Here is a 51,793-nt window from a genome sequence, read left to right on the forward strand (position 1 = left end):
TCTTAAAATATCTACATTTTTAATACTTAACTATGTTGTTAGGTTGGATTTGTTTTATGTATGACTTATATACATATCATTAAATCAATTACAAAAGTGCATATATTATATTATGTTATAATTTATCCCCTATTGAAAACTAATTTAATAATTTTTTTATACAATTTAGATAATTATAGTATAATACATAAATATAATGTAAAATAACAAGAAAATATGGTTTTCTTTTAGGGTTTACACAAATATATAGTATAATACATAAATTATCACCTCTATTTTGGGTTGATACAAAATAATCATAATTCACTTTTCTTTTTATATTTGAACTCTTTTATTCAAATTACAAAATACCTCATATGATATGTGGTAAACTACTATTATTAAACATTATTTGTAGTGAAAATATTTAGTTCAAATAGGGATAATTGTGGTACCTTACATATATAATGTAAAAAAATAAAATATATCTTATCGAAAAAAAAAATACTGAGGGCCAAGTGAGGGCTTGGAAGGGCCAAATGCGGGCCGGGCCTATGCTCCAGAACCTAGACCCTAGCCCGCCCTAAACAAGCATGAGGGCCGGGCCAGCCCGCCCCTCAAATCTGTGAAGGCCAACTTTTGAGGGTTTTGACGCGCATTTTTTAGGGCCGGGTTGAGGGCCTGAGGGCCAAATTATCACCCCTACTTCCAGGTGCGCTGCTGGTGCAATAGGTAGTATATGTGTGTGTGCATGCGTTGTGATTTTATGTGCATGTGTGTGATGTTGTGATTTTTGGTGGAGTGTGGTGTAGGTGTGCGTGTGTGTGTATGTGATGCCTCTGTGTGTGTGTGCTAGCTAGTATGTAGTTTATGAATTTGAGGCAGTTACAATGGAAACAAATAAGTTGCTCCATATGTTAGTACAACCTCTTTTTGATTGTTTTGTCGCTAGTTTGGTTATAGGACACTATATATATTTGTTTTGATATACAAGATATATTTTGAACTTTCTTAACTCGTTATTGTTTTAAGTATATTAACTTAATTTGTATTTCAGCGAGTGAAGACCTTACGATGGATAGCACGTGGTATTGCAAGTGTAACTATGCAACAAGGGTTTGAATGGAGTTATGAATAACAAAAGATCATAGCTAGCAACGAGATAGAATTTATTCAAGGCACAATGACATTTTATATGTGTTTGGATAACAATGGTTGTTAATGTCTATTGCACTTTGACTTTATTTTATAGTTGTTTCAAAAGACATACTATTACTATTAATGTTGAATTGTATTGTCTTTAATTTTCTTTATTTTGTATTTAATTTTTTGCTTTTTTTATACTCCATTACTAATTTACTATTATTATTTTTTGTTTTTTTTATACTTTTTTTTAGTGTGATATAGGTGAAACCATATACAAATAAGAATAGCTATAATTTTTAAATCTTAAATATTTTAAAAGCACAAAAAATGAAATATTTGTCGCGGCAAATTTAGACAATCAAACAGCAGCAAATAGTTGCAAATCAGGGCAAATGATATTTACTACAGTATCATCAAATAGTGGCAAATTTAAATTTGTCACAAATTATTTGCAATTGTCACATAGTAAATTTGCCAGTTGCAAATGGTGACAAAATTTGTCTTTGCCACAACTCCTATCAAACACATAAGTTCTAGAGTGAAGGAGAATTTGAGTTCAGTTCATTTTTCTCGAACATCAACTTCTCCACAGTGTAGCCATAATCCCCTTACTTGCATAAGTTCACCCATCAACATTCAAAGAAGTTTAGATTATCAAAAAAATAATAATAAAAATAAGATTTGAAGTTTCAAATTACATTGAAATTTATTATTCTTGACAGCTTTTTAATATCGCGAATGAACTTTCTAAATTTCTCTTTAAATTGGAGTAAAATTGATGTATTATGTATGGTCAAATTTTCTCTTAAACGGACATGTTCATGAGGGCAGTTTAGATAGTGTTTTGAACGGTTTTTTAATTTACATTTATTAACATGTTTAATGGAGTAATGGACAACGCTATAATTGTACAATATCAGACTTTTTAATATGCGCTATATAAACTGTGCAAAACACTATATAAGTTGCTCAAGATGACACTACATAACATGTCCGTTTAAGAGAAAATTTGTATGTATGATGATCTTTCGTTTATCCGAACCGTATATATAAGTGTGTACGTCACTAGTCAAATTGGGAGGCTACTTCCAATCACAAGAGAAAAGGAGGGTCATTTCTAATTATCGTATCCAAATGGAGAATGCTACTGAGTACTGACCCTCGGCTGAGGATCTTTCATATACCCTCCATTCAAATGTATGGGGTAGGTACTCAAAAACAATAAAATCATGATTTCTTTGGTTTCAAACATTCAATCCAGTTAAAATAACAAGTTAGATGTTTGTTGAACCCATGACAAAAGGCAAAAAATATCGGGAAATACAATGGAAATACAATATTTTTCAAAATATTAATTTTACTGCATTGTATTTTTTTATGACAAAGAAATGCAATGCACTTTTGTGTTTAGCACAATTACTACAATGTCGAGCATTCTGTCCAAAACTTTTCACCTGATTCAAGCCAAAATATTCTCAAAAATAATTCTAGGGTTGGAGATGAAAGTGGACAAAGAATTCCAGTGGTAAAAGGTCCTCCAAGTGCATGTTTTAGATATGTTTTGGGCTGAATCCAGTGAAGGAAATTGAACGGAATCCTAGTTATTGTAGTCATTGTACCTGATTCAAGCCAAAATATTCTCAAAAATAATTCTAGGGTTGGAGATGAAAGTGGACAAAGAATTCCAGTGGCAAAAGGTCCTCCAAGTGCATGTTTTAGATATGTTTTGGGCTGAATCCAGTGAAGGAAATTGAACGGAATCCTAGTTATTGTAGTCATTGTACTAAATGCAAATGTATATTGCGGCTGCCTTTGGTTGACAGATAATAATGGGAGAGAAGAAAGTGTTTTCCTTGATTATAAATTCTCTTCGGTGTTTGGTAGGGGTGGAACTCAGGCAAATTGGGTCGGGTTGAGGTCTAACCCAAACCCAACCCGAGTTTCAAATGTTTCAACTCTTGTTAACAATTCGGGATATGGCAAAAATTCGGTACAATCAAAAATTCGCAATACGGCAATTATGTGGTGTTTAATTAATACGCGTTTTAAACATTTTGTTGCAAAAATTCGAAAGTAAAAAATTCATAATATTAGTAAATATTAATAATAATTGTCATTCTTTACAATATAACAAACATATCCAAACAATTTAGCTACGAAAACATTGAAACCAATTGAATGGTTTACATAGGTACCTTCATTTATTTGTTATTGGATTGAAATTACAATTCAAACTTCAAAATACACACACCATGACATGACAATTTAAATATTACCAAAAAAGTATAAAAGCAAAGTTTTTTGATTAATTTATCACTAAGAATGTAAGAGTGAGGCACTTAAAGTAAGAGTGAGGATATAAAATACATAAAAAATATAACAAAAGCACAATTGAATTTTCATTCATTTTTTTTTTTTGGGCCGAATTTTTAAAAATTAAGCAAAAACTGAATTATTCGTTTCAAAGCAAAAATCACAAATTATTCAATTTTTGAAACATTCAAAAGTATTATACGTATTGCCCTTCAAAAATTCGATTCGCGAATTATTCACGAATAATTCGGCGAATTGCTAACAAGGGTTTCAACCCAAGTTCGGGACCAAGTCCTAGTCGGTCCTTAAATTTTCAGCCCAAGCCCAACTCGGGTTGGTCAAGTTTCTTGGGTTTCAATGTTAAGCAATGAAGAACTCAACGCCTTTTCACTGTTAAATAAATTAATTAAGAGATAAATAACACTAAAATTCAATATTCTAACTAAAAAAATTGATTTGATTATTTGAAAAAGGAAACTAATCTTATTGATTCAATTATTATCTCTAAATTTAATATTCTCAATCTTATTTTTTACAAGAATAAATCCTTATAAGGAAACAATATAACATAATATAAATAATGAAATATATAATACATATATGTAGACGGGGCTCGGGGTTTTCAGTTATTTGATATTCTAACTTTCGAGCCCAACCTTGAACCGAAACAGGTTTTGATTTTACAAGACCAAACCCGAACCACGAATCTGAAATGTTAGCCCAGGACCAACAAAAATCGGGTTTTAGCCCATCGGGCTTGGACTAACCCGACCCAAGTTCCACCCTTAGTGTTTGGTAGACCATGGAAAGTGATTACCGTTGAAAACATTTTCCATTTAGGGTCAATATTGAGAAAAACAACATCCTTTTTTACCAAAAAAGAAAAAAGTTGCTTTCCTTATTCTTTCGACTAAGATTTGTTGCAGTTCCGTCGCTAACGTGAAGAGAAACTGAGAAAGTCACTCGTATATAGAGACTGACTGAGAAGTTTTTGGTAGGGTTTAATCCAATCACTACTACAGAATGACACTTATACCACTGTTTTTAAGTGTGGTATAAATATATTTACCACTGTTATGCCGTGACAATAGGTGGTGTGGTATATAATAATAGCAAAATTGTGGTATATATGTTTAACGGATACCAAGGTTTGTCAAAGAACCGTGGTTTGTATGCCCATGATATACCACGATTGTCAACAGAACCGTGGCATATAAGCTATTGAAACCATAGTTTATATTAGTGTATGTGTTATAATATTGTGGTATATAGTTATACTAAACACTACAGTTTATGCCAAACCGTGGTATATAACTATAACTATATATATATATATATATATATATATAATACTATATATATATATATATATATATATACTTAAAATATATAACCCGATATATATTTAAAATTTACAAATGTTCTTAAAACCGAACCATAAAATTTTCCATCTTCCCAACAAATTCCATTTCCATTAGGTATTTTAAACTATCAAATATTGCAAAAAAAGATAATAATAATAATAATAAAAAAAAAACTTCCATTAATTTTTTGAGTGCACTAAGAAAACAAACTTCAAATTCATTTTCATAAATTACAAAGGTAAGACTCATAAATTAAATTGGAGGGGTCCGAATATAGCTAAAACTCATTCTCATTAAACTCCTAAATTTAAACACCCCCCATTTTTCCTCGATGAACCAATAATATCGGAGCGAACACCGTCAAGTTCATCTTGCGTGTATGTCTCCTTCAGTTCTAAATTTGTCATCTTGATGAGTCAAGGCACAACATGTAGAGTTACTATATAAGAATAAGGCGAAGTCTTTGAGCCAAATAAAGTGTTTGTCAAAACTTTCAAATACCTTATTTTCAAATGATCCAGTTGAACAAGCCTCTACTATTTTCCTCATAAACTTCATTGTGTAATACCCACACTCTGTGCCACACGGTTGATATGGGCCCTAACATATAGACTCACAACATATGTAAACATATACTTTTCAAAGAAAAAAAAGACAATAATGTGTAGGATACTTTTACTTGTCTCTTCCTAAATTATTGAAAATTCAAACCAAACTGTGTTAAAATCATAGCGAATTGGAAATTAAAAAATTGCATATAAAATGCTCTTTTTACCTCAATGTCGTCCTTAAAAGAACAAGGTCTTTTGGCCATGGAACTTGTGTGCCAACCTGCATCTTCCACATGCACAAACTTCGTAATTCACTTGTATAGGAAGATAGTAACGACCATACCAATAGTCTTGTGTTACTAGGTCATTACAAATTTGACTTTACATAGTTGTAAAAACGACTTGCATAAAAGCCTCCATGTTAAAAAGTGGCAATACAAAAAGATAATTACTCACAAGCTTATGAAGTAAGTCAGGCTGCTCTTGAAACAAGTCTAGTAAATGCTTTCTCATAGCCACTTCCAACTTGACAGCATCTTCTCCAGGAACACCATACCAAATTTTAGGAGCCCCAAAGTGCATGTAATTCATTGAGTAGAAGTGGTGGTCCTCAACATGCTGTTTATCAGAGGAAAAAAAACGAAGATAAACAAACAAAGTCTCATTTAATTCTAAACTGGAAACCTATAAACCATTATTTCGGTTAAGAAATGTACAGTCATGAATATATAGATCATATAACCAAAGGAATCTCAAAGAGAAAAAGACTAGATGACAAAATAAGCATAAAAAATCAAGAAAATGAAAAGAAAGAAAAAAAAAATGTATTACCCAACAGAATGATGAGAAGCACATTCCTATATACAACCAAGGTACCATCACACCTGAAATGTCCCCACTTTCAAAAGAGAGCACTGAGCCTAGGAGTCTTGCAAAATTATTCAAATTCCAACTCGAGTTCAAATATTTATTGTTGTAATTAGAGCAGTCCATTGTAGAGGACTCTTTTGGAAACCCACTTCCAAAAAGTCCAATTTCCAAATCGGCTCCATAAAGAGCCTACAAAGCATCACAAGCACAAACAAAGTTTCATTAAGAGAAAAAAGAGACAAATGTTCTTCAAATAATTAATCACCTGTCCAATCCTACCTCAATCTCCTCAGTAGGCTTCTCAACCATCCTCCAATATTCTCCACAGATGGTTCCCACTACTTCTCAAGCATATTCCTACTACCTCATGAATCTGCACCTACACATGGAGACACACAAGCATACACACTGAAAGAACAAAAATGCACACCGGCCACATGTCATGTTGCTAGATATATATAGACATAAAAATCAGTTTAGATGCTAGAATGAAATTGGTCATACTTCCATCATTTGTTGTTTTTGTTGGCTACCACCTACCTGTATATTATGGTTTTCTGGGAATATATAAGTGATCTTAGCTGTGAGTTAAACATATTACGGTATGAATTAGAACTCGATCTCAGGAAGAACTACTTACATATCGCCTTTTCGGGGGTTTATCCGAATCACTGACATTGCTAGTGCAGGCAGGAGTATAGATGCTATATATGTTCCCAAGCTCGAGAGTAATTACATCAGAAATCTTACTACAATTCTCTGGGCTGTGCACAAAAGAAGCATGGCTACAGAAAATGTTGCAAAGCTTGTAGGTTTGATCAGAAATCAAACCAGTGGACCACAAAAATTCTGAACGTCCCAATTGGTCATTGAAATTATCGATTAGAGCATTTCCCACCTGCATTACATATGTTTCTTCTTTCAACTGTTTGAATGTTCCCATGGTGCACAATCAAGAGATAAGAATAAAAAGGAACTGAGTACATACCATGTAGCCCTTGAGATTGATTGGTTTTTGCCCTGTAGACGACTGATACCTCATAATGGCTTGGGCAAGCTGAGGAATGTAGTGTCCTATGACAAAACAAAATATGCCAATATTTAATGGAATAGTAGAAAAATAATCAATCATGTTAGTTAAACGTTTCCTTTCTATTTACTTAATGATTCAATTGGGGGTAAAAAATGGTCAGATATTGATAACGTAACGACTCTATGTTTCTAATGAAAATGACACCCTAGTGCTGTGGTGTGGTTTTCTCTGTTTTCCATCTAAAGACATTAAGGGATCAAGTCTCCACACTAGAGAGACTATGCCATTTGGAGTCCTGCCATCACAAAAGCAATTGTGATATGCCTTAAACCACTCTCTATTACCAAAAAAAGTGTGCTATTCTTTTCCAAAACAGAGTCCGCTTCATTATGACAGCTAGGCCACCTTGACTTGACAAAAAAGGATTCCAGTCTATAAGACACTTTGATCTTTGTTCTACCAACATCTTTTCATGATTTTATGATTGATTAATTAGTTAAATTACCCAGGGGTAAAATCAAATACAGTTACTTAGCTTACTTGTGTGCCAAGACTTACTGTTTTAGAATAAAACTACCAGTTAAACTTTTCATTACCTGCATAGCTTTCGCCGGTTATATAGAAATCCCTTCCTTTATATTGAGGAAATCTCTCAAACCACCTGAGTAAGAATACTAACGAGTCATCAGATGTAAACATGTAAGTTCTGATAATAGTAAAAGAGATTATGTTAGTTTAAAGTCCTATATATAGCATTTTCAGGTCTAAATTATTTGGACTCATACCAGTCCTTTTATCTCCATTTGTCAGATATTCAGATGGATTGCTGGAATAGGAGAACCCTATACCAACAGGTGATTCAAGGAATATGATGTTGGCCACTGTAAAAAAGATGCATTGGATTCACAGTAAGAATTGCATAAGAGAGTTTGTGGGATGATAATTAAACTAGATATGATTTTCCTAATAGCAATGGTTTCAAATTTGATAACCTTTTTTGTTGCCCTCCCCTACCCCAAAATCAGATTTTATTGGTAAGAAAACCCAAAGCACACCATTCTATTGGCATCCTTGATCATATATGTAGCTGTATTAACTTACAGCTAATGGCGGAGAGAACATCCACCAGTTTAAGGAAATTAAACACAATTCTTTAAGAAAGAAAGTTGTCTTCCCAAAAATAGATACCCTTAGAAGGGAAAAAAAATGTCGAATTTCAAAGTAATCTACCCGCAATTACCATTTTTGTCTTCTTTGTTACAAAACTACCCATCAAGCACAGCCTTTAGCCTTATATACAATCAAAGGAAAGCTTGAAGAACATGACGAATGAATTTGACTAGAGCGAAGTTCATCAAGATCTCTTAGATGCAATGAAAGAAAAGCTTGAAGAAGTTCCAGAGCAGATGGTACACAAAAATAACCAGTCGACAAACGACCATCTTTGAAAATGCTAACCAAATCTTAGTGAACTATACGAAAAGTGCGTACCTTGATTCCAAGAATAAGGATTGAGATAGAGGGTCTTTCCATCAGGATTAATACTAAAAGGGCCTATTCTCTCTGCTTCGGAACCAACTGACGAACACCCAGGTCCTAAAGATTAGAATCTTCTTGGATCAGAACCAAAAATAATATACAAAAGATAGTAGGTACAATGCACAACAAATAATTGTGAGGAAATTTATGTAAACATAATTGGTAGTATGTTTTAGGTAGGCCTAGAAATGTTGTTCAGGAAAATGATCTATACTTGTACTGCAAAGACTAAAAGAATAAGAAAGCAAGTTTAAGTTGTGCATTTTAGTTTTCTGATCCATCTCATTTAATCACCTAAGGTTTTCCACTATAGTGCATGATCATAGAAATTATAACAGTATAGAAGAGCAAAAAAAACAGACCTCCTTCGAGCCAAATAACAAGAGGTTTTGGAGAAGGGTCCTCGACAGCTTCTAAGAACCAATAAAATAGATTCCTCCCAGACTCTTCATTCACTGTGACTGCTGGCTTGTTGTCACATATATTACCCTCGACAATGTGAATTAAACTGTGAAACAGACTCAGGCCAAGATAAAACTAAAACCCTATAAAAAAATCACACGAAAAGACGAAGGCACAAGATCCCACCTTTCCCATCTATCTTCCATATCATATCGACGTTGCGGGTTTTACAAACTTCCACTTTTCCATATTTGCAAACACCAGATGTTCACTGATTCTACTTATACCCTTTCCTTGTCAAGCTTTGCAGCCAAACATAATAACAATATCAGAGATCATCAAATTTAAGGCCAGTAATGCTAATATAAATGGGGAAATTAGAAATTTTAAATTGGACATAAAAAATATATAGAACTGTAGACGTCAAAAGTAAGAATTTAAGAAATCGCAAATCAATAGAACAACCTCAGGATAGATAATAAGATTATTAAAAAAAATCCAGAACCTTTGTCTTATATAGGCTGCCCAACAAACTCAATTCAGAACACCTAATTAAGCGAGTGAATACAAAATACCTTGTTATTTCCGCTCGAGAGATCAGAACAAATTTTGTACTTTTTCTCAACTTTGTTAATGGAAACGAACTACACAAAAGCATCCCACTTTTCAAACTTTTCGATCAATTTCAGAATCCGTCATTACTCCACCAAACGCACTCATCCCGCCCATTCTCAAATTAAAAAGCTTTAGATTCACAAATTGAAGAAAAATGGTTATGGTTTAGTCGTTCATAGAAAATTAATTAAGGAATCCTTCCTTGGCAAAATTTGCTAGGTCTTCAGTTAGAGTTTGAGAGAGGAATATGGTCGAGTGTAAGAAGATGAAGATGGACTGAAACAATAAAGGTTTTCAGGAAGGAAGCCAGGAAGGGAATTAAGTCGATAAGCTGAGAGGTGTTTTTGAAATTTCACCTTAAGATTTGTTCGATATTCTGAATAAGAGAAAAACGATTTGCTCTTTTGCCCTTTAGCCCAGTGCTAGGTCTGATTTATGTTGACGGTTCACTTTTTGTACTCACGATGGTTTTCTATCTTATGTGTTTTCATTCACCCACAAGTATGCGAACCGTGCTACGCATCGGTGTTTTTTCAAGCCTTTAAACTTGTCGCTCTAATATTTCTCGGATAGTATGATTTTTGTCGTTCTAACCTATTTCTCCGATAGTATGATTTTTTGAATTTTAGTTTTAATCTAAAAAATAATATAAAAATATTAGGAGGGGTTGAATATAATTTTAGTAATGTGAAGGAGGTTTTTTAAATTATTTTAAATAATATGAAATTAATTCTAATTTCAGTAAAGTGGGAGAGTTTTTTATAAAAATATTAGGAGGGGTTGAATATAATTTTAGTAATGTGAAGGAGGTTTTTTAAATTATTTTAAATAATATGAAATTAATTCTAATTTCAGTAAAGTGGGAGAGTTTTTTGCAAATTGTTTAAAAAAAAAAGAACTGATTAGAATTTAGAATAATTAAGGGAGGTAGTTCTAAAATCTTAAAATAGAGAGATTGGAAATACACTGTTCGGTTGAGAAGTGGGACTCCTAAAGACCCGGCTATCATATAGTGTAGATATTTGTTCTTTTTCTTTATGTTTTTCGTGTTTAATTTTCGACCCTTAATTAATTTTTTTTTTACTTTCTCCCGTCTTGTTTGATTTTGCTACGGTAGGTGTAATTATGCCCAAAATATAAGCCACTGGTTTTAAGGAAACGTGGGGTATACATATAGTAAAAAATAATTAGGCTAATATTTGATAGTACCGTGGTATATGTCTTGCTATATACCACTATTTTTTAAAAATAGTGGTATTTTCTTGTTTCAAAACTAGAAAAGTGTTTTGTACCGTGGTAGATGACTATAAACCACTGTTATTAGGGGAACAGTGGTATATACCAGCTGACCAACCGTGATAAATGGGCATTTCTGTAGTAGTGAATGGACCAGTTTTTAGAATTGTGACTCCAAACTAGAAAACACATTCTTCATAAATGGATTATGATAAGTTCGTTTATGGATTTTCACTTTCTTTAAGATTTGAAATTCTTTGAACCAAACAGTGCTTATATGTTCTTGTCACGAAAAAAATATAATATATTAAAGTTAATAGTTCGAAAAGTACATTGTATTTCTCGGTATTTTGTATATGACAAAATAGCAAATACTTTTGAAGAATTATTTTTGCAAATAAACACGTCATTTTGTTTCCCAAATGTGTCGATAACTCAATATGTTTGTTGGAGAAAGCGGAGTTAAGTCATTTAACGATATTATAAAATTCGTATATACTAATATACTGCATAACAGTGGGGGCATGAGCGGAGAATTGGAAGGACATAGAGAGTGGAGAGGGAAAAGGGAGAGATTGAAAGGGCGTGGAGAGTGAAGAGAGAGAGAGAAGAGTTACGGACGAAGAGAAGAGGTGGGAACAGACAGAAACCAACCAAATGACATTTTGGCCACATACTCCCTCCCGACCTAGAATATTCACTCTGTAGACTTGGACTAACCCGACCCAAGTTCCACCCCTAGTGTTCGGTAGACCATGAAAAGTGATTAACGTTGAAAACATTTTCCATTTAGGGTTAATATTGAAGAAAACAACATCCTTTTTTACCAAAAAAGAAAGAAGTTGCTTTCCTTATTCTTTCGACTAAGATTTGCAATTCGTCCCGATTAAAAACCAAAGAAAACTGAGAAAGTCACTCGTATATAGAGACTGAGAAATTTTTGGTAGGGTTTAATCCAGTGGACCAGTTTTTTGAATTGTGACTCAAAACAATTAGAAAACACATTCTTCATAAATAGATTATGATAAGTTCGTTTATAGATTTTCACTTTCTTTAAGATTCGAAATTCTTTGAACCAAACAGTGCTTGTATGTTATTGTCACGAAAAATATACAATATAGTAAAGTTAATATTTCAAAAAGTACATTGTATTTCTCGATATTTTGTCTATGGCAAAATAGCAAATGCTTTTGAAGAATTTTTTTTACAAATAAACACTTCGTTTTGTTTCCCAAATGTATCGAAAACTCAATATGTGTGTTAGAGAAAACAGAGTTAAGTCATTTAACGATATTATAAAATTTATATATACTGATATGCTACATAACAGTAGGGGCGTGAATGGAAAATTAGAAAAGTATAGAGAATAGAAATAGAGAATGAGGGATTGAAAAGACGTGGAGAGTGAAGAGGGTGAGATAAGAGGTTACTGACAAAGAGAAGAGATAAAAATAGACAAAAACCAACCAAATAATATTTTAGCAACATACCCCTCCCAGCCAGAATGTTCGCTCCACCTCACTTGACTATACAGTTTCTGCTTTGTGCCTTGGTCACTGATACGATTGATATATTCCACAGAAGATCCGAAGAAAAAAATGAAAAAACCAAAATAGAAAGTGAGAGTGACCCATGGGTTAGCAATTCTAGGGTTTCACTCAGGTGTGGTGGACCATATATCTGCCTTTCTTTAGATTTTAAAATCCCAATTTCCAACCCAACCGAGCTCTTGTTCTCAGATTACAGGCCCACTTCTCCCCGCATATTGCTACAGCTGTAAACACAAAAAAACCCTCCAACCCCAACAAATGAACAAAGTACTTACCTCAAAAATACCAGTCCATTATTTCTCCCTCCCAATTCCCAACCAAAGACCTATTCTCAGAAGCATTTGGCTTACGATTTACCTGACCCCCCTGAACTTTTAAAATTTTGAGGTATTGTCCCGTAAATAATCATTCACAAATCACAATCAATCTATTTTCTCCAACTTGCTGAAAATGTTATCCAGAAAAATCAGTCTATCTTTCCAGATTTTACAAAACGGAAAATTAAGAAATCTAGACAGATATTAGAAGAATCAAATAATAAAAGCTTGAAAATTACGGGTTCATTCTAACGAAATCAAACTTTTCAGTTTTAGCTTCGCACATCTTTGGAAGTTGAAACAATAGTTAAAACTAATTAAAATTGAGCAATTCAGTCAAAATAAGAAAAACGTCTCACAGTCTATTGAGTATTGACCATATCCCTAGAAAGAAAGAAAAAATGCACAAATTAAGTTCGATGTAAAAGTTGAGAGGTTTGTTAATTATAAATAGTTTAATTAAATAAAAGAAATACAATCAGCATGACAGGTCCCCTTCTCAATATTTTCCTTCTTCTCATCTTCTGAGACCTTTCTTGTAAATTAAAATTCAATAGGGACCTGAAAAAACAAACCTACAAAATTGGGAGGGTTCGTCTTTATTTTTCAACCCTCCCTCCCTATATGATACCGTCAATAACCAGTCAGAAACAAACAAATACAGAAATACCACCTATATCCGAAATTCTCGATTCCGTAACAGAATCAATGAAATGGAGCCCGATTCGGATTGCCCTTTCGCTTGTTCAAGGTGAGAGCAATTTCGGATGCTGGTGAACATGTCGGCCGAGACGAATTCCTAGATGCCGATAAGTTACTCCGTTTCTTTTTTATCACGAAGTCTGTAGTTGCAGTGCATGCAAGAGTTCTGCAACCAACACTACCACCTCCACTTGAACCAGAAGAAGTTAGCATCGAAGTTGGCGATTCAAGGACCGAGTCGGGAGTCATTTGTTCAACATCATTGTCACATAGACTTTCTTCTTCAGATAATGGAAGGTATTCACATTCATATAGATGTCTTGCAACTCCACCTTCACGTTTCACTAGATGAGAAACCTGTAAATCAAAATCGGGTATGTAAGAAATCATGAAATAAGACTTGGGCCACGTGAGAGTTCTTGAAAAAAAAAAGAGAGAGGGAGAAAATATAGAATAGAATTTAAGGATTTTGGACCTTGCAAGCAAGAGAACAGAAGCGATAAGGATCTTGCAAGCTTCTGCGACAGGTGCTGCAAACTTTTCCTGAACCTCTGAAGGGTCTTGATTGTGGCCTTTGGTTTATAAATACCACCTTTGCGCTGTTCGTAATGTAACACTGCCAAAACAAACCAAACTTATTAACTAGTATTCAAACAATTGAGAAACATAGAGAGATAGAGAGAGAGAAGTGCGTTAAGTTCACTTACTTGAAGAAAATCACAGTCAATTAACTTCTCCAAGTCGTCTAGTCTTATAACATCATGATAAACATACCTTCTAATCTGGACAAAAATTCAAAACAGAACATAAGGATGAACTTTGGACATAGAGATAAATGGGAGAATTAAGAGTAAAATTCATGCAGTAATGAATGTTTGTAAGGTTTACTTACCTGTAACAGTCGATGGGAACGATGAGGAGGTAAGCAATGAGGACAAATACTAGTGCAACAATCAAAACAGAAGATGTTCTTCTCATTCTTCTTCACATTTTCATGAACCATACATGGGCTAAAAAACTTCTCTCCAAGAATAGCTGAAAGCCATTGAGGAAGACAAGAAGAACCCGCCTGATAAAAAATAAATAATAATTCGTCAAGAATTCAATTAGTTATAGTGAAAACAAGTCAAAGAATATTCAATCTGTGTAGCACTGTAGCTCAAGTAAAGAAGAAAACTAATTAACTCACCATTATTTTGAAGTTGTTTTTCAGTGAAGAATATGAGTGAAAGTTGAATTGTAGTCAAGATTTATTAGATAAACACTTGAGAAGTTGAGGATAGAGAGTCAGCATCAGAGTTTCTACTTCGTTGCAAAGAGAAAGAGAGAGAAACGAAAATTGAGAAAGGGAGTAGAGTGTATAAAAAGGAAACGGCGCCTGCAACTGTGCTGCCACACTGTTTCTGTAGCAATGAAGGAACAGGAACTGAGAGGTTGGGTTCATTTATTAAAGAGGGTTCATAGATTTTCTAAACTTTGAACCAATTTAATACATACTGAGGAATATATGCTGACATGCATCCTCATTTCCATGAGTTGCACCAACGCAACCCTGTACGACATGTGTAGGAACCAAGGCTCTTGTTGTCCAGTTTATTGAGCCAAGCAAAGAGTCTTTCTAGCGTCCGAGAGTGTGTTCACCAATCATCACCAGATCATAGTTCGAGATTTCGAAATATTTGGAATTTCGAATATCTCAAAAACCGGAATTCACAATATATCGACCCTGTGACCTGTGTTGTGTTTTGATTTCGACTATTTCGTAATTAACAATATATCAACCCTATGTTTTTTTTCCAATTTTTTCAAAAAACAAAATATTAGTTGGAATTCTGACATTCCGTTCGAAATCACGAGCACTACCACCAGATAAATAGCTAGTCCAACCTTAATTAAGGTTAGAGTTTTCAAGACGTGTAGTTTTTTTTTTAATGTATAATGATAATGAGTTAACGATCAACTAATGTGTGCCTGTGTGGACTGTGCACATACGCTTTTGGAGTCAAATTGACACTAATCTATTTTATCGAGACACTTCACAAACGAGCTATTATGAATTCTAGAATTCCAGAAAAAAAAAATCTAGCCAAAATAATTAGAATTACAAATAAAATTAATGCTTTTGTTACAACATCTTCAATGTGTTGCTAGACAAATTGTGACACATCAACTTTTTGTGTCAGTAAAAATTGTTAAAATCACCAACACATTTTTCTCCAAACTCTTGGTTTATATTTCAGACGGGGAATATTTGTCCCATTCAAATTTAAATTTTTTTTACACGAGTAAGCTTGTCCCACCTATTATTCTCTCTATTTTCTTAGCGTCCATCATTTCTCTTCATTTTTTAGGCTATATGACAGTGAAACACCATTCATCTGTATCTTTCTTCTTCTCCTCTTATCAGTTTAAGTTTTTAGTCATAAGTTTTTTATATTTTGTCATGGGTTCTAGTAGTAATAGTAACAATTTGTGTGCAAGAATAAGTGAACTGATTTTCGACGATGATGATGAAACTGTCGCAATCGTTTAACAAATGCAAAATGATATAGTTGTAGTGATGTCAATGATTTTGCCTATCAACATTTTATATGTACTAAAATGGGATGGATCTATTGATGGTAGAGAATATACTAACCGTGATCGTGTTGGTGCGCATGAACAGTTGGTGGTTGATTATTTGATGTAGGCCCAATTATAAAACAGGTAAATTTTGTCATAGGTTTCAGCGCGCATACTTTGGAATGTTTATGGTTTTGGAAATTGTTGTTGACTAAGAGCTATGGTTTTGGCACGCAAACTTTAGAATGGCTGGATCGTGTAATGATTTTAATGTGTTAGATAATTATCATTTATTTGATAATTTAGTTAAATAAACAACTCCAGCTTGTGTTTATCAAGTCAATAACAATTCTTACAACATGGACTACTACTTTGTTGGTGGAATATATCGACCATAGGCTACACTGGTTCAAACAATTTCATTTCCTACTAGTTCCATGGATATTAACTTTGTAAAAGCGCAAGAATCAGCTCATAAAGATGTGGAACGTGGTTTTGGTATTTTACAAGCTATATTTGCAATTGTTAGTAGACTTGCTCATCAATGGGACGAGAAGAGCTCTATCTCGTTATAATTTAGACATATATTATACTTCACAACATAATTGTTGAAACGAGGCGTAATGTACAACTTCAAAATGTAAACCACCTTCGGATGAGCGATTGTGGCATGAAGTTGAAATGTATCTGAAGTTGAGATGTAGAGTAATGAACATGTGTTTGTGCAAAACATGATAGTCAAGACATTAAGTATTCATTATGGAGCTACTAATAAACAATTGAAGAATGATGTGGTTCAACATCATTAGGCACGTTATGGTGCTTTCGCTACAACCAAATAAATAACTAATATGTTTGTTTAAGTTTGATCCTGTCTTAACTGTATTTTTTCTATTAAGTGTGTTTTCACCAAGTTTATTTTGTTTAAAATAAAATTGTGATTTGTTAAATAAGATTGTTGTTAATTTGGTAGAAATTTGCACATTGTTTAAATTAAAATCAATACAACTTCAAAGTCGGTAAAATATTTGGGTGATGATACAAGAGGTTTGGGGCTCGAACCCCGCAAGCATCAAATAGTTACTGATCTCATTTAAAGCAGGTTTGCCAATAAAAAAAAATACAACTTCAAATAAAAAATGTTATAACTAAAAATCATCAGCTTCATATTCTTCATTTTCGTTCATCATAAATGGATCGGATTGGGATAGCGTGTTCGCATACCACGAGACTAACTAACACTGCTTGTTGATCTAGAAGAAGAAAACGATCCAAACTACTGAGAACGAGAGTTTGGAATGTATGGACTATGAGGGGTTGGAATGTATGGACTAGGAGATGTTGGAAAATTTGGAGAATGAGGAACATAAAGAGCAGCATGAATACCTTGTTCTCGTTCAACCCACTTATGATAGATAGTTGTTTGTTTAGCTTCCCAAAATATAAGTTGAATATCGCTAAACTTGCTTAGATAAAGCATCATGATATCTGGTTCTTTTTGTGTTTCAAGTCTTAATCTTTCATCTTCTTTATCTTTTTTTTATCAAGAGAAATATTTATTGTTTTAGGTTTGTTTGTTCTTGCAAATATTTTGCAGCTATAAGTTGATTGTCTCTGACCTCCTCCAGAATGTGTGTCATTTGGTGTGTTAAACTTTAACATCTCTTTTTCTTAAACTTCATTTTCTTTGGGCCTTTTTCTAAACCGGACACTTTACTTGATGGTTGACTTTTTTCATCATCTAACGAAATATATTGTTAGCGGTTGATCCACTATTGACTCTACCACTAACATCACTACAGAAGTGGTTTTATGTTTTTTTTGAACCACTATAATTTCTAGTTTGATTTTGGACTTACAATTAAAACTCAATAACAATGCTCAAATTTAAATGGTTCATTTACAACAATTAAATAAATAGTACGAGCTAATGGTATTATATCATCCACATTAGTACCACTAACATTCATTTTTGATTGTTGATCATAATAGCCTTAAAATAAACTTGCCGCATGTTGGATTTGGTGAAAACGAGCTTGAACCGATCTACCAGTTTGTGGTTGGCCTACATATATAAGCAAGTTGGCTCATACGCTTGTTCAGTTATTCAACAATTTTGTAAAAAAAAACAAATCTATTTTGCTTCGTTCCAACAACTGCATCTTCTGGAATAAAAATTTAACTATGACATAAAATTTTATCTTCTACGATTGTGAAATTTTTTGAACGACCTTGGACATAGGTATGTTGGCTATTTTATTGGCTTTGGTTTTTGCTATATCTACCATCCTTATTTTCTCTATTTTTAGATCTTTGTGAAGATATTTTGTTGAAGAATAAAAGAAAAAATATGGAGAAAAAAAAAAAAAAAAAAAGTAAATTGGTGAAAATTGACTGAGGCACTAATCCAGTCCAATTTGTGGGATGAAAATACTTGTCCTGTCCGACTTGCTACTAAAATTGTCAATATTTTGGTTGTGAATTTAATAATTGTTGAGATCATAGTTCGTGATTCCGAACGAAACTCCAGAATTCCAAATATAGAGTTGAAATATTTGAAATTCTGAATGTAATAGGGTCGAAATTTAATAAATTTCGGTTTTTAGATTTATCGGAATTCTGAAAATTCCGAAATCCGGAACTTTGGTTGACATAGAAATGAGATTTCAGCAGTGCGTTGGTGACTCAAATTACGATTTTTTTTTTGATAAGTGACACATTTGACTTATTTCTCTTAATTTGCGTTCCAAAAATGAATTTACCATCCCAAGACAAATAGCATCTTTCTAGTGAGATATGCAGGCTTTAGACCTGAGGTTGTCCAACTGCAACTCTCTAAATGAGTTGCTTACTCTTTGTTTTTAGATCAGAATGAGTTGGTTAATTTGCAGGGCATTCCCCAGCCATTTGATTGCTTTTTTGTGTGTGTGTTGGGGGGGGGAACACGTCAAAAAGCTATTTCATGGTTTTATCACTTTATGATGTCATTAACTTGTAATATATTGGTTGTGTAGTTTTATCTTTTTGGGTTTAGAAATTGAAAATTGCTAAGATCTCTTTGCCGAACATGCTTTACATTAAGTAAAAAAATCAAAAGGAATTTTAAGCTTGATAGCTTTTGGCTTTTCCATAGTTGCCAAACGGCCTCTTGGTTCGCGAAATCTAGGCTACCTATAAAGCTGGAACAAATGGGGTCATAAAGTATGGCTGATTGTCTCAACCATTGGCTTATTATTACTAATATTACCACTGTCTCTCTCTAGTCTTGTAGTTTCTCAGTTCCCCAGTTTTCGAGTCTGCAACATGACAAAACAAAGACGGTGACTTTTCTCAAATCTCGGCGAAAAACTGTATAATAGGTCTGCGAACTAGGGTATAAACGTGACCGTTTTGGTATTGAAATGACAGGAGTGGATGTGGGTTTTAATGGAAATGTCCAAATCACCCAACAACCGTATCTCTTTACAAAGGACTCTTGGAGATTTTTGTAGGGAACGAATGGACGATTTACTAGGTTGACGACATAATATAATCATTTTCTGCTTTAAATGTTGGATAGGCGGATCCGCGAATAGCCAAATATGGCCATGGTCAAATTGGTCACGAGGCATGGCATGGCGCCGTGCGCGCTCAACAAAAATAGTTATCAGGCGATGTATTTTGTGCTTCAAGCTTTTTAAAGCTCACACAGGCTCATACTCAGATACTCATAGCTTTTCACAAGTGGGGGAGATATGCAGCGAAGCAGTTGTGAACTTGCAATGTTGGGGAGATTAGTTTAGTCTACTGCAGTTGTACTAAGCTATGAGCAAGATAAAGTAGAACATTTCTGGTATGTAATTATGAACTACACTTTTCACAAGTCAACTTACGTACAACTCGTATATGCTCTTAAAATTAAGAGTAAAGCTGCAAAAGCCCGTGAAGTTTACATATGGGCATATGGCCAACTTTCTTAGTTTCTTAGATTGGTAAAGAATGTACCAAATAGAGGATACACCCAGGCTTAAGATCGGCTTAAACTCCAAAAGGATCAAGATATGGATGAAATGACTGATCGACTATGTTGCACGGACGAAGACATTGACGCAGACGCAGCAATTCGGTTATATCTCAAAAATATAAGATGCGGACACAACAAAAGACGCAAAAATTAATTAATATTTATAATTTTATTTTATATAAATTGAACATTAAAAACTAAATTAAATGTATCAACATTTATAAATTCAAAATGATTAAAGATAAATAGCTACAAAATTAAGTTTAATATTTTCTAATCAAACTTTAAAAACATGTCATGAGTCTAAATAAAACAAAAAATAAAAAAATTGAGTTTTTTAATATTATTTTGATTTATTTTTTATTTTTTTGGGTCAAAATTCACGTCCTGACCATATTGACCCGCGTCTAGTTTAGTTGACTACATCTTGACCGTGTTGACTGCGTCCGACGCGTGTCTGACACAGACACAGCCCATGGGTTGGTGCGTCCGTGTTTTAGAGCTGATCGACTGATTGACTCATATATTTGTGTGTTGATAAATAGAGAAAAAAATGTGTTTGTAACTGTTGATGTATTTTAATATGTGAGTTGGTCATATGGGCCTGTTCATTATGGTACGGCTATTATTTCCTGTTGGTTATTTTTTGACTTGGTTTTTCTTATCTAGTAACAATGTTGAGTCCAATATCCACAGGTTATTAGCCTATAATACACCCATTATTGAAGGATAGACATTTACAAAAGAAAAACCAATTTCTATTTTCTTTCTCACTGAAAAAAAAAAAATGAACTGGCAGTGGATTTTTTTCTATTGCAGTTCATTGTTTTCACTTGGGCAATCCGTTAAGTTTATTGCGAGTGTGTGTAGTGCTCTTCTTCTATTGTTATCTAGTGCAGGAGTTTAATGGAAATTAGTTGATTGGACGTTGTATCATAGAGATTGCACCTTCTTTGCTGCAATTTGTTTGAGAGAAGATTCGGAGACGCGAAACAACTTTAAAGAAAGCGATATTGTCTCAACTTGATATTGTCTCAACTTGGCCTATTGTATTGTGGGTTGGTTATGTGATTTGGAATTTATATGTATACCTAACAGTAACTTTGTATAAAGAATTGAGGATACATGAAGTGTCGAACACGGTCAACACAGAACTATAGAAGCTTAAAAAGAACAAACGAGACCTTACATGGCATGAGTTTTGGGGGAATTCCAATCCAATCATATGACCCCTTGGATAAAAAATACGGTGGTACGTTATCGATTTCCTTATCGTAAAAGGGCAATATGTTATTTAAATCCTTTGGTGTTACGTTGATCTCGCAAACATGGTTTGAAAATTGTAAGAGTATATGCATGTAGATGAGTAAATTCGGTCAATATTGGTTTGGTTACATTTGTCAAGTGCTGTTTCGTGTTATAATGGTGTCAAAAACTCAAAATCTCTACCCTATTAGATTGCTGAACTTTTCGAAATCTCATCTAGCCAGGGGTAAGCCAGTGAACAATGTATTTTTTCTCTCCCAGATATTCATTGTTTAGTAACACATTCTTTCATAATTATAAGCACCTCTATCATACTTCATTATTTAGTAATACCTCTCTATACTATTGTATGTCACTTCCGTCCTATTTAATTATCCACATTTTTTTTACAAAATAGTAACACGAAAAATGTCAAATACAATATTGATTTTTACGATTCTTGATCATTATTGTTTATGCATCAGCTTGACATTGATCTAAAATGAATGTAGACACTAGACAATGTATCATTTTATCAAAACCTTAGAAGAACCAGTAGCATCACGGATCACATACTAACACACAACGATATCTGCAATTTTACTCAATGAAGACTAAAATTGACTCCCTATTTCCAATCTAAGTTAACCAAACAGTGCTATACCTAACGACAAGCAATTAGTAATTAGATCATTATAATGGTCAGTGTACTTCCTTAGAAAGTAAGCAGTAAACAGTTAGACCCAAATACCCAATGCAGTGGTACATTGCGAATGCTAAATTTCTTCCCACCAGTCAAATTAAATTCGACACACTTTAAAACCAGTTAAATCCTAAAATATACGTACGACTGATTGACTGGTGTAACCGATTTGATTGATGGCCCTTTCCCTTGTAAGCTATTTAATGTTTGTTTCTTGGCCTCTGAATCAACACCAAACTGCCTCGGAAGAAGGTCCCGCTAAAACAAGTGACACAAACTGGCAGTAACAGATTTAACAAACGTTTGGCAGTAGAATTTTTTTTCTTATTATGATATGACAAACACAACACTGCTAGAAGGAGAACAACAACAATTTTTAGCCTCACTACTAAAAAAATGTACCAACATGAAATACCTACGCCAAATCCATTCCCACGTACTAAAATCCCCACTCCCTCCAAACTTGAAAACTCACTTACTATGTCAAATCGTTGGCTTCTGTGCACTCTCACCATCCGGCGACATAAATCACGCTCGAACCGTTTTCACTCAAATACAAAACCCGAACATATTCTCATACAATTCCATGATTCGTGGGTGTTCACAAATCCAAAACCCATCTAAAGAACCCGTTTTTTTATATCATAAGTTGATTAAAACGGGTTACCCGAACCCGAATAGTTACACACTTGCATTTGTACTTAAAGCTTGTGCTGTTGTGTTGGGTTTTAAAGAAGGGTGGCAGATACATTCACATGTTTTGAGATTTGGGTTGGGTTCTAGTCCATTTGTACAAACTGCATTGGTGAATTTTTATGCCAAGTGTGAAGAAATTGGGTTGGCGAGAAAATTGTTTGATGAAATACCTGAGAGGAATTTGATTGGTTGGAGTACTATGATTAGTGGGTATGCTAGAATTGGTTTGGTTAATGAGGCTTTGGGTTTGTTTAGGGAAATGCAAAAGGTTGGTATTAGACCAGATGAAGTTACTATGGTTAGTGTGATTACTGCTTGCGCGACGTCGGGTGCATTGGATTTGGGGAAATGGGTACATGCGTTTATTGATAAACATGTTATTAAAGTTGATCTTGAGCTTACTACTGCGCTTATTAATATGTATGCTAGGTGTGGGTGTATTGAGAGGTCGAAAAAACTTTTCGATGAAATGCCTGTTAAAGATACTAAGGCTTGGAGCTCAATGATTGTGGGGCTGGCTATTCATGGACTCGCGGAGGACGCGTTGGATGTTTTTGCCAAGATGCAAAAGGATAATGTCAGACCAAACCAAGTTACGTTTATTGGTGTGTTATCTGCTTGTGCTCATAGAGGTTTAGTATCTGAGGGACGAAGTTATTGGTCGATTATGATTGAATTTGGGATAGAACCTCTAATGGAACATTATGGGTGTATGGTTGATCTACTCTGTCGAGCTGGACTTGTAGAAGAAGCATATGGTTTTGTTGAAACAATGCACATTTCACCGAATTCAATAGTTTGGAGAACACTTCTCATGGGTTGCAAGAAGAAAGGGATGTTGGAGAAAGGGGAGATTGTTGCTCGTAGGCTTCTTGAACTCGAGCCGCTCAATGCCGAAAATTATGTGCTCCTGTCTAATTTGTATGCTGCAAACTCTTTGTGGGAGAAAGTGAGTTGCGTGAGGATGAAGATGAAGGAAATTGGAATCAAAACACTTCCTGGATGTAGTTCGATCGAGACTGATGGCTTTGTACATGAGTTTGTGGTTGGTGATAGGTCACACCCTGAGGAAAATGAGATAAGGAAAGTGTTACAAGACATAGCCGAGCGAGTCCGTCGAGTTGGTCATGATCCTTGGACATCAGTTGTCTTACATGACGTTGGCGATGAAGAGAAAGAAGGTGCCCTTTGCGAGCATAGTGAGCGGTTGGCTATTGCTTATGGACTACTGAAGACAAAAGCCCCAGTTGTGATTCGAGTGGTGAAGAACTTAAGAGTTTGTCCTGATTGCCATGAGGTGACAAAGATTATCAGTAAATTGTATGAACGGGAGATCATTGTGAGGGATCGTGTTCGCTTCCATAGATTTGTAGATGGAGTGTGTAGTTGTAAGGAGTATTGGTGATTGTTCATACTATGCTGTGAATTTTCCTGAGTTACTTTATTAAGTGTAATCAGGGTGAGAAGATGTGCTGGCGAGGAGGGTTCCTCTTGCTTTCTCCTACATTGCATACACACAGGGCTAAAACACGGCATTTGCAGCTAAAAAAAAGTAACAGAAAGGAAGCATCCAGAGAAAAAGGAATGGAGTGCCTAGACATCTTTGTGTTTCTTATAAAGTGCAAGAACTGGCTATAGCGTAACTACTAAGTGGCCAGGTTAAAGGCCGGACAGTAAGGATATCCTGGGAAGAGAGCCCTTGGCCTTGAGCAGACTAATGGGCAGCAGCTATGTGCCTGATGTTAGCTAGCCAATGGTCCGACTGTTTCTTACCAACTTTGGCTGGCCAGTAGGCAATATCTCCTCTTGCTTTTCTATTTCTCTTCTCTAAGCTAGAGAACTTTTTCTTCTGTTTCTTCTTCTATATAATGGCCCATCATTTGGTTCTCATTGGCACCGAAATAAACCTTCGTTTGGCGTCTCCTGATCTGTGTTTCCCCATTTTCCGATACTAATGCTCTTCCTTTGCTGGTCTATTGAAGGTGCAGAGAAGCAACCCCTAGACTTTCTTGTTGTGAGTCTTGCATTTCCAGGTGTGATATTCTTCAGCTGTTTATTTTATTGTTATTTTCTTTTTCTGCTTTGTCTTGATATTGAAGATGGTTAGAGTGTTTAAACTGTGAAGAAGTTTTTTTCGATGATTTAAACCCGTTGAGGATAAAAAGAGCTTTATACTGTTATACACAGGCACATTACTGAACGCTGTTCTGGCAACAAGTCCTTGTTTCTGGACTTGGCTTTGTTATTTGATGTTATGGTCATGGTTCACCTATCGAATAACGAGAGTGGAGAACTTCAAAGACGGACTCTGTCATTACCAATATGTCATAATCTGTCCAGCATAGTGAATACAAATAAGATATCCTTATAAGAGCATGTACTTCTCTGGGAGCCACCACTAAGGGAATGATTGCCAAATAGTTATATGATCCAATCATTCCCCAGCACCATCAAATCCTTTTCTCCATTCATGCCGTCTGACAGACATGAAGCTACTGTATTGTAAGCATGTTGCGTTCTGCACTTGTAAGTGGCACCTTTGATGCATTTTGCTTTATTGAGCGCTTGCTTTTGACAATAAATGTAGTGTCACTTGGGACTCTCCTTACCTCCTGCGTGCACAATTTTTCTGATTTTACACATTTACGTTAGAGTACCCTCTTGCTATCGACACAAGCTTCTTTGTTTGTCTCCATATACGTTGGTGTGACCCTATTTCCGGAAAGCTCTTTGGGGGTGTTCGAATGTAGTTCACTAACATTAACTTCTGGATAAGTTGTGTCTAAGGTTGGTGACAGATGCCCAAGTTTTTAGGCTCAGGAAAGCTATCATTCTCTTACTTAACTAATTTCAAAATTCTCTCTAAGCAAGTACTTGTGAGACAACAGTTGCAATAATATGACTTTCATGATCAAGTGATTGATACCAAATCAGTCAGTGTGCGTGTGGCAGTAATACGACTTTGTAAGCATTAGAATCGAGTTCAGTCAGTTTAATATATAAATAACTTTGAAGGGTGTCTTTGCAGGATGCTATCTTCATTACACAGCCCAAAACTCAGTGCTCATGTTTTGTTAGGTATCATGCTTATCGGCTCTTATTAACTGGTTCTTTTAGCCTGACATCCTCTTTCAGATCACTGAATATTGTCTTCAGGAGCTTGACACTCAATGTCCCAAACTGGGAGGGATCAAGACCTTGTCTTGAAACTGTCGCAGGACTTTGAGATCCTGAAGTGTGCTTCCTTTGCCAAAGTCCAGAATGTGGATTCTAGAGTTTGTGCGTGGAATGGAAGAGCAGTTGGCATCTATTACATGGGCACGAATGGGACCTGGTATGTACGTCTCATTTTAGTTACATTCTGCTCGGCCACACCTCTTGAAGCCCATGCAGTAATGAACCCATACCCATTCACATCTTCATGTTGTTAACCTAAGCAAAGTCCATATTTGAACTCCCAAAAGTACAAAGTTTGAGTAAACTCTGGTTTTCCAGTCACAAGTACCACTGTCATCCAGAACCCACAGTAGAGTTGCAGTCTGCAATGTTTGCTCCACGAAATCTTAATGTGAATATTCATACTTCTTTAGACTTTAGAACCTTTGACGATTTTTTTGTAAATCAGTTGCAATACGACTGCAGGTCCCTCCTGAACGGATTAATACCAAATCTGCCCGGTTATGGCAATACTTTGCTGCATTAATTCCCTTGGCCTTGGACGAAGCTGTTCTACTTAGGAAGGTAAAAATCAGGCCACAAAATTGCTGCTTTTTCAGGTTGGCATCATGGGGTTCGATGATTGTAAAATGGGGATGAGAACTTGTCCTAATGATAACCAGTTCAAGAAGCACTAAGGAACATATTAGAGCAACACAAAAGGGAAAGTGCTTAAAAGCGTAGCTCCTTAGTCCAAGAAACACTAAGGAGCTATGCCCGCTTACTAAATAGCAGCTAGTATTTCTCTAAGAAACATATTAGAGAAGGGGGAAGCCAAATGAAGTTTGGGGAATGGAGTGGATTCAGGGAGAGAAAGATTCATCACATCATCTCCTAGTTATTCCTGTTGATTTTATAATTATTTGCGTCTGAAATTCCTTGTATTATCTTACAGATTCTTTTTTGGTTACTGAAAGTTCGTTTTTCCTGTTCAGTATTGAGAATGATTATACTATAAACTACAACAGGTGTTTAAGATGCTTATATCGTACGTTAAAATTAAAATACTTGCCACAAAAGCAGACATAAATCTGAATAAGCAAGATGCTATCAATTGATTTATTATCAATGGAACAATGTACAATTTCTAATTTCTTTAACTCTATACATTTATCAGGTGAAAGTATGGAACTAATAAATAGTTGAGCCGAAAAGTAAGGGGGGAATAAAAAGCAAATATCAATTAAGAGAACAGAAATCAAATAATCTTAACTGCTGTTTGTTTTTGCTATTCTGGACTTGATTTTGTATATGGTTCCATCTACCGCAATGTCGAAAGCATCCTTCACACCCCTCCATTCCATTGCTTCCCCATGCCTTCTATACACAACTCTTGGCATTAGCTCAATGACCTTTTCTCTCATTCTTCTTACTTCAGACTTAGGAATTGCCATTAGAACATCCATGATGTTCAGAGTTTTCAATACCACCTCCTCCTTTGGTATAAACACCGAGAATTCATCAAACTGATTCTCAGGCAAGTGCCATCCGAATTGAGTCTTGGCAGACGATTCCTCAAAGAACACCGGAATACATCCAGCAAGTATCGCATCAAACGTAGACCGCCGTGTAGGCGTGTCACCTGGTGGTTGTAAGCAGAAGCTAGCTTTCAACATTGGCCTCATGTATCGGTACGGGTCATGGTCACATATCCCATTAGAACAATCAACAATCTTACAAACCTCAGAATAACTACCACCAAGAGCTCTAGTACTATTACTAGTAGTATTCTCACATTCACCGCGAATACTTCGCCTAATATTAGGCGAGGAACCCAACCCACCACCACCAGCAAACAACATGAAAGTAGTCCTATGAGCACGAAGTGCTCGCTCAATCCAATTTTCCATCAATGCAATACTCGGTGGATGAAACGAAGTCGGATAAGGCACCGCTTGTTCTTGCCAAGACCACACTCTCGATTCCAGAGTTAACGCAGTTACATTATAAAACTCTGGCAATTCTAAAAACGAGGTGCCCCAAATAGGCGGATCGTTTGTTAACGGTTGCGAAAAATCCCAAGCAGGACGAGCCATAACCAAGAAATGATCATGACCAAAATTCCTAGTCCATATATGTGGATTATCATTTTGTAGAAATTTGTAAAGGTGTAAACCATGTTCAGCACTGGAATTAACATCGGGACCATATAAATATCGAAGCGCATCAATACCGGCATAATACGGAAGATAAATAGCATTGGCATGATTGGGATTTGAGGTGAGACATGGGTATTCGAGAATTCGACGATGGAAAATGAGTTCAAGCATAAATGGGTCGGTACGAAACCAACTATGGGAACGGTTATGGGTCTTGTGACCCAAACCATGGTTAGCTAAGTAAGGACAGAAATCATCATAAATTGGGTAGTCAGAACAATTGATAAGAAGATCTAGATTGAATTGAGATGGAAGTTTTCTGATATGTATCCATTTTCCTGTACATTCTTGTTCTGGGTCAAGATCTGACCCGGTTTGTTGTGAATGAACTGAATTAATGAAGAAGAAAAAAGAAATGAGCAAGATAGTGGTGCAAGTGGAAGAAAGCATGGCGAGCATAGAAAGGGTGAGAAATGAGGATGGGTTTTTTTTGTTCCTGAATCATATCACATTTTACACTCTCACAAGTCACAAGTCTTCGTGTTTTTTTGCCAACTCTTTCGGTTCTGTTTTGTGATATCTATTTTTTATTGTTATGATTTTGACGTGGTTACGCGTTTCTGGGCTGGTTTTGTTTTCTACGGCGAGAGAAAGAAGGGAATCATGTGTGGGACTGTGGGGTAAAAATTCTGATTTCTGTGAGTAGATCTTGTTACTCAGAATTGAGTCCATTGACTGCCATCTGTAATATTGTTGTTTATCTTTCTGTTAGCAAGTGGTTGATCCTGTACTTCTCAATGTTACATTTCAAGTTTACCTGAGGTTGAATTTTGAGCATTGGATAAAATGCCGTAGTAAACAGGACAAAATATGTGCATTGATTTTTACGATTGAAGATAACTAACCTAGCACCTGGTGTGCAGGATCTATTATCCTGGAATATAAATAGTTAGGCAACAACTAATCAAAGCTAACAAACAAACAAAGCCAAGTTTAAAAAGAAAGTCAATTATAACGCATTAACGCTCTTGAGAGAGAGAGTGTCGGTGGAGGGAACAGATTGAGGTTAATAACTGAGTGGGGGAATTGTTAGTGTTCATTGCTCCATGTATTGCGCCATCTATTCCTCTTATCTAGTATATATATTCTAGTGCCGCCAATAAAGAGTGACATATCTCATGCTCTACATGGGCCCATATGGCTTTTTTTCAGTGACCATATCACGCTCACTATTTTAATAGTAGTATCGCTACATACTGGACTTCAAAGCACCACTTAGTTTTCTGTATGTCGATCAAATTTGATGACAAAACTACTGAAGTTGGGTAGGATGAAAGTATTTAACATGCTATGTTTCAGCCTAAAGACGGAAATGTTGATGAATTCCCCTTTACTTGTTACAATTTGAAATCAACTTTTTTGGACTTATAATGAGTTCAACAATTGGGTTCTAAAGGTGGCGATCTAGGGTGTTTAACAATTTGAAACAATTGTTTTTGAAATCAATAAACAGTGGATTTACAATGTGGTTATGCGAACCATAAAAAAAAAAACAATGTGGTTATGCGGACGGTCACTAGATGGAAACTCAAACCGCTGTTACGCAAGGTCGAAATGTCGTGGGGGCTTGGGGCATCTGGCGGATTAGGCTTTGCAACAGACAATTACAAGCCCAACCCAATTCCAGACAGACCCAAATCTTGTGCAGCTAGCGAATCCCTGAAAAAAGGTTTTTTTTCACGCAAAAGTTTCAGAATTGCAACTTCCACACCAAGAAAGAAGATGAAGAGTTCATGGATCAGAACAAGAAGACCAAAAAAGAAGCAGAAGAAGCAAAGCAATGAAGACAGAATCAGTAATTTACCGGATGCACTCATCCATCACATATTCTCTTTCTTGGACATGAGTGGTTGTTCAGTCTAGCACTTTATAACACTGATGGAGGTACTAATACTCCTTATCTCAATTTTGAATTCAAGTCGCCCCTACCCCGTTGTATAATGAGACTTGATTGGTTTAACAAAGAACAGAATCGTTTTATAACTCTGTGTAAAGTTTGTAACAGATTTTCCAAAATTACTGGAATGCTTCCCGTTTTGCATAATATAAAACAGTTGACTCTGTTTGATCCGTCTAGGGATGGTTTTGTTGTAATCTCTGTGTTGTATTTCAATATACTTTGAACTTGGTTTGAGAAGATCAACATGTGTGTTCTTTCATTCCTTGTGTTTTGTGGATAATCCAACGTTGGCTAGCAAACACCAACTTATTGTGTATATCTAACTGTACGTTCTGGTACCATATATTAGCGAATTTATGTTCCTCTAGTGGACTCTTTGTTTAGTGTTCAATGTATTTTGATGAACTAGAAAAATGGCCGTCTTTGTTTACTACTTCTTGCTTATAATTCTCTGATTTGTCCCCTTTCTTCTGTAAAGTTCGTAACAGATTTTTCCAGACTTGGTGGAAAGGGCTCCTATATTTCATAAAATAAGACAGTGACCCTGTTGATTCGTATTTGTAATGCAATGGTAACTTCCTTTGAGAGACTGCCTTTTGTGTAGAATCTCTTGTCTGGAAAAGAGCTCAGTACTAACCTTACTTTCAGTTTAATAATTTTGAAGTTAAATCTTAGTATCTTAGTAATTTTACAGAAATAATATGAACTCAAAAATGCTTTTGGGACGTATTCATGAGTCATTGAGTAGTGTACCAGTAAAAGGTCATCCATTAAGAAGTAAATTTCTGAAGTAATTTCCTATATATTTCATTATCTATAATTTTATAGATATGCATACAAATATACAATTACTATCATTTCATGCACTTTCTTTCCTGCTTGATAGAGGGGGAGGTGGGAAGACTGGAGAGAACTCTTCGTTTTAGTTGAAGCCTTGAAGGTACAAGACTGGGAGCGAACATACCAATCCTGAAAATGTGTCACGTTCTAAAGACCTTTGAGATCTGGGATTCCAAGGGATTGAGGATGAATTTGATAGAGTCTAGATATTGATAACATTTATTAAGATTATCACTTATATATAGTTCATCAAATTCAGGAGCTCCGGCGTGCAAGTCACTTGGTCACATAAGACTCTTCCTATATGAACTTTGATTGAAATGTATTAACTCCTAGTGTGAACTTCATACTCTTGTCCAAGTAAGAAGTACACTTCCGCTGCATTTCTCACAGCTGGAGTTAGAAACTCTTCTTTTTCTTCTATGTTTGCAGTTTATGAATTAGCAACAACCTCCACTTTTTGCTGGTGTAAAGTGTAAACTACAGCACTGATTAGTTTGGTTGCAACTCGAAAACACCTAAAAACTTGTCGTTTTAACTAATTGTGTGACTGTAAATTCTAACATAACAGTGCAAATGAACCATAGTAAAAATGGCTCAAATTTATTAACTATTCCATTCAAAAAACACACATAACGACATGAATTATTGTGAATTTTCAATTGTTCATCATGTATCAAAATAGGATGCAATACATAAACAATCACATCACTGTCTAGGCTTATAAAAAAAAATCACTGTCTAGAGTCAGGACTTACAACATCCTATGTGAAACAATGTAAGCATTACAAACAACTTCACTACGCTCGAAAAAACTCAGTTTCCTTGCAAATATTCAACGCAGAGTATACTAGATGATTGAAGAGGTTGGTAAATTAAAGAATCCCTGCAAGACCACATGAACAGAATTCAGTAACACAAAACAGATAAAACAAAGAGAATGTAAGAGAACTCACCAATAATTACTAAATTATGTTCTGTGCTCCTCCCTTTCAAACAAATGCAAGAATAAGAAGTCTCCAAAACAGAATCAAAGAAACCCCACGTTGAGAAACAAGACTCAAGATTCAAGAATCAAGTGAAAGGGGTATCTTGCATTGTTCAAATTCCTTGACCAACTCAAAATCTCTAAACCCAATAAAGAATTTAGCAAGTCCTTCAAGGTAAAGAGCAGCTTGATAAAGATCAGTAGCACCCATGATTTCAATAAGAATATTTCTTCTAAGTCTATTAGCATCCAAGAAAACACTCACAAGTTCATCATTATTAGCCACAACACCACCTCCAATTACTTTGGAAGCTTCTTCTTTCCCTTTACAACGTACCCAATCAACTGCACCTCGTTTAATAAACTCACATTGTGCTTTTCTTGCACGATCAACAAAACAAGGAACCATTGATCTTAATCCACATTCAATCTGTTCAACTCGATTCACCAAGTTCGTTGAAGGTCTGTTCCAAGCTAACGGGAAACTCAACCCCTTTTCATTACTCCTCTCAAAATCATCACCATCATCAGAATCTTCATTGAGTAGTGATCTTAAAAGGTTGGTGAAAAGATATGGATGATAATCACCAAAACCAAAGAAAGGGTTTCTCGAAAGAGTTTTTCCAACACGGATAAAGAAGTTGTGAAATGTCTTCTGAAGCTGCTTGATCGAGTGCGTAGTAATAAGTTTGGAAATGGTGATGGAGCATTTGAACACAGGTGGAAAGATGGCTGGCTGAGAAAACCAACATGGAGCGTTGAAGCATAGGGAGAAGTTTGTTCTTGAGTGTTTCTATCCATTCTTCGTAGAATTCTTTGAACGGGCGAGTTGCTGTTTTCTTTCCAACGATTCTTGATGCTGTTTAAGAGTTTTGAGATCAGAGGTGAGAGTTAGTATGGTTTCTTGAAGAAATTGAAAGAAAGAAGACATACAAAATTACAGTAGAGAGAGAGAGAGAGAGAAGAAGAAGAATGTTTACCTACTGCTTTCATCATCTTCTTCTTCTTGTTGGTGTGAAAACGAGAAAGAGGAAGAATAGATTGAACGAATAGATAGGCAAATTAGATCAGAGGGAAAAGAGTCCACAGGGCTAACTATATATACACACAGGGCAGAATTGAAAGCCCAGTTGCAAACTTGAAGCCCAAATACCCCCTCTTTTTCAGATGGCTTACAAGAAATAAAAATGGGCTTTTCAGTATTACTACACCATAAATTTAGGCCCAAACACATAAATTAATTCACCAAGAATTTCAGTTTTAAGCCCGGATGAACAGTAATTTCGGTTTAAGACAAAAGTAGGCTGACATCAGCCACTATCATTAATAATTCCGATTTTACGACATTTTTTGGGCTAACCGTCAGCAATTTACTTTTGTTTAATACCAATTATGACATTCTTCTCCATCTAGAAAAAAAAAAACTCAAACTAGAAACTTATAAAATATTTTTGAAATCTAGTTGTTTCTATCTTTGAGCTAGTTGATTTGTATATTGTGATTAGTAATACAAGCTATAAAAAAACACTCTTCTCACTTTGCAATATATTTTTTCACTTTTCAATTCTAGATTATTGATAATTAAAGAATAATTTGGTTGATTTCGGCACCGCTTCAATAAGCAATTGAACAATAATTGATTTTTTTTTTCAAATCCTTGAATTTTTATGTTAATCAATTGTGTGATTTATCTTGATTTCGATATTATTGTCGTCGATAATATTTTTAAGTTTATAGTAGTTTGATACACATGCAAACAACACCCACGATGATATGTGACATGCATTGCATGTATACAAACATGCACACATCATTACGTGAACAAATAAATATACAACACCACTAAGCATGTGCAACAACACACATGTACCGCATGTATGCACCACACATACACATGTATATATATAACACACATGCAAACACTACTATGTATGTATACATAGTTAGCAATTCGGTGAATTATTCGTTTAATTTGGAAAATGTTTAAAAATATCGTATTTTTCAATGATACAGAATAATTCGTTAATTCAACAAGAAATCATTAATTCTTGAATTATTCTCAGTGTCTTTGTCAAATTTTTTCTCGATTTTTATTTTTTTATTTTTTTTATTTTAGCTTTGTATTATAATTTAATTACTTACTTAACCTCAATTTTTGTCGTTTTTTTTTTTTTTAATCCAATTGAAAAACGAATTTTATCGAAACTTGAATTTTATTGAATATTTTCCGTGATCGAATTTTGCCGCGATTACATTTAATAACTAAACTGTATGTATATAACACACATGTAAAGTTGCATTCTAAATTATTATATTTATTTTGTTGAAATTTTAATTGTATCAAAAATTATTTTTAATTTCAAAAATTTCAAATATGTGTCGATATTTAATATCTTGGTTAATTATTAAATCAAAATTGCAATTTTTTTTCATTTCATTTTTTTTTTTTTTTTTTCAAAAAAATAAAATTTGTTGTAATTTTTTAAAAATCTTTCTAGAAGTAGAAGAGAGAGAGGAAAGAGTGCGTGACAGAGAAGAGAGAGAGCACGAGAGAGGAGAGAAAGTGTGGCAGAGAGAGAGAGTGAGGCAAAGAGAGAGTGAGAGCGGCTACATATGTTTTTTTTTGTTTTTAAATCAAAACACTTAGAGAGGCAAAATTGTCTTTTTACGGTTTTGTCCTGGGACCATAATTCCCAGCCGCACTTGCCTAGAGATGTAATTCTCACCCAATTCTGTCTTATGGGCCCAATTTCTATTACTACACTTACCTTTACTAAGCTTATATCATACAGTAATCTCACTTGAACTGGGAGAGTTTGAAACCATACTCATAGTAGGGTTATCAATGAACTGGTCCCTAGAGAAAGTTGTTGTTATTTATACCAACGACAAACTTGTTGCATGAGCTAACAGATAAGTTGACTTTAAATCATTGAAAGATAAATTATTACATGTAATCGATTTACAATAGTGAAAATTACACACAGTCCATAATCAGTTTATTATGAAAAACAATCATATTGGTCTTTGGTAGATGATCATCACTGGGGAGTTCTAGCTTTTATGATCCAACTTAAGAAATTTTGCCCATATCGAATGACATAATCATAATAGGGAACCGCCCTTTGTGTGATGGATGCACTAGTTACTAGGATAATAGTGTAATGGATGTAATAGTTAATCGTCCATTGACTGGTCAAATGTGTAGTCAACGTTCCCTTTTGATTATAATGGAAATATATTTTAAGATATATGTAGGGAAATAGCAAGCATCTTCTACAACCAAGATTGTTGCATTAAACTGACACAATTGTACTAGTGATTACTTTACTTTCGAATGAAAGTTATTTCGCTACCTTCTTCCTCAACCATTATCTTCTTTATTTTATTTTAAGCTTTCGCTCTCTTTGTACAATTGTGATTCAATTATCGCTACACAAACAACTGCTAGTTAGTACTGCTCACCTGGATAATAGGCTTACTTGGGATCTTTACGCCCAAATGCCGCGACGACGCACTATGTCCAAGCGTGTCCATGATAGTTTGGTATCGAGCCAAATTTGGTTCCATTGTCATTGCATACCATGACAAAAGGAAAGATTGTTGCCGCGACAAGAGCATCCTGTGATTACCCTTCAACAAGGAATGCCCGTGACATTAGAGAAACAAATGGCTACACTAGCTAAACTTCCTGATGGAATTAGCGAGTTATAAGATCAAGTTTACATCATGATGGGCGATCATGAGGAACTTTGCTATTAGGGTCACCGGCCCGAAGAAGCAAGAGGGACCATTGTTTCCCTCCAACAATAAGTGGAGAATCTCACCTCCAAACCAATCTAGTTATGAAAGATGTCGGTTCAAATGACCACAAATCATCTTCACTCTTGGGTGATCGCCCCCAAGATCAAAATTTCAACCTCGAGCATATAGGGTGCTTGCGATGCCAAGGAACTGGAGAACTTCATCTTTGACATCGAACAATACTTTCATATAGTGAAACCCGAAACTTAAGAGGACAAGATTACAATGGCCTCAATGTATTTGCTTGAAGACGTGAAACTATGGTGGCGCACTAAATATGCTAAGATTGAACACGCCCGATTGTTATCTCCTCATGGGAGAGACCTCAAGAAATAACCGAATAGGCAATTCCTTCCCAAAAATGTGGCGACTTAATTACGAAAGAAGTTGTGTAATTTATCACAGACCGCACGATCCATAAGTATGTCAAGTAGTTCTCTACATGTATGCTTGACATCCATGGCATAACCGAAGAAGACAAGTTGTTCTATTTCACTTAGGGACTCAAAAACCTCAAGGACTTGGCATCGCTATTGCCGCTACTCTGAATCCACTAACAAATTATGCACTTATCAAACTATAACAAATTATGCTACTGCACTCAATCCAAGAAGTATATTCCACCCTAAGGGCAAAGACTTAACCGACCCCCAACAAAGCTAATAGGGAGAGAGTTCCAATGTAAGTACCAACACCAATCAAAATATGAATCATGGCAATTACTCTAACTACTGTGGAATGATAACAAACGAATTCAGCCAATTCAGAAGATGAGAATTCCAAGTTAAACAATAGCTACAACAATCGACTTGTTTGGTGTTTTGTGGTAGCTTAAAACCATCTCACATTCAAATGTCCTCAAATAGCAGCACTTAATGCCTTCTATGATCGTCCCAATAGCCATGCCATGCAGCCTAAGAAGGAAGAAAAGGCAGAGGAAGACGTTCACATGGGGGCAATGCACTACCGAATGCCATCAAAGGCCAAGCAACCCAACAACATGGTGTGAGACCACAAGGACAAGATGCTTCCTTGAACAAGGAACTTATGTACGTGGATGTGATTATCCAAGGAACTCCCACCAAAGCTATGATTGATATTGGTGCTTCGCACAACTTTATTGCCGAACCAAAGGCAAGACGTATTGGCCTCAAGTTACAAACCAAAGACGCTGGGCAAATGAAGACTATGAATGCCAAAGCAATGCCAGTCCACAATGCCTCCAAGTCTGTACCTATTCAAATTGGTACATGGGAAGGTAAAATTGACCTCCTCGCTATCCACCATGGATGACTTCAAAGTAGTCCTTGGGCTAGATTTTTTGAGCACAAACAAAGCAGTACCCATATGCCCCTCATGAACTCTATGTGCATGTTTGATGATTAACCATGTTTCTTACCTACTATCACAAAGAAGCCAGATGGTAACAACAAGTTGCTATCTGCTAAGCAGCTAAAACGGGGACTTCAGAAGAAATGCCTGACATATCTGGTCACCATTCACGCTATGGATGAGGACAAGTCCGAAATATTTGAAGAATCACCCCATATGTTGGAATCCTTACAGAATTTCAAGATGTAATGCCTAAGGAACTGCCAAAGGTGTTATCACCAAGGAGATCCATCGATCATCAGATTGAACTGGAACTAGGGGCCAAACCTCCTGCTAAAGCACCATATCGCATGAGTCCTCCTGAACTTGCTGGACTTCGGAAACAAATCGAGGAACTCCTGGATGCAGGATTTATCAGACTGTCAAATCTCCATATGGTGCTCTAGTATTGTTCCAAAAGAAACATGATGGTTTTTTGCGATTATATGTGGACTACAGAACACTTAACAAGGTGATAGTCAAGAACAAATCCCCATACTATTGATCGCGAATCTTTTCAACCAACTTTGACCAACTCTATACTTTACCAAGTTAGATCTCAGATCGGGGTATCACCAAGTTCGCATTGCTGTGGAGGACATACACAAAACTACATACTCCACCAGACATGGAGCATATGAGTTCCTAGTCATGCCGCTTCGGCCGACCAACGCTCCTTCCACCTTCGTACACTCATGAATGAGCTCTTCCGCAAATACTTAAATAAGTTCGTGGTGATATACTTGGACGATATTGTTATTTACAGTTCTTCCATGGGAGAGCACATCCAATATGTTGGTTTGGTACTTTAGATTCTAAGGGAGAATCAACTGTATGTCAAGAAGGAGAAATGCTCTCTCGTTTAGAAGGAAATCAAGTTCCTCGATCATGTCACTAGTGGAGGAAAGATCAACATGGACAAAGACAAGGTCCGTGCAATCGAAGAATGGAAACCTCCCATTTCAGCATCTCAACTGAGATCCTTCCTTGGTCTTGTGAATTACTACCGCAAGTTCATCAAGGACTATTCCAAGCGCGCAACGCCTTTAACTGATCTACTGAAGAAAAATTGATCATGGTCCTGGCCAGAAGCCTTTCGAATACCTCAAACATGCAATGATGATTGATCCAGTTCTCGCACTGCCAGATGTTAACAAGCAGTTTGAAATTCAAACAGACGCCTCAGATTTCGTTATTGGAGGAGTACTACTCCAAGAAGAACATCTTATTGCTTATGAGAGTCAGAAACTTAATGACACAGAACGTCGTTACACTACACAGGATAAAGAGTTTCTCGCCATTATACATTGTCTTTGTGTTTGGCGACACTATGTATTTGGATCACCAGTCCTGGTCAAGACTGATAACTCTACTACTAGTCGCTTCATGACACAAAAAACTATATCTCCAAAACAAGCTTGATGGCAAGAATACTTGGGTGAATATCACCTAGTGCTAGAGTACAATCCTGGTCGAATCAACAATGTTGCTGATGCTCTCAACCCGCAGCCGCGCAATTCCACGACCACACAAGCCGATCGCCAGAGTTCAAGATCTTCTCAATAACAATGATCTCATATGCCACATCAAGGAGGGCCTTGTCAAAGATCCTCAAGCACAAATAATACTCTTTGATCCAATAAAAGAGTGGGAAGACCCATCATTTTTCGGATGACCCGAATGACTTGTTATACACCGCAGGATACGTCTCTATGTCCCAAACAATGGTGTGGGTTGCGAAAGATCTTGTCAAAGAATGTCATGACACTTTATGGGCCGGCCATCCTTGTCACAATTCTAGAACTCATTGGCCAAGTTTCTTACAAGCTCTAACTACCACATTGGCTTAGGAAAATGCACCCAATATTCCATGCCAGCTGTTTGAATTTTAAAGGAGTACCATGCATACAAGGATAATCCAGGTCGAAGCATCACCACCAGAAGATTCAAGCATGCCACCATCCAGCCAGACAGAAACGTAGAGTAGATTCTAGCCTACAAAAACATCACTCACGCACTGCCAGGATCGGGCCGCGGTTGGAGTATCTTGTCAAGTGGAAAGACTTGCCACTTTCAGAAGCCAATTGGGAACCAACTTCCACTCTCGCCTTGTTCAAGTAGAAAATTGAAAATTTGAAGACCAACAACATGACAAGGGCGTCTACTCCTTAAGTGGAGGAGAGTATGACGGATGCACTAGTTACTAGGATAATAATGTAATTGATGTAATAGTCAACTGTCCATTAACCGGGTCAAATTAAATGTGTAGTCAACGTTCCCTTTTGATTATAAGGGAAATATCTTTTTAACATATAGGTAGGGGAATAGCAAACATCCTTTACAACCAAGATTGTTGCCTTCGCTTGCCACAGTTGTACTAGTGATTACTCGAATGAAAGGTATTTCGTTACCTCTTTATGGATTGTTGCCTTCTTACTTCTTCATTTAAGCTCCCCTTTGTACAATTGTGATTCAATTCATCGCTTACACACATATCCGCTAGTCAAGATCGCTCACAATCGGATAATAGGTTTATTTGGGATCTCTACGCTAAGTGTCGCACAACTCACACTGTGGTCCAAGCGTGTCCGGTGGCAATTTGGCTTTACAAAGAATTGATCCAACATGCCGATATATAACAAAACAATGTAAGAGATAATGCCTTTTGTCATAGGGTTGCTTCCAAATTTCCACGATGATTTGTGTTTATACGAATCACATGCCTTTTTCCATATGGTCGGGTTCCAAAATTTCATGATGATTTTGTTGTGTTGATTCACATATGGGGTAAGTACATTTGAGTGTTTGACCCTCAAAATAGTTTCTTTGCTTTTGCATGCATCTGAGGTAAGTTTTTATTTGGTTAGAGCATTCCCAATGCAAGCAGCAAGTTTTCACCTCCACATATGACTATTTTCTCTCTTTGCTGTCTTTATGGTGAAAAGCTACGAAGGGTTGCCCAATGTAGAGGTGAGTTTAAAACTTCGGATGGAATGTTTCATTCTGTCTGAATGTAAAAAATAAAAAAAAATATCGAAAAAAAAGGTCGGACGGAATGAAACATCTCGTCCGAAAGAAAAAATAAACGAAAAAAGTCGAAAAAACTCGCAGGACAGAATGAAACATCCTGTCAGAAAAAAAAATCGAAAATAAACGTGAGATGGAATAAAAGGTCCTGTCCGAAATTCATAACTCAGCAGCTATCTCCGTAGCAAGTGCTATCCTTATTGTCACTGAGTTATAAGTTACTCTCATTGTCACTTTGCATTGGGCAAAGGTTTTTGGCTCCGTAAGAGTGACAAGTTCCTATTTCCCTTCATAGTGATTTGCATTGGAAATACTGAGTCTGGATATGTAGGCTTCAGGTTTCTGTGGCCCCATGGTACTTAAAAGATTTATCTGGTCCCAACTTGTGGCTACTGGCTTGGGCCAAAAACTATTTATTACCTTGGGCCGAAAGGGCTTGGGAGCGGAGTAAACATCAACAAATCTGAAGACAACATTTCAGGCGTACTTTAGGTTTACAGTTTGCTCAATCTCAATTTTCAAGTCTTACTAATTAAAAAACCTTACAAGAATCACAAAGAATCTGTTTCGTAAACAACACAAAACAAATTGTTTGTCTGTCATAGTTGTCCAAGACAAAGTTGTTCAGGTGGGTATCAGCTGGCTAGCACGTGTGCGTCAAAGAAAGAGAATGAGCTGTAGCCTGTAGGTGTTGTCGTAGTCCACTTATGGTATTGTTTTGTTTTTTGAAGAACACTTATGGTCTGGTTAAGATTTTGGTTATAGATAATATAACTGTGTTTTATTTTTAATTCCACTTGAAGTGCTGAACCTGATTTCAATGTAAATGTAGTTTTTAATCATGTTAAACGACAAAAGCTATCTTCTTATCCATTGCAAATCATGTAAAGTACAATTCCATGGATTAGAAATTTAGAAGGATAAATGTTATTAATTCCTTGTCCATCTCATATCATTTCCAGAGCGCAAATGCAGAACTAAATATATACATGCAAAAGTACAAGAACATATATAGTGGATAAGCTCAAGCTTAATTAATCAGGAGTTGGTATCATAATAATGCCATACTCAGTTCTTAACGCACCATGTCAAAACTTAATTAAAACATATCATCGATAAAAAAACTTAATTAAAACACAAAGTATACTGTATACAATCAACCATATATACCAAACTTGTAAAGGTATTGCTATGATCATCTCATATTCCCACCTTATAGTTCGCTATGAAAATAAAGTCAAAATTACAGGCACCTAAAAGAGTACGAATAATTTTGGAAAGGGTAGCACAATTGGTTTGGTTTTGGATTTGTTCCTCAATGATCACTAGTTTGATTCCCTCAAGACCATTGGCAAGACAGTACCCGGTCGAATTACCAACCAGAGCCCCGAAATTAGTCGAAATACGCGTAAATTGGTCTAAACACCCAATTAGTAAAAAAAAAGAGAACGAATTGGTGATTTTTTTTTACATCATATCATTTATATAGTCTGACGTAACATAAGCGATATTAAAATTTCACTAAAAATATTAAAAAAATAAATTAAAATAATTTTAACTGGTAATAATATATGATTTATTACAATTTTTGTCCTTGAAAGTTTTTCGTAGAGAATTCCTTCAAATCATTTTAGAAACCTTCTCAAATTTCTCAAATACTAAAAAACATTTTCCAACTCATAAATGGAATTTATAGATGACACTTCTAAATTAGGCTTAAAGATTAACAACGAGATTTATCTGTTTTCTATGCTCTAGATCAATATATTTTTGGAATCCCCTCTTTTTTGTTTCCATAAAAATCCCTTTGTCTTTCGTAATTCAGGTAGACTCAAATGATTAACATATACAAGTTGACTGATCATTGACGATTTTTATACTTGACAACTTATTGTGCTATACATATGTTAAAAGTGCAGTATTGAGAGAGAGATGTCTGCTAATTAATGTGAATACCACCTCACTCAACGTTATAAAATGTGATTTCTTCGATGTCGCATATACTATGTAGTATAATATAACTATAATATACTAATTTAACAGTAATGTGATTAATTGATTGGGGCAGTGTCTTTACCATGTCAACTTGACAATTCCTTAACAAACACCTCATATAATCGTGGATCAACTCTGTATTCTATGTGCAAATGAATGTTTGTATTTTAAAGATTATAAAATATTTGATACTAGATTCCAGCTTAACTGTCAAGCCCAACTATTCTTTTCGTGTCTTTTCCATAAGTTAAGTCAATGATCTGAGGTCAGATACCAAAAAGTCATCGAAATGACTGGGTTTGGCATCAAACAAAAGATTGATTAGTTAAAGATGACTGGTTTTAAGTTAGAATAATAAACTCAAGAAATACTTATTGGAATTATATATGAAATATACATTCGGTTACCACATCCAGTGATGGATCGGCAGTAGAATTAGTTAAATAATTCGTGGTGTAAGGATCTCCTCCCAATCATGTTGAATTCTCAAAAACCATCCATTATTCAATTATATATCAATAAAAATTGAATAACGAACATATATTTATCAAATTAATCAATATGACGACTAATTTTTTTCATTTTAGTTGTTTATTTTAGGCAGTTGAGATGATGAGATCTTAAAAATAAAAGAAATTTATCTTAAAACAGGTTATACAGATCACGGGTTGATGATTCGACCCATTAGACCCTAGAACAAATCGGGTCTATACTAACGGATTACTGGGTCAACCCTTAAATGACATGAAAGCCTTTTTCCCAACATGAACCCGTTAATTTAGGTGTGGAGTTAGCGAGGTCATGTATAAGACCGAGTGATTTTTGCTGCGTTGGTTCCTCCAAGTGCTCCAAGGGAATTAGCACCCACACGCGTCTCATTTTTCCCACAAAAATGGTAGTTACACCTCGCAAAATCCTCACAATTCTCGATTTTACTAGTTTGTCCCTCAAGAATAACTAGAAAGGAAATAAAAAGGAAATGGAAACAAAACAAAAAATAGGAATCAAAATATGAAAAACACGATAGATGTGTTAAGAACAAGCTAACAAGAAGATGATATTATTGTTATTAACACGTTTTTGCGGGAAGAAGATGAAAAAGAAATACACAAGTTTGTTGGTTTATTCCACTTTACATTTTTTTTTTTTCTTTTTTTTCTCCCTTTATGAGGGACAAACTAGTAAAATTGGAAATTTTGAGGATTTTGTGACGGTTCTAACTTCCCTTTTTTTGTGGAAAAGATGAGACGTACGTCGTACGTGTATTGCTCAAAATTCCCTTGGAGCGCTTGGAGGAACCAACTGGGAGCAAAAAAAATTATCTATCTAAGTCACACCTAATTTACATTGTGATTTACATCAAGCATGCATGTCAATGCCAAACATCCAAGTAGTACGTCGAAAAAGTAGGTCGGCCATCATATATAGCCAGAGATTTTCCAAACTCATACTAGAATTAGTAATACCCGAATTTTGTATATAAGTAAATGCTGAACTTTTGTGTTTCAAACAATTTGATAGTGAAGGAGGCACTTGTCTTCAACACCCTTATTTTTCATCTCAATATGAACATAACAAAAAAAAAAATCAAAATCACGTAGAAGAATTGATAATTTACCTGAAGAACTAATCTCCAATGTTTTACTCTGATCCGTTTTCCAGTTAAAGAGCTTGTTAGGTTTAAGTGTGTTAGATTTTATTTTAGTAGTGATGTTAGGAGAGTTGTGACATTGATATATTAGATAAACCAAGAAGAACAGAGAAGACTAGAAATTGATTAGGGTTAAAGAGTTCTTGTATTTGAGATAGTGTTCTCTACCCAAAGTTACATACTTATACTAAAACTAAAACATGATAATATAAACTACTAGATATGGATGTCCACACTTATAGAAACATGGGACTTTCCATATTAGACATATTCTAATACTAACATATTCTAACACTCCCCCTTAAGCTATAATTTGCATAAAACTATGCAAATTACGACTTGGATTACCAAAACAAAAGATAAGAATACTTGCTCCCCCCTTTCGATAGAAACTGTCTTTAGTTGAAGAACTTCGAACAATTGTTGAGGCGGCGTTAAAGAGGTGAAACCCGTCGGTGTAGGCAATGACCTAACCTGAATATTGAAGGTGTACCACAGTTACAAACTGAAATCATAACACCAGTTTAGTGGCGCGCTGCTTGGCTACTACTCACTTCATTTGCTGTTATGGTTGTCATAATATAAATTGAAAACAATAACACTGACTTGATGTGCGTTTCTTGGCTGCTACTATCAATATCACTATTAATGTTAACAAAATACTATTATGGGTACTCCTGAATACTAAATACTAAATACTGGTGCAGTTATAACTTAACTGCTACCTTGAATTCTAATGAGAGTAGTTTAGGCTTGACTACTACCTGAAACATACTTGTAGTTTAGGCCCCGATTTGCTACAGAAACATACTTGCGGTTAAGGCTTGACTACTACCTAAAACATACTTGCGGTTTAGGCGTGGATCATACAAACAACATACTTTGCGGTTTAGGCTTGGCTAGCACCGAATACTAAAGATTTGAATTTAGGCTTGATTTGCTACTGAATCTTTTGAATACTAAATAGTGGATATGCCGTCATGAAGAGTTCTTCAAGACATCTTGGGAATATGGAGACATGAGGTACTCTTTCTCATACGCCTCCATATTCTCCTTCCCTCATATACTTTTCCGAATGTTTTCATATCTCCCTATTCTCCTCCTCTCAAATGAATAGACAAGTCAGTACTTGAACTTGAAATAGAAAAACCAAATACTAACTTATACAACCAACCAATGCCCACTTCAAAAACAATACTTCATACTCCATACACAAAAAAAAAAAAAATGCATCAAACAATACTCACTATATAGAGGGTGGAGGGTGGGTCGCCTTTTATGACTACGAACTTTGGAACCGTAGAAGATGGAAAGAATAATTCCTTGTGAGATAGAGGTCGTTGTGCCCCTATAATACTTCAAACAAACAACTTGATCATGTTCTAAAACCGAGAAAAGACGACATCAATACCAACTGCTTGCGGAAGCTAGAAACCCAAACATCCATAACGCCATACAAACAATACTACCCTCGATCCCTCGATGAGGAGTGTAAACTATCTTCCAAAGGCTTGATACTTCAAAAATCTCGAACTGAATAGTGGAGGCTAGGCGTGTCTTGGCGCCTTGGGCAAAGGCATATTGGAGCGTGCATGCCCTTAGAAGCTGATAGTTCAGCGAATTTTTTTTCCTTTTCTTATGGCATGGCGTGCATGCCTTGGGCAAAACTATACTTGAGTCGTGCATGCGCTTTTCTCTGGATGAAAAACAAACTATCTTGAAAACAACATTTTGAATATGCCCTGAAGGAGCTTAGACTAAGCACCCTGCATCATCCAATAGTAACCGAGATTTGCGAGATCTGAGGGTTGTGGCCCCTCTTACAATACTAAGATAGAGATTACGGAAGAAGGAGACTACGAAGCGAAACAATACTAATAAACCAATCTTGAGAAACCCGGATCTCCGTCCTAACTTTATTCAAGCAAACTTTAAACACCAAATAAATCTTGAAAACTTACTTGAACCATAGAGAATAATGAGATAAGAGATTTGGAAATTAAAATACTTAAATATGTCGTTGAACAATACCGTGAACGATTAATGGGTGAATAGTGTCGGTGAGCGATGAAATCCTTCCGAGAAAGATTGAAACTTGAATTGAGGATATAAAAACTTCTTCTTGTGAGAAATCCTTCTTCTTCTTGAACTTGACTTGAATACTATCTTGAAAAACTTAAATAAACTTGATTTTTTTTTTTGCGGTAAGGGATTCTCTTCTAAAGATACCAAGCTCGATACCATGTTGAATTATATGTTAGGGGTGATCTTGGGAGAGTTGTGACGATAATATATTAGAGAAAACCAGAAGAGCAATGAGAAAAGACTTTAGAGATTGATTAGGGTTTAGAGTGTTTACCCACCCATTACATACTTATACTAAAACTAAAATATGATAATAAAACTACTTAGATATAGATGCCCATACTTATAGAAATCTGAGACTTTCCATATTGGACATATTCTAACAAAGTGTGTAAGCAAGTCCTGGCTTTCCTTGATATCTAATTCTATTTTCGCAGAGGAGATTCCTTGATATCATATTAGAAACTGTTAAACAGTTCAAGGACGAGTTCAAGTAATTCATCATTAACTCTCAAAAGAATAAGAAAGTGAAATTGATATTTTCCACTAGACAAGGGATAAATCCAAACGACTTATCATTGAGGTCTTCTTGTAACTATTCGCTTCTCTTTAAAAACGTAAAGTGTCGTAACAAGCTGCTTTACATATATAACTTTATCACTGCCCAGTTTGTGGCTCTTCCTCCTGCCAACTATTCTCGTGTTCATTGGGCTTTAGTGTATGACGGTTGCCTTAATAAATACAAGGTGTATGGTATCTACACTCAAGGAAAATTCTTAGCGTTTACACTGGGCGAAAGCGAGTGGAAAGAAGCAGACATTCCTACAAATTCACTCACGAAATTTGAGCGCCAATGGAAAGAAGAAGACATTCCTAAAAGTTCACTACAAAACTTGAGCCATTAACAAACTCATCTTGGTTAAGGAGGAGTTGCTTTGGTTGGTATTAGGTGCTTGGGTCTCTAGTGGGTGGGCGTATTACCTGGTTTCAGTAAATGTTGGAACAAGCGGAGCACTGAAATCCGACAATTTTTCGTCGATCCATATCCATTGGCTGAGAATAAGTTTCATCTCTTGACTGGAATCAAGGGTCCTTGTTCCTCACACAATTGTCACAAACAATGTTGTAAGAATGGTTAAATTGTATTTAGAAGAGCTATGAAAATAAGTATGTGTCTGAGAACTATGAGTGGATTAAACCATTTAGTGACTTTTGCTTTTGGGCAAATACCTTTTTCCACGGAACTCTGTGTTGTACCAGCGAGAGACGTTGATGAGGTAGAGGTACGTGAAAACACGAAACTGGTGGTGCATCATGAAGATCAGTTGTACCTTTATGACTTATGGAGAAAGAAGAAGTTGAGACCATTTGGATTCCTAAGCAAAAGTTTTACTTGTGGAGACGATATTTGTTTCTTGCTAATAGTCACGTATGTTGCTGATGTGGGAAGGGAATGACTATTTAGCTTACAAAATTAATTGATGAACCCCTGTTTCTCAATACCAGTATTATCTAGTCCCTCTAACAGGGCCAATCCAATTTCCCTTGTTTCTAAATTGGAATCAAATGAGGATCATCTACACTACCGTAGTATTTCCAGGCAGTATAGGCGTATCGTTATGAGACAAATAAGATGAATAATGCTGCCCAGAAAAAAATAAAGGGTTTTAGCACCATGGTCAGGGTGACTCTTAACTATGTTCTTTTATATTTTATATTTTAATTTAAAATTTCCAATTTAATTAATAAATGGCTGATCCGGTGCTGGCCTTGCCGGATCATGCTATTGCCGGATCATGCTAAGCCGTTATGTCTACGGCTTTTCATTCAGAAGGCTTTTGGTGAGTTGTAACTATTGTACATCAAGTATTCAAGTCAATTTCCACCCAAATCAAGCTTCAAGGAAGTTGATCGTGGAAGTAATTTTGCCAAGTAATCAGACTACCTAAATCTTTAGTTGCAACGAACATGCAAAAGATGCGCACCAATATATTAGTAAATGTAATTGTGAATAAGTTGGCCAAGAAATTGGTACCAAGCTCAAAAAGTCAAAACCAGCGATTTTTTTTATCGCTCTAAGGGAAAATTTTTTGGGTGAAAATAACCGGGAAAACCAATTTTAAATTGAAAATGATCTTTAAAGACAAATTGTTGATTTGAAATAAATATTTTCCTAATTTTCTACATTTTGCGTGGTTTTCTTTATGAAACGATGAGTGTTAAATAATTTTATATTGATGTATGAGCAATAATTGTGTTCATGCGAAATAGAGGTGAGCGTATACCTCATAAAAATATATTGATGTATGAAACGATGGTTGTTAAATAACTTCGTATTAATTATGAAACGATGATTGTTAAATGCTTCCGATATGTGTTCTTACTTATCATATATTATGTTGAGGTATGAATATTATTAATTCTCCAATAGATATAAACAATGATTGTTTATACCTCATATTAACTTGGTTATGAGCGATGATTGTTCATATTCCATAAGTCGTATTTTTCTTGATTATACATTATGTTTAGGTATGAATGTGATGTTTGTACCTCAAATAAGTATGAACAACCCAAATAGGTGTGTTTATTAATTGTATATTATGTTGTCTTTATAAACGTATGATTGTTTAGGTATAAGCGATGATTAAGGTATGAGCAATCGCTCATATTATGAACGATCATTGTTAAATCTTTCCGAAATAGGTATGAAAAATCAGCGTTCATACTATATACAGCGATGTTAGTTTAGGTTGGATCGGGCCGTTTATTATTAAATTGCCAGTGGTATATTTGACCTTTCATCTATCCGGCCTTTGTGGTAATTAATTAAAAAAAAAAGTATCCTCTAGAATTACTTTTCCTCCCAATTTAATTTATCTGGAGAGTCACTTCCTCGTAAGTTTATGCCTACTCATATAGTGATTGCATGACGATCTATTTGTTCCAATATATATACACCCAAGATTAATTAAACAAATATACATTTCTAACTCAAAATCAAGTTGGCAGTTGTTTAAAGTTAGTCTAGCTAATAATATTAACTAAGAACACATTACGATTGAATGAAAAATAGTTTGTGGGTAAAAAATAACACGTTTTGGTGGAATTGAAAGATTTTGTTTTTTGTTTTTTTTGTTTTGAGAATTTTGGGTCGCCCTTAGTAAATTTTAATTGGGCTGGTTTCGTTTTTTTTTTAAGAAGTAAGCTGGGGCTAGGTAGACCCCTACCTGTATTAATTCAATACGTTTGTACACTTTTCCTATGGCTGGTTTAGTTGAGATGTAGTTACTTTTTAGTTGGGTTGCCCTTAGTAAAATTGGAGAAAAAAATTAGCTTAGGAGCAAAAACCTCCTGAGCATCTTCTCTCCACACATCCCGCGATCTTATTATCTATTTATTTTAACTAGAGTTAATTAAAATCTAAGTTTTATTCTCTATCCAAAACATTCCACTTTTTATCCAAAATCTTTCTTTTTATTTGTATTTCCATAAAAAAAATATATACAATGAAAAATTAAATGAGACACTCCTAAATATATTTTTTCTTGCCATCCCTATTCCATTATTTCCAAATATTTAGCTTTGGCAGTAAAACCCCAAAAAAAAAAAAAAAAAAACCCTATATAATAAAATGAAAAATACACCAACATTTATGAAAAAACTCTTAAATTTTTATAATATTTTTTTAAAGAAACATAAAATATAAATGTAATTACAAATTGCAACTTTATTATAACCCATAATATTGATGATAATAGCTAATAAAAACAAGTGAGAAATTCATGTTGTAATTGAATGAATTGAAGGAGAACCCATAAAAAATATGCAACACAAAATTTAAAATTTAAAATTAATTAACTATAGTTAATCAATAGATAATAAAATTTTGGATTAATGCCGATTCCGATATTGCTATTTTCTTTTATTTGTATTTCCATAAGAAAAATATATATACAATGAAATTAGAGTAGAGACACTCCTAATAAATATATTTTTCTTGCCATCCTATTCCATTATTTCCAATATTTAGCTTTGGCAGTAAGAGCGAAAAATAATAATAAAAGACCTTATATAATAAATGAAAAGTACACCAACATTTATAAAAAAACTCTTAAATTTTATAATAATTTTAAAGAAAACACAAATATAATGTAATTACAAATTCCAATTTTGTTATAGCCCATAATATTGATGATAACAGCTAATAAAAACAAGTTAAGAAAGCGAACCATTCTCAACACTTCATTGTTATTCCCACTGTACTGGTTTTGTTTTCTATCTATTCTATTCATTTATTCAATTCCATTTAGAATGTTTATTTATGGGTAGGTGCATTGAGTACGTGTTGAAATCAGTTAGAAATAGAATTGAATGTTTGTAGTGATTGTAGTGTTTTGTGTTATTCACTATCGGTCTTAGAGTGTTTGTATTGTTTGGCACTTGTAATGAAAATCCTCGCTTCTTCCTTTTAAAAAGGCTTCTTCTAAAAGTTATGCGTTGGGATATCATAACCATCACAAACAGAATTATCGGTTTTATGGGATGCCTTGAACTACAATAATGCAAAATTGTATGGTTTTAAGATCAAAGGCAATTGGAGGTTCGAAAATATTGATTATCCTAACAATATATTAGGTAAGATATTAACTTAATATTCTTATAATTATTTTAAATAGTTAGCATCACATTATGATTATCTTGTTCTTTTTTTATAGGGGATATTCTGAAGTTTCCAAATATATCATTGTTTAGCAAATGTAGATGATAAAAAGAAATTTATTAGTTTGTTTAGTCATAATGCAGATGTCTATGATCTGTCGTTTCCAGACGATTTTGTAGATTATTATCATGATATAGAAACTGGACTGCTTAATGAGCCTAGGGAATTAGTACCTTATTGTGGCTCAAAGAAGAAAAAGAATGTTATTGTAGATGATAGCAGTGAAGATGACGAAGAAGTAGAAGGAGATGACTCTGAAGATAGTGGACAAGAAAATATTAGAAAGAAGAAAAGAAGCATACGTCCAAAAAAGAAGAAAAATAAAACTGGGAATAACTCAAGTAAAATTGAGGAAGGGATTGAGAGTCGAGAAATGGTATGTATATAATATTTCTTTTAAAATATCATATATGTAATACCTATAATATGTTTTGGAATGATGTTTCATTATGACGTGTTTTTGTCTTCCAACACAAAACTACCCGATGTGCATGATATTGATGATGATGATGATATCGATTGGGAAGCGATGACTAACAGTATATCTGGACTTGATGTTAGTGTTGATCTTGTTTCTGTGATTTTGAATAATATTCATTATTGATTGTTTAATGGTTCTTTTGGTAATGTAGATTGAAAAAGTTTTTGATAGTGGAGATACAATGGGTTCAACTTCTGTTGTCAAGATCAATTTTGGAGTGCCAACTCCTTTTGGTGGGAGTAGTTTTGGAGTTCCAACACCTGTTGTTGGCACCAATGTTGGTGTAGCAACTTCTGCCGATGGCACCATTGCTGGTGTAGCAACTTCTGCCGATGGCACTATTGCTGGTGTGTCGAGTTTAGTATCAACTGTTGTTGGCACTAGTGCTGGATTGCCGACTTCTACGACACCGATGCAGCGCTGTCAACGAAGTGTCATCGTGGTTAGTACCAATATCATTGTTGGCTCAAACCGCACCTTCTTCAATGCAGCCTAGGGATGAGCGGCAGTTTTACAACGCCGTGCTCATCACTCCGCACGCAAAAGCCTTGGCAATTGAAGGTTAGATGTTGAATAGTTATTTTATAGTATTTACTTATTATTATATATTATTATTTTAAATCATTTTGTCGATATTTCAGATCCGAGTTATTGTATTTGGATTATCAATGAAGTGTAGATTTTGTAAAACCGCTAATATGTTGAATTCAAAGCTTGCATAGGTAAT

The 51,793-nt window shown here is 35.2% G+C and overlaps 4 protein-coding genes, 1 long non-coding RNA gene and 1 pseudogene across 16 annotated transcripts; 2 read left to right on the forward strand and 4 right to left on the reverse strand.

Annotated features, from left to right (window-relative positions):
• Positions 1-5,668: 5,668 nt before the first annotated feature.
• LOC147513054 (putative lysine-specific demethylase JMJ16) lies at positions 5,669-10,294 on the reverse strand. 9 transcript variants are annotated; one of them, XM_086596092.1, is made up of 11 exons: positions 9,773-10,294; positions 9,384-9,499; positions 9,158-9,259; positions 8,748-8,852; positions 8,042-8,137; positions 7,853-7,917; positions 7,212-7,297; positions 6,864-7,121; positions 6,503-6,602; positions 6,185-6,412; positions 5,669-5,971 (listed from the first exon to the last, which is right to left on the reverse strand). In XM_086596092.1, the coding sequence occupies exons 2-6, from the start codon at positions 9,406-9,408 to the stop codon at positions 7,871-7,873; spliced, it is 375 nt and encodes a 124-aa protein (XP_086452218.1). In that variant the 5' UTR covers positions 9,409-9,499; positions 9,773-10,294; the 3' UTR covers positions 5,669-5,971; positions 6,185-6,412; positions 6,503-6,602; positions 6,864-7,121; positions 7,212-7,297; positions 7,853-7,870. The 9 variants fall into 9 exon arrangements, with proteins under 9 accessions (XP_086452218.1, XP_086452217.1, XP_086452211.1 ...); XM_086596091.1 differs by having other exon boundaries at positions 7,853-7,962; positions 9,158-9,303; positions 9,773-10,287; XM_086596085.1 differs by having other exon boundaries at positions 6,503-6,596; positions 7,853-7,962; positions 9,158-9,303; positions 9,773-10,285.
• A 3,031-nt stretch (positions 10,295-13,325) lies between these two features.
• Positions 13,326-15,077, reverse strand: LOC147513055 (protein RGF1 INDUCIBLE TRANSCRIPTION FACTOR 1-like). Its single transcript, XM_086599515.1, has 5 exons — positions 14,807-15,077; positions 14,510-14,686; positions 14,325-14,399; positions 14,093-14,233; positions 13,326-13,974 (listed from the first exon to the last, which is right to left on the reverse strand). Exons 1-5 carry the CDS (start codon positions 14,807-14,809, stop codon positions 13,621-13,623), a joined length of 750 nt encoding a protein of 249 aa, XP_086455641.1. The 5' UTR covers positions 14,810-15,077; the 3' UTR covers positions 13,326-13,620.
• A 7,150-nt stretch (positions 15,078-22,227) lies between these two features.
• On the forward strand, positions 22,228-28,639 carry LOC147513056 (pentatricopeptide repeat-containing protein At1g59720, chloroplastic/mitochondrial pseudogene; annotated as a pseudogene). Of its 3 annotated transcripts, none has more exons than XR_015215198.1 (4): positions 22,228-24,859; positions 25,014-25,352; positions 25,962-26,160; positions 26,469-28,639. The product of XR_015215198.1 is annotated as a pentatricopeptide repeat-containing protein At1g59720, chloroplastic/mitochondrial pseudogene, transcript variant X2 (transcript). The 3 variants fall into 3 exon arrangements; XR_015215199.1 differs by lacking the exon at positions 25,014-25,352 and adding an exon at positions 25,855-25,904 and having other exon boundaries at positions 25,983-26,160; XR_015215197.1 differs by lacking the exon at positions 25,014-25,352.
• LOC147513057 (putative xyloglucan galactosyltransferase GT19) lies at positions 27,071-28,817 on the reverse strand. Its single transcript, XM_086596093.1, has one exon. It carries the CDS (start codon positions 28,598-28,600, stop codon positions 27,251-27,253), a length of 1,350 nt encoding a protein of 449 aa, XP_086452219.1. The 5' UTR covers positions 28,601-28,817; the 3' UTR covers positions 27,071-27,250.
• A 521-nt stretch (positions 28,818-29,338) lies between these two features.
• LOC147513058 (uncharacterized) lies at positions 29,339-31,349 on the forward strand. Its single transcript, XR_015215200.1, has 2 exons — positions 29,339-30,085; positions 30,988-31,349. It is a non-coding gene; the product is annotated as an uncharacterized LOC147513058 (long non-coding RNA).
• Positions 31,350-31,586: 237 nt separating this feature from the next.
• On the reverse strand, positions 31,587-33,026 carry LOC147513059 (protein INAPERTURATE POLLEN1-like). The gene is given in 3 exon segments (XM_086596094.1): positions 31,587-32,521; positions 32,523-32,788; positions 32,910-33,026. Coding segments are annotated over 3 exon segments (795 nt in total). The 5' UTR covers positions 32,926-33,026; the 3' UTR covers positions 31,587-32,008.
• Positions 33,027-51,793: the final 18,767 nt, after the last annotated feature.

Source organism: Coptis chinensis, chromosome 3 (genome assembly GCF_015680905.1).
Source record: "Coptis chinensis isolate HL-2020 chromosome 3, ASM1568090v1, whole genome shotgun sequence".
Taxonomy (NCBI): domain Eukaryota; kingdom Viridiplantae; phylum Streptophyta; class Magnoliopsida; order Ranunculales; family Ranunculaceae; genus Coptis; species Coptis chinensis.

Coding starts and splice junctions, on each gene's coding strand:
- LOC147513054 (XM_086596084.1), bottom strand. CDS start 7,955: ATGTTTACATCTGATGACTCGTTAGTATTCTTACTCAGGTGGTTTGAG. Junction 7,298..7,852: donor AACCGGCGAAAGCTATGCAG/GTAATGAAAAGT, acceptor GTTTTGTCATAG/GACACTACATTCCTCAGCTT. Junction 7,122..7,211: donor TCAATCTCAAGGGCTACATG/GTATGTACTCAG, acceptor TATGTAATGCAG/GTGGGAAATGCTCTAATCGA.
- LOC147513055 (XM_086599515.1), bottom strand. Junction 14,400..14,509: donor GTTCCCATCGACTGTTACAG/GTAAGTAAACCT, acceptor ATTTTTGTCCAG/ATTAGAAGGTATGTTTATCA. Junction 14,234..14,324: donor TTGACTGTGATTTTCTTCAA/GTAAGTGAACTT, acceptor TTGTTTTGGCAG/TGTTACATTACGAACAGCGC.
- LOC147513057 (XM_086596093.1), bottom strand. CDS start 28,600: ATGCTCGCCATGCTTTCTTCCACTTGCACCACTATCTTGCTCATTTCT.